Genomic DNA, 66,112 nt, shown 5'->3' on the forward strand with positions numbered 1-66,112 from the left:
AGAATGCGCTAGCCACTCAATGTGCACATGGTCTTAGATAACCGTAATTACGGGTTAAGGGAAGTAGATGGGCCGGCGTTAGCACAAAAACGTTTGACGTAGAGAGGGAGCCCGCCTTTCGAACACTGTGTTGGTTCCCTTTGGAGCGGATACTGGGAACAAAGTAGGGAGGAGCGTCACATTATACACTTTGTGTGTCGAGGATTGACGTTTCATCTTTTCTATTCATATCATGGAGATTTACTTTGGCCTTTTCATCGTCTATAGAAAGAGATATTTTCTTCGAAGACGAGATTGTCCAAAAACTGCGAGAAATTTACCAATATAATATACATATTATTAACCAAGCCCGAGGGCCGCACTGAAAGAATGTCGACCCGAGGTCTTGACAGTATGGGCCGGCGGCGAGCGTAGCGAAGTTCGTTCAAGAGAGATGGAAGAGTGATATTGTCACGGTCCCGAGCAAGCTTGGTTAATGAGAGATTTTATACCACTGAAAATGCTCAGAAAAAATGTTACAATAACGGACTGGAAAAAAATCGCAAACTTGAAGCGCGCAATTCTGATTAGAAGCCAAAGGCAAATACTCACGTCTGATGTTAACCAAAACAGAAGGAAAAAGTAATTTGACGAAAAAGAAAAGGATTCTTTTATATGAAAGCAAGTTTTTTCAGAAACGTAAGCCATAAAACTACCAGAAAATCTTCAAGAGTGATCGAGCGGGTTCATTTGCCTAATACTGAGAGAACACTGAGCCGGCAATGGAGCAGTCTGATTGGTTGATTTCAGTTATTGACCCTCTGAACTACTTAGTCGTATAATAAGGAGTTGATTTCTTATTACAATTATTACAAATTTTGATTAGCGGGATAAAACGTGGGGTTCACAGTTACCTTAAATTTTCGAAAATGTGGTAAAGCGCAATCGATTCCTATGACCAAGTCTCTTGGCACTCTCAAGAGAGGTACCTTGTGACGAACCGCGCCACGACAATGGTCATCTTTCACAAAACACGTGCATAAACTGCCCAAGAAAAACACGCAGCAGCCAAAATAATTCCATACTATCTATATAGCTTGAATGAGTTGAATCGTATTATCTGAGAACCAATACTTAGAATTATTTATAAGGTTCTAACCTACAATTTACAGTTCGTTTTCGGCTACCTTGCGCTCTTTGACGTCGTACGCGCACTTATAAAATCACCTTTTAGCGCATGCGACGTTTCAAAGTGATTTACAACGTAGTCCCATTTACCCTCGTCAGTTATCTGAGCCAAACTCCTACTGAACCCAACGCTTCTGTCAACCAACTCGAGACATTTTGCCCGCACAAGAAGAACGGTTTCTTGGACCCACTTACATGGAAAACGTCTGGGACCCGTTTGCACAACAACAGCATAACCCCCGAGAAATGATTCTGATGAATTCTCAGCAGTGACTTGTGCATTTTCCAATTACTTCCTCTGCTCGCCCTCCTAGCAATAGCGTTTTCTACACAACTATTTGTATCGAAAGCTCTGTTCCTTTACCCCTGCATTTTTTTGGTTTTCGTTTGATTGTAGTTTACATTTGCTTGACGGCGTCAGTCAAATAATTTTATTTTGACAGGACATTTTCTCAAGTCAGAAGGACAGTCACTCACGATCAGAAGTGGCGTTTCGTGAATTTGATGTGTCGACTTGAAAGGCGTAATAAACCTGTTATTTTTCAGCCCCATTCGAGTCCATGGGAATTGACTGACGAAATTCTGAATGTTAAACAATTGCTTCAGAGTTTCTAATGTGCACTCAGACTTACTTTCATTGGTGTTTTACCAGCCGTTTGTCATGTTAGAAAAATAATTAAAGCATTATTTTCCAAGATTTTTCGATCGATTCGTAAAAACATTGGCCCCCGGGTGTTAACCCTGGAAGTTTTTTTATTTGTTGAAAAAAAGGAAAGCAGAGTACAGTCAATATCTTACCTTACACTTGGTCAATAACAACAGAAGTCCATGAAGTGGAGTTCTTGTAACAACTGTTTAGTTTGGCTATGAACGATGTAAAGGTTGTAAATCCTTTAGATCATAAGTATTTTTCCGCTTTTGCTAATACTTAATTCTGTTTCTACTATGCCATAGATGCCATAGAAAGTACAGCCAATCAGAATGCAGGACAGCAAGACAGCTGTTGGCTGTTGTATACTCGACGGTATTCCACCCACCCGTGCGCTGCGCGAATGACGCATTTATGTGTTGGCCACTGTATTTTCTATGGCGTGATATAAAATAGTTATGCAACACTCTCTCGTGTTTTATCATGGAATATCCCACTTGTCACCCGTATTTTCTTGGTATACACACTCGCCTTATTAAGGCTCACGTGTGTACCGAGAAAACACAAAGGACCTGTGGGATAATCCATTGTATAGCACGAGAGAGCGTTGCATAAGTAATTTATCTTTTATTCTATTACCATTGATCTGATCTGATCTGAGCCTGCAGTCAGTTAGAAGCTGTTAAACAACATCACCTGTTTAGTATTCCCTTAAACATGTCACTTCAAAACAGATTGTTCCGGTAATGTTTTCGGCATAAGAATTGGCACCTCATCGAAGATTTCCCCAAAACGTCATTCGCACCACCGACTTGGAAACGGTAAGTTATAAAGTGTGAAACTGTTTGAGGCGCTGAAAAATATTAGAAAGCTAAGATGTGTACAGCCGGCCGTGAAATCCTAACGTTTTTGTTTTGGAGCCCGGAGCTTAAAGATAGATTTTATTTCACAGAACACTGAGAAACACTGTGATTCCGTATCGCTATAGGCAATGAAACGAGCCCTGAAGCGTGCCTTTGCTTTCTCTGTCTCGTGACTCTCTAGCCGTAAAACATTTTGCAGATACACTGCAAAACGTACACCAATTACATTTACCACAGAAGACACAGCATTTCCTGTTATGCACTGGACTACTGGTACAGCTTGCTTTTGCGCGCAGGAACCGGGTTGGATGTTTTTGGAAGGTTTTTACCCCTGTGGCCTTTTGTCTATTGTTTGTGCTAGAAAACTCGCAACAGAAATAGTGACTGAAAATATATTTTCATAAGGGTCCGTTTGCCCACTAAACCCTGTAGGCGAAGTGTGGAAAATATGTAAAATGGAAATCTGAGAAACCTCAGGAGGCACTCGGAATAATCAAAAATAGAAATCAAGTTGCAGCTGAACCGGAAAATGAAGCTCGTGCAACGAATATAAACAATCCCACAGCATTAACAATGAAAAGAAAGTGAAAGATAATGAAATAAATGACACAGTCCTCAGTTTTTTGTAGAAAAACCATTAGTAAGAATAAGTCTTATCAGACAACTGTTAACTGAAAGGTTGATAAAAAACATATCTGTTACATCCTCGAAATCGCACTTTTTAAATTTAATTAGTATTTCATTTCTTTTAAGCCCAAGAGCTTTAATTTTAAAAGACGACGATCCGGAAAATGTAGATAGTATTCTTTACAAGCTGATGAAGAGACAACAAAACACTTAAATAACTTTCTGGCCAAGAATAAAATATGCAACGCATTTAATTATCACGGTAGATTTCAATCAGTACTCATAAACTTAAAAATTGGATCTTGATTATCTTTAGCCCTAATTATTCTATAATCGGCAAAAAAAAGAAAATTGTGTATGGCTAAACTGAGTATATGGTAAACGATGAAGCTGTTCGAGTTATTTTCCTCTTAGGCTATAGGCAGAGACTGTTCAGCCTATATAATCGACAAAAAAGAAAATTGTGTTTAACATGTATAGCTAAACTGAGTAGATGGTACTGAATCTATGAAGCTGTTCGAGTTATTTCCATGTAGGCTGTAGGCAGAGCCCTTTGTATTAAGAAACTGGGTGGTTTCCTTAATTAGCACTCTTACTGACACACGTGCTCGGCATATTAAACACGCTGTCGGTTGTTAAACTCAACAGACTATTTCTTAGCGCCTTTAGAGTAAAATCATGTTTCGGGCGTGTACAACTGAAAGAATGTTTGTATTTTCATCATTTTGCTCTCTTGCAGCTTCAGGCACGTTGGTTTCACCAGGAGTTGGTTACAATGTTGAAATCTTGAACACCTGACATCGGTGAACAAAACACACTTTGTTCCTCGATCAGCTTTGTCTTAACAATGATTTGGCTGAAAACAAGCTAGTTTAGGCGAAATATTTTTCTGCCGCCATTTGTGACATACATTTCACAAGTAATTCCGTTGTAAAATCTTGGAAGATTGATACTTGGAAACTCTTGATCAAGTTTCAGGGGCAGCCTTTTTGACATGTAAACAACCTTCAATCTTACTGAGCTAAACGCTAAATTATTTACCCACTTTTATTCAAGAACAGCGGGGAGCGCTACCATTCAGTATGCTAGCGACACTGTTTTTACCTTGCAACAAAGCCCGTGCTGTTTGGCGGACATGGACTCCTTAAATGGAAGCGTTTGTATGAGGGCCTTGCATGCTTCACCCTTCTGAACCATAGGGGCATAGAGTACCCCAAAATCTTTTGAACGCTTGTTTTCACTTTAGGCACGGTAGGTAACCGTTCCACTTTTTTAGTCAGCCTCGTATCCGATTTTTCTGTAGTGGAAATAGAGCGTATTGAATAGCATTGAATAGCCGTATTGTAGTGTCGGCTCCTTAGCGACGAGAACTTGAGCAATAACTGAATATTTAAAATCTGTCTGCCATGACAAAGAAAATCCACGCTTGCAAGCAACTGACAATTTCAATGTCATGATGCAAGTCGACGGCTGACACAAATTAAGAAAAGAACAATGCTTGTCTGGGGACAATTTACTCTAAAAACAAGAAGAACCAGCTAGTTGGTGTGATGTGGTCTTAGGCGCGCCACAATACTGTCGCCTGATCATCAAGAAAGGTCTGAAATAAATATGCTTGAAATTAGTTCTCCGTAATAACTAAGGAGAACGTTTATTGGTCGCTTTTGATTTATCAGTTAAAGGTCACCCGCTTGCTAAGTTGAAAGCTACGTTGCCCTAAAACAAGTAATAAAACAAAGTCGATTTTTTTTTTTTAACATTGTTGTTCCAGACAAATTTAAAAGGAGTGGCGCTAGTTGTTCGGGCGGATGGGTCTGAGGGAGTGGAGACGTGACTTTCAAAACTGAGAGGGCGAAATATATTTATAGTTTTCTTGTGGTTTTATAGTCTGTGAGCGGGAATGCCACCAAAAGGGCGGATTTATCGATGAATTTGAACTGTGGTGCAAGGTTCAAAGCGTGCACACATTTTCTCGTGTGGCAGTAGAATCAGTTAAAATTCACTTCTTTTTACGCACGTAAAAGTTTCACGTCAGCGGAAGTGGAACACGCATCTGCAAAAAAATTAATGTTCAAAGCTACAATTGAAAAGGTGGATTACTATAGGCTGTTCCTGTCCTAGATTTTTCTTTGTCTTCATCACTTTTTGTACCGCAACAGCTAGATTAAGTTTACATCCGCCCTCAAACACAATGACGTAGTGCTTTTAAAGTAAAATTACCGAAAAGCAACAATGTAAAGCGTGAGCAGGAGATTTTATCAGCCCGAGGCTTCTCTGCATCTATTAAAGCAGCGTTGAGACGAAAATTGGCCCTATGTTGTGTATAATTATTTCGAAGACACGGAAGGATGAATTTTCGCTCACAATTACAAAGTCAAAGAAAACACGGCAAAATCGAGAGAGCAACACCAGGTAATGGTAATTTTGTTAATTGTGTTATTTCCCTTTATTTATTGCAAAAAGAATTCTTAGTCCGGATCTTATAATTTCTTTATGTTATGCAAAGTGGTCTCCCACCGTTGTATCGATATCATTGATTCAAAACAGACGGAGTCTCCTAATACAATCCTTTGTTACCTTTATTTTTCTCCGCTATTAATGCCAAGGTGATACAAGTGAAAACTCATTCGGAGGGGGGGAAATTGCCAAAACTTGTTATTTTGTTTACGGCGGCCGATCCCCCTTGCTCTCGCAGACGTGCAAAATCTATGCACTGCGCATAATATCTGTGCCTGGTGTTTGTAAAGGCTCGCCATTTGATTGGTCTATTCTTGGCAGCTGGAGATCACTTATTATCTGCCACTATTTGCATATTCGCAGGTTGGGAGGTTAGCTATAGATGCAGTAAAGCGCAGCGTAAACCAAAGCTTGTAGGTTTTCAAGCGGAAACGACTGCTTCAGTCAGAGATGTACGGCTACAAATCTCTGCCACTCGATTTATGAGTTTAACGATGCAAGTCGACGCGCACAGGTAAGAATCGAAGAAGGAATTTCAGCAGATACTCTGATCAAAACAATTACCACAGGGATTGTGTTGATTTTGCGACCGAACAGCAGTAAATTGTTTTTAGCAAAAAGTCCAATGAAAATGCGAACACGGAGACAAATTTTTGAGGGCTTTCCTTCCGTGGAATTGTCGCCTCAATTTTAATCAACAAAGTGCTTTTATCCTGAATCATGTTTTCCGTCGCGGACAGAAGTGCGAAAGTTTCATTAAAAGCGGTGGAAAGGTTCTCATTGTCGTGAACACAACGAGCACCTGCCCGGTGGTAGAAGTGAAATTCAATTTAGCGTCATCTTGCTCTCTTTTCTTCGTTCTCTATCTTGCAGTTTCTCGAGGACAATCCTCTGCCGAAGCCAATGTGACAATTGCAAAAAAGTGATACGTTTCCTCGGGGTGCGCTGCCAGGATTGCAGGTTTGTACAGTTGGCTTAAGGATTTAACCAACACTGGCGGCTTGTATCACCGAAAGTCTCCCTTTACATGAATAGTAATGTGTGTATACACAAGAGTTGAACTGACTGACAGTATGACTGTGCCGCCGTGGTTAAAAAAATCTTAGTGCTAACGAGAATTTTGAAATGTCTTTCAATTTGAAGGTTGAAATATCACAAAAAATGCTCAAGCCCAAGCAATCTATTGCAAGACTGCGATCTTCGATGCCACAAAGTTGGTGCCGGTAAGACAAAGACAAAATATAACTTTAAGGTGTAATTAATATTTATTTTACCAACAAATTCCTTTCCTTTCAGCTTATACTGAGAAATAACTAATTGCTGTACACTTTGTTTTTCGATGCTGAGATTATCTCCATTTTCCTCTTATTTTTTCCGTGATGACGATTGCAGGAAAATCAAGGACTAAACGATTCTGGCGGTCAGGGCATAATGCTTGTGGGAAGTGGTCATTGAATCACGAGAATTTGGAACATTTTGCAAGAAAAGGAGCTCCTCAATCACTCCTGCCCTTAAATGCTACGGGAAAATTCCGACAAAAGCTTATCAATGGTCTGTACGAGTCATTATGTTACAGTCCAAGGCACGCGCTCGATTTTCAACCGAACAACTCGGACGAGTTCCACGCAACATCTCCATTGACCATCACAGTTCAGAGACATACTTCACCAGAAAAGTGCTATCCAACTCGGGTGTGTGAAAATCTAACCACTATTGATCGAGACGAGACACTTCTATCAAGTTCGACTTGGCACAGGACAAACTCATGGTCGACATCCGCTAGCTGTACGTATTCTTCAGGATATTCCTCGGCGAATACCTCTTGCCCGTCTTCAGCTAATTCGCACCGCAGCACATCACCTACCCCGGACTTTTCTAACATAAAACTTTTAAGCGCCACTTTAGAACAGTACAGCGGCGAGGACAACAGTTATTCTGGAGACAGTGATTTGGAAATTCTTAATGAAGATGACGATTTAAGGGACGAGTTTTTGGTAGAGCCTTGCAATTTTTTCGCTACCTGGCCTCAAAAGAACAAAATACAAGAAAAAGACAAAGACAAACTCAACAAGAAAATATTTTCCGGTAAGTTGTTTCTTCCTATTTGTCGCAGCTTTGACATTTTGTAGTTTGCTCAGGGCGATTGAGCAAGAATGAGTCCCTTTAAGCGGAAATTAAAAATGGAAAAGCGCCGAAAAAAACCGGTATAAGTTTAAGGTCAAAGTGCCGGTAGAAATGCTTATTTCATACATGGTTTACTTCTTGTGAAAGTAAATGCGCACAGAATTGACATTTGCCGTTAAACGGCACTAGTAAGTTACACTGTTATGTAATAAGAAAAGAGCAAAGAGCACAAAATATCAATTTGCCTGAATCAAATTTTTTCAGTATGCATGAATATTTATGCAGACCTACGCTTGTATTTGTCAGTCAATTTTGTTGATGATTTTGTTCACGTTTTGACCGCACTCAGTCATTAATATGCACCTGGTCTGTCTTATGTTATCTATTCTTCGGGGGCGAGGAGCGAAAAGCTGACTCATTTACGAACTGACTAAAAGTAAAATCATGTGGCTTTTAGCAGGGGTGGTTGTACGGCCACAGCGAGATATCTGCATTGCTGTTTTAAAAAACCTTGGAACCCCTCATACCTCAGATTAAATTCCGCGCATAAATTTTCGAAATTGTTTGTTCAAGAATCGTGAAAATTAATGTCCAACCCCGCCTAAAATAAAAAAAACAAACGTTATTAGCTTACTGCCATAACACCCATAACACGGTAAATGCTCGTTTTGCGATTATAATTATATATACTTGCTTTGACAATGGAATTGAAAAGAAAAAAAAGATCATCTGTGAAGAGCTGTTTTTAAGTAAAGCTTCTTTAATGCCAGCTCCCCTACGGCTGAATTTTAATCACCGCATTTTGTAAAGCTTTGTGCGAATTTCAATGCTCATGAAAAAAACATGTGAAAGCATTAAGGTAATTTATACACATGACACTGCAGGTAGTAGACATTTAAAAGCAAAACTTATTGCTTTATATTATATTCACATCTGATTCTAAAAAGGCTCGTAATGTTAATAAGCTATACGGGGACCTAACTATAGCCTCATTAAATCTACTATGACTATGCTAAAAATCTACTCAGACAACACGAATGATTTATTTACCTTATTTATTGGGTTTTTCCGAGCAAAGATAAAACTGACAATGGTACCAATCTTATTGAAATACTGCCAAAAATCTAGCATAATTTAACTGAGACCTAACTAGGTACATTTGCTAGATGCTGATTATATATTTAATCCAAAAATAGTGCGTTTGGAAACGCTTGCACAATGCAAAACAACATTAGATCACGTTTGTTTTTGAATTCGTGACTATACTGTCAACAATTGCGTAGGAACAGGTTACCAAGGATTTGTTTTCTGGATATTTTTAGCTTTGTAAACGCAAATCATCTAGCGCTAATAGCTACTAATGTTATGCCTCTGAGTTGCAGTGTAGTGCGTTTACTCAGCTTGATGTGGAATCAATCTCCTCCCTAACTTAACATATGCGCCAAACTGACAGCAATTAACATGCATATCACACGCGATGACGTTAAGTGGGCAAATAATAAGACGATAACCGATGATATCTTTCCCCTTTTCAATATTTTGAACATTTAACGATGATTTATTAGAAAAATATCGTAGAAAAAAAAATAACGTGCGATTTGCTGCGCCTTGCGAAACCCATTTTCAGTAATGCACATGTGCCATCACTGTTGACCCTCTTTCACTCATTAATGCACAAGTCAATCTTTTTTCAGCTGATGACTTTCAGACTTCAAGATATCACGAGCCATTGCCTACAGTAAACAACAGGTGAGGACAGAGCACTTCAGCCGAGCACGTACAACTTTTCTACTATTGAAAAGACGTTACAAAGGGTTAGAAAAGTCTTCGGGTCACGTGGGTTCTGGTTTGAAAATCGGCACAAATTGAGCGACTTGTAATTGTTGCCAAGTCTGCAAAGAAAAACCCTTTTGACTGAAAAGATATGCTTACTCAATATTCGACTAAGAAACTCTTGCAAGACATGACATGACACATCCAGTGTTGCTTTGAATCAACTAGAGCCCACCTCTTACTTGGCTGTCGTTGCTATGTACAAACTAAATATTGGTCTCAATATAGTCGCCGGATTTGCTCGAAATCGACGTTTCGCCTCCGCTTCCAGCTATTTTTAGCCAGCATGAATTGAGTTTATTCTGAAATTTTACCGGATGGTCAATGAAAGTCCATCTTGAAAAGTAAACCGGAACTCCTTAGCCCGTTGCTCTTGCGAAATCGAAGATGGCGCCCTCAGGAGGAAGCTGCCATGTTTTACAAGAAAAGGTCAGACTTGGACCAAAGACTATCTCACGTGTGGGAGACATCATCATACAGCGACTATGTCGCTTTAGGGTCAAATCTGGATCGAATGCAAGACCTGCATCAAAAAGCCAGTTAGTTATGAAGAGGTATACGAACCTGATGCTGTTGTATTGCTATCTTTAGTAGCTGATGATGTTATTTTATATTACCAGTGTTTTTTAGACTAATTAGCTCCGCGGAAGCAAAAGATTATCTTTTTAAGTAACATATTCCGGAGTTACATTAAAGTGATAATGAACTACTACAGAATAAGCAGCGCATTTTTGTTGCTGCTTGAAATTTTACGAGAAGTTTGCTTTCTTCTTTCAAAAAAAAGTTCCACTTAATATTTTCATATTTGCCCCAAGTGATAACTGCAGTACATTACTAAATACTGTTCATCTTGCCTTTTAGCTTAAGGGGAGAAAAACAGGATGAAGACGATATAAAGGTAGGTTTATACCACATTCAGCTGTTTTACGCAACCTATCCTGATTTGAATCATCAAGTACTTTATCTTGCACACGATTGGCCAACTGAAAGGCTTCTTGTCACAAATATCACTCTTGGAAGATGGCGCAATTTTGTCTCCAAACCGCTGTTTTACTAATACTGAATGCAATCCAACAATTGACAGAAACAAGAAACAAGTTTTTGGGTTACTTCGTAAGATTTTGGAACACCGATTTTGGAAATTAAGAAGCCGTCTGCAATTTTCCTCAGCATAATTTACGAAAGCAATTTTTCACAATTCGTAAAACGTAAAAGTTTGATGTAATTTGCAGTCCAGCAAGCAGTCGACTAACAATCGAGTCTCGATCTCAAACTAAATTTACTGAGTGGAGAGAGTACTTCGAAATAGACCAGTACGAGGCTCCGGGAAATAACTGCAGAGTTTGTGGGGTTTATTCCCCGGAGCCTCGTACTGAGGTCTATTGTATTAGGCTGAATTTTAATATATCGACCGTGGTCTATTATAGGCGTCTGAAAAAAATTTCATGAGCACTGAAGTTCTTCGATAAAAATTAAAATGCTATAGAGCACCCTCAGTTAATCTTTAAACCCCAATTCCTGTTCTGTTGTTCTTATTGTAAAACATTCCTAATTCTTTTTAGAAATCTCTTCGGGAGTGGAGCATACCTTTCTCGGACTTGCAGTTTGGAGAAATCGTTGGCGCCAGCCCTAAGGAAAACGTTTACAAGTAAGTACGAGTCCTGTAGTGTTGTCCCTTTGGAACTACTGCAGTCAACACAATAATGGAGTTATAGAGACAAAATGGTTTTTGGCTCAACTTGAGATCCGACGAGCTTATGAGATCCTCGTGTTGTGTTCGCGGATGCCAAACTTTCCTATTGCACTGCCTCTCACCACCCTGACTGGTGTATAAATGGGTGCAAAGGAGGACGTTGCTCAACATGATTTTTATCAGGAAGAAATGATGGTCCATTTTAGACCTGGTAGAGATAAGAGAAAGAGATATTTGGCACTTTTGCTGGCTGAGATACGTAACGTTAATTGAAGAGAACTATAGAAAGAAGGTGTACACTGTCTGTCGCTTTGCTTTGGTTACGACCCGTGACTGAACTTGATCCAACCTCGTTCCCAGGTCCTCTCATCTTCCTGCGAAACACCCTGGGAACGAGGTTGAACAGGATCCAGAACACCGCTGTAATAAAAAAAAAATCTTAATGCTAAAGGTTTCGTGTCCCTTTTCGCAGTATAAAAATGCTATTGTAGGCTACAAACCTGTCAAATCTACCTGAAATAGTAATTTTCGACATGTCCAGCTATGTTAGACCACAACAACTGTTACTCAAATACGTTGTCTTCCTCCCAATTTGGAATATGGCAAAATTCAGTCATGTGGCATGAAAACTGAATCGAGGAGGGAGGGGACAAATGGTTTCTCTAAAATAACAGTTAATGACCGGACTGAATACCAAACTTGTTTTTTTTCAGGGGGAGGTGGCATGGGGATATCATGATTCACACTCGGCGGAGGTCAGCTGAACAAGACCTGGATGAGTTTCTGAAGGAAGTGTCGGTCCTGAGCATGATTCGACATGAAAACGTTGTGCTCTTCATGGGAGCGTGTCTTGAGCCACCTAACCTTGCTGTTATTACAAGGTAAATACCCTGTGTTTGCTAGTTTATCAATCGTGTTTCCGTTGAGTCATTTTATTAACCCGATCGTGTTCGGGTGAAATTGAGAAACCTCTGGAAGTGTTCAGAAATCGTCTAATCATCTTCGACTATCTTACAAAGACTTCAGGTAAGTGTCACCACCTTCGAAATTCTTCGGATGACCGTCGGCAGTCTTTAAGTTACTTCGCATAAACTTCGGAAAACATACAGGTCGTACTTAACACTCGGGTAACACTTTTCTGCACTATTTATAGGAAAACTGCGTCCCTTGTTAACCAATCAGAATTCAGTAATTTCTGCTTGTGTTATTAGTATCGACGTATTACTAATATTCCGATGAAATTGGCCATAAGTTATACTGTGGCTTCTTTCTACACTGATATAAACTAGACCGCCCGAAAATTTCGATAATCTATTTGTCATTGTAGCCAAGCTTAATTCACTCGTACATGATTTGGTCTGCTTGCTTCTTTTCAGCGTCAGAAGAGGTTTATCACTGTATAACCATCTCCATGTACGTCAGGACTTGTTTTCATTGCACTCAAAGATTTCCATTGCAAAGCAAATAGCACAGGTTTGTGTCTATCAACAAGTATTTTATATACTTTACAATGGCATGCAACATAACAAAATGCCAAAAAGAAAGGCGATGAAAATGTAACAAAATATTGTTCTGAAGTACCAACAAATTCTCAGAGGTAACATAAAATGAATGCATGGCCGAACCATAAGTTTAAGAGAATTGCTTTTTCGCAAGTTGGAAATTAAAATCTTCGGGTTCTTATGCAACTGGGTAAACGTTCACAGTTTTAAATAAAACACCCACTTCGCTTGATTTTCACATTCCTCATTAATATCTTTTCGTAAATTAGCAAGTCTGGTTTCTTCTGTCTTATCCCTCTGACCTTTATTTCTTAAAGGTATGAGCTACCTTCATGCCAAAAACACCTTGCTAGATTTGACCATTTTAATACCTTCTCATCAGTTAGCAGGTCTGATCTCTCTACGGCTTCGCTGTTTTCATTTCTTTAGGGTATGAGCTACCTTCATGCCAAAGGAATTGTCCTCCCTGCCTTGACTACCATGAACGTGTTCCTCGAGTCCAAGGTCAAGCTTTGCGTCTCAGGCTACTGCAATAGGACAAAACGAGTTGAAAGGTAAAGAAAATGTTTTACATAAATAGCCTGTTGATATTTTCGAGTTCAACTTCGACGCGAGACGACGTTTATTCCATATAGGGGATTCCGTTATAACAGGGTTAGTTTTATCGTTCCGTACAGTTTTTGTAACTTTTCCTGGAATATCGTTCGTTATACCAGGGGCTTCGTTTTATAAGGGCTTGATATAATGAGGTATCGATGTACCAGGACTACCAGGGGGTAACAATATGCGCCTGGTCACTTTTTTGTCACGTTGCTCACGCTTTTTGAAAACGTCTTAAACTTGTACATATTTCAACTAACGATGAGTTTTTGTTCCAGGGAGGGGTACGCCAGTATACCTCAGGGTCATCTGACCTATCTTGCTCCAGAGCTTATGCGCACGCTCACGAGAAAAGGCTGCGTTTTATCACCTGAAGAGAGGAACACTGAATTCTCAAACGTTTACGCTTATAGGTGAGTTTCTTTTCACAATGTAAAGGGGACTTCGAAAGAGTCACATGATCACTTGAAGTAATAAAGGACATAACGGTATCATGCAGTCACTATGGGAATTTCACTGACCGAGAACCGACACTGGGGGTCTTAAAAAAAAACTGAGGAAGACGGAACAATTTATCCATCCCACGACATGTGCACCTTCATCTCATAATCTATATAGCACTTACGGAGTTCCTATTGTAAGCAGACCCCTATGGTCAGTCGATGTAACAATATCAGCTACTGGTAATGTTTAACGATATGATGTACTTTTGCAGCACAATCCTGTACGAGATTTTCACTGGAAAGTGGCCATTAAACTTTCCCACGCATTCTGTGATATGGATGATTGGCAAAGGTCAACAAGAGTGTGTAACACATATCCAGTGTCCAGAATCATTCAAGGTACGTATATCGTATATCGTGGGGTGGCTCATTGTTAGTGCGCTCGTCTCCGGATCGAGTGGTCCGGGTTCGAGCCCTGGCCAGGGAGATTATATTGCCCTGTGTTCTTGGGCAGGACACTTTCATAGTGCATTTCTCCACCCAGGTGCATAAATGGGGTACAGCGGCGAACTTAATGCCGGGGGTAACCCTGCGATGGACTAGCATCCCATCCAGGGGGAGTAGAAATACTCCTAGTCACTTCATGCTACGGAAACCGGGATAAGCTCCGACCTGATGAGCCACTTGGCTCGTATACAGCCTTTACCTTTTTTATATCGGAATAGCAATGATTTCACAGCAACATCTAGGAATACGAGTAGGAACGTTGGTTTGTTTATGTGGAGTAAAGAGATAACTGTGTCATATACAATCTATGATGTTTATTACAGGAACTTATCAAAAACTGTTGGAGTGATGTGCCGCAAACCCGACCTGAATTCAGTCGGATCGCCGAGTTCCTTCAGCAACAAAATGTGAGTATGGCCTTAACAACTTCCTTGTCCCAGCTTGAGAAAACGAAAGAAAACCAAACGCAATCGTTACTACGTCTCCGCGTGATTTCCCGCGCTTGGCACCTGTTGCATGCCGGGATGCAGACTTGGCTAAAGTTAAATACAAAGATCACGCGAGAAAACGACATTGTTATCACTGAAAAATAAATTCTCCGCACAGATCGAGATGCCATTTGTTGAGCGTTCTGTTTATGTTTTGTTTTTCAGGTTCCTCCCGAAGTTGCTCGTAGAAGAATCAGTTTCTCAGAACCAGAAAAAATGAATTTTGTTGGCCGAAAGATGACTACATTGTCTATCAAGTAACAAATCTACTACCAGCGACCAAAAACGACAAAACCGCTATCCTGCCCGTCCAACTTGTACCGGCGAATAGCAGATTAGTCAAGGGCTTATGCGGGCGGTTTCCACCTACACTAAAAGTACTTTATTGGTATTAGATAGGATCCTACAGTTTCTGCTGGAGTCGTTTTCCTAGTAGGGTGGTAGCAGCAGTTATTTATAACGTGACCCCTCAAATTCCATTTATTGATTGGTCGAGTATAATTTTCAATGAATTTCATTGGTTCAAAGAACGTGGAAGGCAAGGCAAATTGATGACATGCACGTGTTTCTTTGCTGTTTCACGTGACCAATTTTGACCAGTAACCCACGAGAAAAAGTAACTTGTGGATTTCAATACATTTTATCCGGGTTGGCAATTTTTCAACCTCCTTTGACTTTTTTTAGGACTCCAGATAACTCTCCGATGTTGTTGGATTTAGAATAGCTGTATAGTCATAGCGAATTAGCTTGCTTGTAAAGGAAAGGTTTAACTAAGCTTTGCTGAATAGACGTTTCATAGTGCTAGCCTTGTTTACAGCGACCTATAGCAGTTTTACAGTTGATATAAATTAGCGCCATATCGTATGTTTTTATTCCAGGCATACGTACTACAGGGATACACTGATTTGTGATTTGTACGCAATATTTTTTTACTTGCATCGGGGTATTTTAGTAAAAAAATTCCAATGATTATAAATAGCCTATATAGGTGCATAAAACTTATCAAGTAGTCTCAGTTAGAAGATTTATTTCCCAGGGAAGTCACAGAGTTTATAGACTTCATTTCATATTTGCTTTATGAGAACCTTTCCTTAATTGCTACCGTTTTGTACATTTCTAAAAAATTCTACCCTAATTAGCTTTTCTGTCCGCGAGGCGAACTACATGCAAACTCATAGTGAAGTCGCACAATCGGATAAAACCTCGGAAAAGCAAACAAAAAACACATTAGCAACCCTCTCTTAGTCACAATCATTATGGGCTGGTTGGAGTAGCTAGAACGGCTTCGGTGCATGTCAACGACAAATGACTTACGAAGAGTTTTGCCATCTATAGATCATCTATACCGTGAATATTTTGGTGCAAACTGTATCAAGCACTTAAGCACTGAGGTGCACTTAAGAGTTATCAGTAAGTGGCAGCTCTTTGCTTAGTTGAATTTTAACTGTAGCGTTCATTACTTATCATGAAAGAAAGTCAGAAGGCGTTGTTACTTTAGTCAGTTGGCGATTCAGCTGGAAGAAGTGACGTTAGCTTCCATGAAATTCAGGTTTAAAAGTGACGGATCGTGCGAATCACTTTGGACTATGAATTTAACTAGTTCGCTATTTTTGGGACTATAAATTTTCACCGATACTTTGTATTGGCAAGGCATATTCAAAGGGAGATTTTTTGGGACTAAAGATGGCATATTGGATGTTTTGGGGGGATGGGGGTTGAAAATTTAACAAATTTTATTTTTTGGTCTATATTTATCATAGAAGTATATTTTTATTTTGGTCGGTTAGTTAATACATTTTTCGGCTGGTGTTTCCTCAGGGTGTCATTCGCACTCGTCCGTCACTTTTTTCCTCGGGTACTCTCCCAGGTGTAAGATCAAGTACGATTCATATTTAGGAGGAGAAGATCAAGATGCGATTGTCTGTTCTGTTGATCGAACGCGCCGGTTGCTTGTTTACGACTTCTCTGTCATGCAGGCCATGAAAGAGAAGTTGATCGACACAGAAACAGACAAACAACACCAAATTAAAATAACACCGAGTATTTATGTACTTGGAAAATATTTTTCTTTAGCTTAGATCTCTTAGGTCAATTCCCCCTTGTGTTCGAGTTTTCAGGAGTGAGACTCCACTGTTTCGAAAAGTGACGGCGATTCTTGATAGTGAGAGTTAACACATGATCGATGTTTCTGTGGCGCCTTTTAGTTAGATCCGGGTAAAGCAGTGAGAGTTTAGCTCTGATCAGTTTTTACCGGTATAACCCTTTCTAGCATCTCCGTCACTATAGGGTGCCAGGGATAACTGACATATTTCTTGACCTACTAGCTAGCTAAGAGACTAGGATGGAATCATTGATCTTTAAAAAGGGTGCTACTATGATGTTTACTATGTAAACTTTGACCTGTATTCAGAAAATTCCAAAGCAATGAAAAGAAAAAAAAAAACCTTTTTGTTATCGTTTGTTTTCAGATTTTAATCGATCACAGACATTTGTTACGTGTATGAAGAATCCGAATAGATCATTACGATGTGTAACTATTTCGTTAACAGACACTGGATTGTATAAAGTAAACATGCTGAATAAATAGCTTTGATGGACATCTTGTTTGCTCTTACTTCACTGACTAACATGCCCTATGTTCAGTTTAGAATGAAACCATTGCCAAAGGGCATCACTCCGGGAAAAGTTTCTTGTCGAAATTGAGGTCTCAATTTTTCTAATAAGAACATTTCCCCGGAGTTTTGGCATTCAGCAATGGTTCCTTGTTGTCTAATGAAAGGAAATCAGAAAAGGATCACTTTCCAATAACAAAATACGTATGACCCATAAGTGCGTTCTTCAATATGCCATGTAGCACATAATGATTTGATTTTCAGGTTTGGCGAAATTTTACATTTCCAGGAATATCGCTTTATTTGAATGAATATTTTTCTCACGTGCAACGTTTCAGCGTTTGCACACTCTTACATCGTTTCAATGTTTAAAAATGGGATCGAGTTTTGATATGTTTCTGACATCATGAAAAAATAGTGACATCCGAGATGGGGATTTTATTGCTGTTCGCATAACGTAATAATCACAGAGGATAATCCACTCTAGCAAACTAGCTCCTTCTAGCCTATCCAAGTAAGCAAAAATAAATTAAACACATGTCCAGGGCGGGGGGGGGGGGGAAGAAGAACTCCATCAACCCCTCCTCAAACGGTCTTGGAGTTATGACGTTAAATCCCAGAGTTAAATGAGCACGTGTCTTTCATTTTTGAATCGAACCAGAACTGACGCGCATTTAAGTTGTGCCGCACAAGCAATCCAAGGCTCTGAAATAAAATCTCTGTCTGTTGATGGTTGCTATCTTTGAGCAAGGAAATCTGAAGCCCGAAGTCTAAAGTCTGAAGTTTTAAGTCTGAAGTATGTCGTCTGCATTCTGAGGTTCCTCGGCGACTTGCTTAGTTCTTCAATAGAGTACTTGTTTCTTCTCAGCTCGCTTCCAAACAGTGTTCTTTCTCTATTGCCCAGCCCCCTCCCCGGGATATGAGCCCCATCCAAAGTTGTATAAGTCCAGGAGACCAGGACTTGTAACTGGTATTTTACGCTATTTGCAGGCTACAATGAAAGAAGGCGAAAAAAGTAACAATAATAATTGGAAGCAAAAAGCTTCTTCATCATGCTTCTCAGATAAAGCTACTTCTGGGTAATTCACTGCTTTTCAAAAGCCAATAAGAATCCACCGTAGGAAAAAAGATAGCGCCTGTACATTTTACCACAATGCCTTGCGAACCTAACACACCCTACAAGGCACAAAGAAAGCCAAATTTTTACAATGTTTGTCCCTGTACTAAGGACATTGAGTAGCCTGGGTTTGAGAATTTTACAACTTTTCTGTATGCTTTTATGAACGTTTTTAAGGTTGTCGTGCGCTAAGAACTATGGGTAAATGTACCAGTCGTCATCTTTTTTCCTACGGAGGATTGTTCTTCAAGGAATCAAAACTTACAGAATCTTTCTTAATCACGGGTGCTCTGAAGATTAGGTATGGGAATGAGGCGATCGCATTTACGCACAGTATTACCAAAATATTTTAGCTACCTTTCTGGAAGTTGCTTATGGCTGGTTTGCAGTGTCACGCCATCAAAAATAAAAATCGTAACCATTCAATAAATTAAGTCAAGAAGCTGAGATAGGAAAGATGATATATAAATAACCTCGCCAAGTTTTAAGTCTGTACGGTTTTCCATCCGCGCGTTATTTGGAAAAGTGTTTCACTCAAATTTATAGAGCTTTGTATGGTGTCGCCATGTTTGTGCCCCTCGGAGGGACACAAACATGGCGGCCGTAAAGTAACAGAAACATCTGTCGTTGAGTTTTGCCATTGAAACGAAACGTTATTACTCTAGAGCTCCGATACATTGAAATTAATACTTTGTCTAGAGCAAGAACTGTTTAGTTAGTAAAAACTTGAGCAATAACTCATCTTTTGACTTACTCGACAGCCTTATCGAGCCGCCATTTTAATGTTACGCAACGCATAAACTTGGAAATTCCGACGTGCTCCATTACAAAATGAGGAACCCTGTCGGGTTTAAACGTTGCAAAACGTCAAATTATTAGAGGGGCTTACATCTGATGAAACTAAAACTTCACAAGGATTGGTAATTTCTTATAATGGAAATTGATGACGTAACATGAAAACCGGCAATTCTGACTTGGAAAAGTCTGGATAAGTTTGTAAACCCACACACGTACGTAATTTGGACCTATTTTTTTCGCAAGGCGTAGAATGTTGACAAAGACTGGAGACAAGCATACATTTCATGTTGAAAATATGAAGTAGATGTTGTACTGAAAAGAGCAAGTCGCAGCCAAGTATATCAAGATGAGAAATGTGCCGTTTAGCTCCACAGATTTCGAGCTTTTTGATCCTGACTTAACACCCCAGGACTACGAATTCTTTCAGAAACATAAAGGAGCATTTAAGAGTTTACTGGAAGATCAGGTATTGACATAACTGTGTAAAAGTTAATGGTGACGTTATTGGTCTATGTATGTTATGTTCGATCGACCTACGGAAGTAAGTTACTATTCCATGCCAAGTTTCTTCAAAATAATATTTTTCTGTAAACGTTTTTACCATAAATTCAATAAGCTTTACTTTCTAGATTATTCAAGTCGCTTAGATCTAAGAGAACGTCTAACCTGATTGATGGTTGTATCGGACTTTACTTTGAACAAATTGAATCGCTAAACTGGCGAAACAAATTAAATTAACAGGCGCATTTTGTGACTTGCTACCTCCAGATTGTAAAATCAGTGGCAAAACAAATTCCTGAGGAAAATATGCTCGTACAGTTTTCCGCCAACACTTTTGTAACGTATTATTTGTGCGAATTATCTGAAGCTAGTGACGTAATATTGGTGCCTTGATTACGGAATACCCATTGCAGCATTCTCTATACCTTAGCTTGGTGTTGTGTATCATTCAAGCAAAGTAGAAGTTAACTTTTATAGAGTCATGGATAAAATACTGATCCTCAGGTCACAGATTACTCCAAATGCCCAAAGACTATCTTAAAATAGATTACACTTAACAAAAATTCATCTAAAATCTGGGATTTTGAAGTGGCCATTACCATCATTTGGAGCTATCCATAATTAGTAGGGACTCAGCTGTGTGAAAAGTAGTGGAAATCTGCAAATCTGATTGGTTCTCGTATTGTTTCTATTCCCTGATAGACAACAATTACATATGCACAGTTCATGAAACTGAAAATTATTCTTAATTTTAGGCTTGAAAAATACAAAACATTGTAGGTGATGTGTCTACTAAAACAATTAATAGACTACTCACCCTTGTTTTCTATGAGCGATCGTCAACTCGCCTAGTCGCCTCATTGACTATTTGTTCACAGAAAACTTGGGCCACCTTAGCCTAATTGTTAAACAGGTCTACTGGTGTTGTTGCTTCTGACATACTACAATATCGCTACAATATATAATGACCTACCTTGGCAGCATATGTTGAAGGCATGAGCCTCTTGCCTTAAAACCGATCACTCTTTGTTGTTTGTACTTAGTTCATTTGCCTATTTTAGCTTTATTTATCAAGGTACATGCCATTAAGTTTTTTGCTAGCTGGTGCTGGTGTTCTGGGGATTTTGTTTTTCAAATAATTTGCACCTAATCAGGCTTTGAAAAATGACTATTAATAATAATTTTTGTAGAGGTAGAAACATGCTAATTTTTCTCACCTTTCAATTTTAGACACAAGAACAAAAGCAGAAGTTTGTGTCTGCATTTAGAGAATTTTCAATAAATAATGGTTGCATCAAAGACTTCCCAATCAAGGTACAGTTACTATACGAGTTAAAAATAATAATTCTCAGATGTGCAGACGGATGAAAGTGTTTTGCTCTGAATCAAGTTTTACATGAGGGCTCTTTGTGAAAAAGTTAACCAGGAAGTGATATATAATTTGGGCTACACTGCTGCTCACAAATTATTGCGTTCGAAGAACGCAAGTCTAATTCTGACCTGTGGCTTTCCAGAGCTGGTTGTCCTGTGCACAGTTACATGCAGAAAAACTCCACATTCCTGTAAGGACACCAAAATGGCCACCCCGCTTGATTTTTGCAGGGGCATGTCACGGCCAGTAAACTGGTAACGTTTAATACTAAGACATGTGATTACATGTGATAAGACATGTGGCAAACATGTGAGCATGTGAGCAAGCCATGCATCTGAGTTGTGCTGGATCTTTCTTTGACATCTTTCCATTCAGTCGCCGTAGACTATGCTATTTTGTGCCCTCAGCGTTGGATTTAGGTGAATTTAAATGCCTCGACAGTGGCATTTATTGAAATCTGATGGAATTGTCCATGTTTACTTTATTTGTTTTAAAATGGACACGACTTTGAAGTGCCTTGGCTTTCCAGATGTTAACTGTGGGAAAAGCTATATTTTGATTGCAGTAGTTGATTATTTTCAGTCGCGACAGGCACGTAGATAGCTCACTCCTTATCCAGTTGATTATTGTTTGGAATCGGTGGAAAAGTACTCTGAAGGCAAGATCTATAAGAGTGAGCCTGAACCAAGGAATGGGAAATTATGTAAATACTGTCTACCTTATTCATCAGGGGAACATGATACGCGAATTAGTCGAACGGAGTTTGTTTACACTGACGATAAACGAGCACACGAATGTTTGCTTACATTTGTGCTTCCAGTTTAGAATAATGTATGTAAAATTTACTTTTACAAATTAATGTGAGAATATTAAGCACAAAATTTGAAGGCTATAAATGTAAATATTTTCGTTCTATTAACTTGTGTACGGAAACTTCCGCTGTCATGCAACGTGTCAACAAATAGTGGACTTTGACATTATGATAAATTTGTCTGTATAAAAACCTCAGTTGTCGATGAAAAACGTTGATTTTAGCAATAGACAGAGGTTAAAAGTCAGCTAGTGAATTCATTTATATATATTTAATTAAGTGACAGCGTCGAACGCACTCTCATAATCTTTGATTACTACTAGTAATACTTGTAATCTATTTACATGTAAGTTTTGTCTTTTCTTTACAGAGTGATCAGTTGCATGTGCTTGGGTTTGTAGATCACGTCATACAACATTTGAAGGAAAATTTTGTGAATGGTAAGATGAATTTAAAGCTGTGCTGTGTTTAACCATAATGAATAATATTAATTTTGTATATAATCTAACTCAAAATTTTGTTGTATTTAATATTTGTGTTCTGTGCTTGTTTGCCAGCCTTATCCTCTAATCTTTGTCGTCCTGTCACAATGGTAAATGTTGTGATGCACTGCTGATAGTTAATCACATATAATCCAAAGGGATTTTTTGGGTATTCTGTTGTTTCCAAAGTGTGAAAAAATCTTGAAAGGTCTAGGCAGACAATCTTATGTACCTTTGACATTATGTTTTGACATGTTTTTGCTCTGCTACAGGCAAGGTAAGCAAAGCTAAATGCTTAGTCCAAGATGCTGTTGTGTTAGCTCAGAACAGAAGTTTAATCCATCACGTGGGTTCTTCCTCCTATGGTAAGTGCATACATACACCTTATCTACTTACTATTTTGAAAGATAAATGCGTATATATGTCAGTGTTTTGCAAGTTGTCTTCAGGGGTTTTCTGATTCCGAAAAGGGGAGAGGAAAATACAAACCAAGCTTCTTTTCAAAAGTTCCAATGAGCACCCCCATCCTTTCTATATCGGAGTCCCCTTCCTGGGGGGGTGGGGGAAGGAGTATTTGTGCTGTTTTGAACTGGCACTGCCTGAATATTTCCCAAAATATTATAATTATGAAAGCCAGAATCAAAGATTACCCTAGGTGTTTACCACAAGCATGTCTGGAAAAGTGATCAATTTGAGAGTGACTGCCTGGGGGGTCCTATTGCATGGCCTTAAAGCATTATTGTATAATATTAGGTGGAGTTGTAGCAGTAACGTCACTGGCATATTCTGAAGGCACATTATAAGTGGGCTCGATGCAACATTGTGTGTTTGGATACCTGCAGTTTACTAATAATTTAGTATACAGCAGGAATTCAACATTATTAATAATTATATTAAAAATAATAATTATTATTTCTAATGTAAGTGACAATTATTTATTTCAGCTAAGGACCCATTCATTCACAAGGACACAAGGTAACCCTAATGCAAAACCTTCTGTGATAAATGCCAAGCAATTGTATCAAAAGTTTGCTGTTAGGGATTCAGATTTTTTCTTTGTCCCACGCCCATGTCATGTTGATCAATTTACCTTTCACATTTCATTACCGAGCTTAAAATTTACCATCTTTATTCAATTATCACTACTCACGATGACTTCAACTGTGCTGATCCTAGCAGTATGCAGGATGCCTGTCATATATGAACTCAGTTAAATGACCTTGCTCCCTATGAGTTCTCATAGCTAAGTGGATAGAGCACCTGCCTGGTGTGCGGGATGTCGTGGGTTCGATTCCTGTTGAGGACTGAGATTTTTTCTTTGTTCCCCACTCGTGTCACGTTGATCAATTCACCTTTCACATTCAGGTTATAATTTTTAAATTATTTTTATTAGAGATGTGTTTAGACGGCTCTTTGGAGAACCCTCAGAAAAGGATGCTGCACTAAAGGTAATGTTAGATTTTAAAAAGCAAAAAGCATGTTACATGTACAGTTCTGTTTCTGTCATGTGCAACAATTTTTAATTTTCTTCCAGTGTTCCAGTGAAACTTTCCATTTTTGTACTATCACTTCTCATCATGAAGATATTGGCTCTTTTGTAGTTCTTAATGGAGTTTGGGCAAACATTTTGGCATACACTTCCAACCAAAATTGGGATTTTCCATGATTGTATATGATATAACATTATAAATTATCTTAATTTTACATTTGTAGGCTATGTGTTTGTTTCCACTGTATGTGAAGTTTGGAGGTGCTGTTTGTCGCTATTTAAGGCGTTGGCTAGAAGCAGGAAAACTAGATGAACCTGGTGTTACTTCCTTAACACCTTTGCCAACTCTGCAGAAGGGTAGCTCAGTTTCTTCTAGTTCAGAATCAAAACAAACCACCAGTACAAAAGAGAACAATACTACAGCTGTCTCTCAATCTGTGACCAAAGCTTTGCCGTCCAGTGAGCCCAAACCAACCAAAGGCCCTTCGGTTACGTTGGCTACTATTAACAGAAATGGTGGGTTGGAAATCTTGGGTAGCTCAGACGATGATGACAACGACAATGATGACGATGAGGAGGAGGATAGCTGGGAAACAAAAGTCATCCGTGGAATACAATCTGTGCTCACTGACAGGGCGGGTCCATCTGCCATTGACTACATGGAAGTTTATAAACGGCATAAAGATGGCTCCTACAGGCGACTAAGGGATCAGCTTCATCTTGGCAAGCCACACCCTAATCAAGAATTTGAAGAGAGGTGCAGGAAAAAGGAAGAGGAAGTGATCGAGGGCAATCGGCTCCATGAAGTGATTCTAAAAGACTATGCTGAAAGTGGCAGGAAAAAGCATGCCTGTGCAAACTGTAGGCAGGTTGAGAGATATGCAGGAACGTTCAAGAAATGCCAGAGGTAAAAAACCATTTATAGTTTGTATTAACCCTTTGCCTTGAAATTCTTGAAAGTGAAACATTAATATGTGTAGATTGGGTTCAATCTTCAATCCAAGGTAAGGTTTGTCATGCAACAGTGCTAAATATTTCATAAATTTGGGTTTGTGTGTCCAACATTTAAAATAAAAATTATTTTTCTAATAACGTACAGAGCAAGGAAGCATAAAGCATATACTGCAGTACTAGGACTAGAACAAACCACACTTGCAGCCAGCATTAACTTTACCATTAACAGTCTCACTGCAACAAAAAGCAGTGGATACAGTTTACAAAATAATGTTCATGAGTATTTTTCAATGGCAGGCTCAATTCCTTTCGAGGTCTGTTTATGGGAGCTTAAAGTGCTACTATGATGAAAATCGCATCTTTCAAACCTGAGCCATTTTAAGACGTAAACAAGTAGTCTGTACAAGAGTAAAAATGTTGTTTACTGTTTTCAGATATCTCTTTTCGTTCCAGAGATATTCAAGTTTTTCAAATATGCAAATTAACCAAGTAATGACGTCGTACGCTCAACTGAATTTTGATCAAATACGATAAACGAGGATGACTCAGTCAATTTGTATCAGAAATGTTTGATTTTTTACGGTACGATTCTACTAGAGGTGCTCTGCAATATGAGCTTAACAATTATTTGTGTTAAAGGCTTTTCTGACCACTTTTAGCATTCTATATTGATATTTGCCAATGGTGCCTCATCTGCATGATCCAGCAAGCATATAAATATGTTGAGTTCATGGCCTTGTTTAATGTTTTCCAAGCTTAAAATCACTAAAATATTGAAATCAGGCTAGAGAGGACTGGAAAAGAGTGGGTTGTCATGGGAACAGAAATTGTTATAGCTGTAGGTGTGTTGCATTTAGAACTATTAGCCTACCAAGTTTCAACGATTTCTGCTGCAAATTGACCAAGAGAGCGCTATTTATATACTTGATGTAATATTTGGTTGAGTGAATGACGTCATCAGTCATCTCATTTGGATATTTTGATCATTTTTCAAACTTAAATATCTCCAGAACCAATGCAGATATTTGTAAATGGTAAACAGCATCTTTAATCTTTCGTAGAAATCTATGTGATTAACCTAAAAAATCAAGGGGTAAAAATTTGATCATAGTAGCGCTTTAAAAGCAAAGAAAAAGTCTAGATTATCATAGTAAGCCCTCAAAGAGTCTGTTTGCTTACAAGAATATTAGCTTACAGGAATGAGTAAATCGCACAAAGTTGCACAAGATCTTTACTTTCTATGGTACATTAAATTTATCATTGGTATTTAAAACCCAGACAGCTGTCTGGCTATAAAGAATTCTAGCTTGAACTTTAGCATCATCCCTTCTAGCTTTATTGCTATTGTACATGTCAGTATTATTTAGTCTTCTAAATTGTAACTCCACCCTCCCTCCGTTTGGAGGCTTGATTGTTGTTATTATTTGAATAAACTGGGGTTGACCTCTCGTTATACACCTTATTCCAAAATGGCTGCCATTTTATTGTTCTTTTGTTTGCTTGCAAATTAGCCGTTGTTGCCTCGTTCAAGGGAAAATATTGTTTTGAAGGCAACAAAGGGTAATTTGAAGGCAAACAAAAGAATACTAAAATGCTGGCCATTTTGGAATAAAGTGTATGACACTATCAGTTAATTCTCAAAGTGACCTCTCCAAGCTTTGTTTTTTCCTAATATTAGTGGCACTATTTTGCGCTTGTTTTGGCTGATTTCTGATTCAGCATGTGCTGGCAGTGTCGGCTTGTAGTGCTGGTGATATAGTAGGCTTGAGCAAGCCACAAATGTCTACACTCCACTCCAGTGCCATTTAGAGTTAGGCTTTGCCCTTTTGCTGACTTGTCTGATCCAGCACAGGTTTTACTCCTGAGGAGATAAGTCAGGCTTTGGTCATGCAATGTAAGTTCATCTGTCATGCCAATCGCAGAGTAGTGATCCTCCCTTTACCCCATTTATTATTGTTTTTTTGCACTTGTCTATTACCATTGTTTGATCATAACTCTCTGCGAACTGCAACATTAACCATGCTTTTATTGTTGCATGTTTCTAATAGGTGCAAAGGGAAAGGAACAAAATTTTACTGCAGTCGTAAATGTCAAAGTGAGTATCAAGTGCTGTTTTTGATAAACTCAATTCAGTTTCTGAAGAGTTTCCTATCATGTCTGATCACAAAACAGGATCATGTTTTGTCACATTCACCTCACAGTTACAATTCTTTTTCTATCATTAAGTCATGTGATAGATCTCTTTATGGGACATTATTGGGTGAATATCAACTTCAGTCTTTTCTGTATGGGCCTTATTGTGGTTGAGACCTAGGGCCGATATTCTTCTGGCACTTATGCCCCCTGGGCCTTGATTAATAATTATTTAAAGAAATATTCCCCTTTAGTATAAATCCACTAGCATTCTATCATGAATGCTGTTCTCTGATTGGCTACGCTACCCACTATCTATTCTGTGATAGATAGTAAGTAGCGTAGCAGTGTGCCCTTGCTAACAAAGTAATGGCCACTTAATGGCATTTTCTAAGTGTCTGTGAAGAGGATGTCGATAAAGTTTTGAATGACTAGTAGATTTATAGTAAAACAATTAGATTATTCGCTCTCGATTTCTGTGCGTGATAGAAATCTCGAGCTCATAATCTAATTGTTTAACAGAGTGGGGTTCTTTAAGAATACATGTAAGCCCAGTCAGTCTTTGACAGGTAGAAATTTTATGCTGTCCAAAAAAACTGTCTTATTAAGCTGATTTTTTGTGTTCTTGGTGTTCTAATTGCTTAGCTGTGCAATAATTAGCAAAGTTGTTTGTCTGTCCTAGAAGGTGTAGAATTGTACATGATCGCTACAATATGAGCAAGCAAACTGCAATGTTATATATACAATATGAGCAGCCGATTTTTACAGGGCATCTGACAGAATGTGGTGGTGTGGATCTGCATAATTCACTAACATCCACACCCTCCACATAACCAGAGCTTTTCTTCACATGAAACAGAAAGTGTTTCATATTAGCAATAACGCAGATGCTTAACATACCCACAAGTAAAAATTGCGAAGAGATTGAATGATTATTTTGAAGTAGTTTTTCTCCTAAAACAGCGACGAAAACATGCCATTTCGTTCGTGATGTGTTTTTCTGCAGGTGTTCCAACTGACTTTGGGTGAAGAGCCTGGAAACTATTTTTCATTGTCCAATGTAATGCCTGGTTACTAAGTTACAGATGTTCCAAGATTGCAACAACAAATTCTTCACATACATACATACAAGTTCATTCATATTCATAATTACAAAAAAAAATGTAAATATATAAATTCGAAAAGGGGAGTTTGGAGGTCAACCCTATCAATAAAACTCCCCTAAAAAAAATTAAAATTAAAATTATGTTAAAAATTATTGAAAAAAAAAAAAAATTGGTTGGTAAAAACTCTGTAGAAAAGCTGTGTCAAATGAATAAATACCTGTCAACAAATACTAGAAACAGATCAAGCATTATGTCAAAATTGGCAGGTATGATGTTTAATAAGTTTATTCTATTAAAGAGCTTAAATTGTTGGCAAGACTTTGAAGTGCTTTTTGTTTCACTGTTGTCCGGTACATTGGAAAGGCTTTATTATCAATTTTGTTAACTGTTAAAATTTCCACATAATCCAGTGTGTTTTCCGCATAATTGATACCTTTTTTCTCCCGAAAATTTTGTGCATAATTTGTTATTTTTTTCCACACCCTCTCAGATGGCATAGATTTACATATTATCATATTATACATATCATATTATCTTTTCAGATGTATACATTGTTTCAGTGTGTAATTTTCAGTGCATTCCTTAGCCTTTCAGAACTTGCATTAGTTGAAAAATTTACAAAGATACTTAATATTGATCACTACAGGTGAAGACTGGGTTTGCAGGCATAGAATGCAGCATTCTACTGTGGAGTTACCATCATAGGAGAAGCTACTGAATTGCTGATGATTCCAGTCTATGTTACACACATGTGGAATCTGACCGATTGTCTGCTCTTACAGAGAGAAAAAAATAACCAAATAATTTGCAATGTTGTGGCTAAAGTAGGTACATAGGCAAGTTTGTAAATCTCAGAAAGTTGTCATCATTAACTGAGTTTTGTGAATGTTTAGTGTCAAAGTCTGAAGTAAAACTTCCGCAAGACAATGCATGTCAGAATTGAGATGCACAATTTGATGAGGTGTTCGAAAATCTGTTCTGGTAAAATTAGTCAGGACAGCAGATACCTAAATAGTTTTAAGTTGTTATTTAGGCTGTACATGTATATATAGGCTCCATTTGGCCATTTGTTATTCTACTGTGCCTAGGCCACCTACCACAAGCAAGTGCACTTAAAATAAACTTTTTTGTCTTGTTCTCCAACGACTTTCATAGTACTTTGCATGTCTTATTCCACTGTCAGCTGCAGTCTTAAACTGCACATACAAGAGTTACATAATAAAATACTAGTAAACTACAAGTGAGTTTTACAACATTTGTTGTGGGTTTTGTATTTTTTTTTCCAGCCAAAATGGCTAGTCCATGGCCAGTTGGGATGCAAGTTGGTAGACTTTCTAAATGTCATTTCTAATAATATTCCCAGTCTCAGTTTCACTGTTGGAAAGGTTGACCTCTTGCAACCTTGTCGCTCAAAGATTTGCCTCATTTTGCTTTAGGGTGATGGTTATGCGAAGGTGGACTTGTGGCAAGTCTAGTTACATGTAGTTGACTGCTATCAATGTTATTATAACAAGGGACGAGGGTTTGCCATCTTTCGACTCCAAGATCACTGTAGTTTGAACTTTTGCTAGATGCATGTGCACTGTAGTATGCCTGTGGAAGTCACATGGATAATGAGATGCGAGGGGCTAATGGTCTATACCTAGTGAAAACAGCAGTCACTGGAGACTTTGTGAAAGTAAAGAATTGAAAAACTCAAAATGTTTTGTGTTTAGGGTTATAGATTTTGTTGGTCACTCTGTCTCTTACAGAGTTGTTTGAGGGACATTTTGGGAATGGTTCTGCAAGTCTGGATTAAAGTAAAACCCTCTTACCCTATGGCTCTAATCTTCAACAAAAGAGTACACAATCAAATTTAGGGTACTTTACTTTATTTACAACTAATATAACTGGTGAGCAAACTCCTTTTGTACAATGCCTGCAAACAAGCCTTTCCTATTTACAACATGGCGTGATGCTCATTACACTAAGTGACAATTTGTTTGTGTGTTGCATGACACCCCTATACTTTCCAAGGGGTTTGTTCTTGATGAGCCATTTGTAACTTGCGCCAAGTCTTGCGATTTGTTTTCAAAGCCATCTACATGAAGAAAAGGACAAAAGAAACATAAGACAATGAAGAAGTCTAAAGTGGCTAAAGCAAGTTACAGTATTTTTGTGACAAGTTTGTGCACAACACTCGACTAGTATTGTTCACAGCTGTAATACATGCATTTCTCTTTTTCCCACTAGAAGCATATTGTTGTGACAAAGGACTAATAAAACCCATCAAATGCTGGGTTTGAAACTGCAGAGAAGCAATAGAAATAGTAAGAACTTAGCATTTTATGTGATAGTGATATAGATTTATACTCACATGTGCTATTTCAACTTTCCTCTCCCACATGCGAACCTACCAAATCAGACAAAAAATATGATTCAGTAAGTATGAAAAGACTTGCTTATACTAACATTTCTGAAAATAGAATGGAAAAGTCAAACTTTGCCTGACTTCTAAAACATACATACAACTTCACAAATTACTTAAGAGAAAAATACTGACTTACACTACCATCTAACTGTACAATGTTAAAATAGTGAACTTACTGTTTTGTTGAGTTCATATAGGTCTGCTCGTTCAGTGACATAATCTAAAACCTAAATAAAGCAAACTTAATGTTAATCATATTTGTCAATTAAATGAATCATCTTAGTTTAAGAACAACTTTAGTCATACCTAGGCAAGTTTATTAGTAAAAGAAAACACTACTCACATCTGGTACTTTGTAGTCTGTTAGTTGTTGCTTCAATCTTGAATTCAATGTTTCTGCTTTTGTCCGTTCCTATAACATAAAACATTCATAATTATAAATAATTATTACCTTAAAGGGAGGGAGGGGATAGTGAAGAGATGTTTTATATAAAGTTTGATTCTTGTGAGTGATCAATGGGGTACTGCTGCCATTTCTTTTCACTTGGAAGGTTGAGCCCACTTGTTATGTAGAAACAGTGTGTACATGAACTCTGCAGAAAAATTGTCTTTACATGTGGCAAAACAATGCGACTTACTTGAATTGGTTCCTTTTTCCATGGTGGGAAGTACAGAGGGCAAGGGCCAAGCTACAGACCACAGAAAACCCCTTCAAAATTTCAAAAGCTGCTATGACATAATTTGGTGGTCAGATGTACATTGTCATATCTGGTAACCCATAGCAATCAAGAAATTATGAAGTAAACACAACTTGTCCATGATTCAAACCCAGCAACATTATTTTTGATCTTACTCAAGGGTGGCCATCCATAGTAAACACTGTTTGTGTTCCCTCTTTATTTAGATTGTATACAAAAAAACTTCATTATCACAGATGGTGCATCTTCCACCTTTGTGGTTTCTTCAGATCTCTGGGTACAAAATTTCAGGTTCAATTCTTAAATTTGTCTACATATTTTAATTAATTCTGTGCATGTGTATGATGCATTAAAACAAGGTTTAATAATAATTATTATTTTCCAAATAAGTTAATAACCTTTTCAACCATCTGTGTTTCAGCATCGATCTTGTAAAGCAGCTCGTTTCTCTGTGCAATCTCCATTTTCAATCTTGACGACTCCATTGTCAGTGTGTGTAATTTTTTCTGTCAAAAAAATGTGCATCAGAAAATATGTCACATTGTCATTATGTCAGCTCTTACAAACTGTTTTATCCCTTCCCTGTATCTCTACTGACCTTGTAGGTGTTAAGAATCTGTTGCACATTTCCATCCATGAGTTTAAGTCTCAGAAGATCTTGATTTTTTTCATCAATCTTTTCAAGATATTGTTGGTTTTCAATTTTGAGCTGATTGAAATCAACTTCATGAAGAACTTCTCCCATTTCTTCTTTCTAAAAAAGAGTAAAAAAAATTAGTTATTCCATTTCAAGAGCTAAATGTCTTTAGTGATCAAATGGGTCACAATATTTACATGTACAAATGTAGTTTTAACTATTTCTCAAACCTGTTTAAGTTGCATGTGCAGCTTTCTCTTTTGAACTTTCAGTGTAGAGTTCTTGAGTCTTAGCTTCTCAATTGTGGTGTCCTAAATCAATAAAGAAAGAAAATTAGTAATTATCTAAAATTATAGAATAATGAGATACAAAAAAAAAAAAAACAGGAGACAATTAAAGTTAAAAAAAAATTACCTGGGTAAAATTTTTTTTCAAACAACAACACTCATTAACCACAAATATTACGGAGTTTCAGCAAACACTGAAATGGTTTCATCATCAGTGCAATGACTCTGCACATGTTTTATAAATCATGATGGTACATTTCTTTTCAAATGATTGCAAAAGACAACACCATGACAGAATTCTGTGCATGGTAAGTGAATTTTGCCATGTGCAGTCTTCTATACCATGCCATAGAAAAGACAACAAATCAGTATGCAGGAAAGCCATTGTAACCTTGCTGGTATTACAACCAACCTTCCCTTGCTTTTCATTGATTGTGTCCGCCACTGTGTTTTCTTGACATGGTATAAAATAGTTCTACAACACTTTCTTGTGGTAAACCATGGGATATTTCACTTGTCACTAAGTATTTTCTTGGTACACACGTTTGCCTGGAGGCTAGAGTGTACACTGAGAAAGTACATTTAAAGTGAGTTGTATGATATTCCATGGAATACAACTTGAAAGTGTTGCGTATCTAATATTTATCTGAGCCATGAACAATACTTACCCTTGCTCTAATTTTGTCTTCAATATATCTTGTAACTCTCTCAGCAATAACTTTGTTGGTTCTCTGCAATATCAACATAAAGTTATGTAATAATTTATTAACAAACTAACATAATTTACTTGGTCACCCTGGAAATAACCTCAACTCTGATGTTTCATTAGTGAGATATAGAATTTAACTTTACCTGGTTGACTGCTCCTTTGACAATATCTCTCTCAAATTCATAGGAAGCCTTCTTAACTTCAGCACTTCTGATGTCTGCTTCTTCCATGACAGCCTTGGAATGACAAAAACATAGCAACATTAAGTCTCACTTTATAATAAGTATAATTAAGAGTGCTTGTATATTTATTAATGTTCTTTTAACTTAATTGTATTTTTATTGTTTATCAATACTATTTGTTGACCTACCCGGAAGTTATCAAGGATCTTTTCTGATTCGTCTTTGAGTTTCTCAATTTCATCTCTCAACTCTTCCAGCTCCCGCTGGGCAATGTCACACTTCTGCTCTGCTGTTAATTTCAAATGCCTAAATATATGAAAATTCAACACATACATTATAAATAGGTAATTGAAACCAAATTTTCCCCAAATTTGGAGTTCACACCAAAAAAACCACCTGTGGGGCGGCAGTTTGTCATATTTTTGAAGACAACAAAATATCTTGAGTCAGGCCCTAAAAAGAAAATTGGTGGAAGTCACCTCCCCTAATCTACACTGATTAGCAAATATGTAATAATAAATAGGTGCCTAATAACTGACTCAGTACTGTACCTATCTAATGATGGTCCCCTTGATCTTGACCTCTTTCTCAGTCCTCTGTGACCTGGCTCAATAGTAGGCTGGGTTGGACCTTGGGTAGCTTACATGAAACACAACAACAAGTTACAGTTACAGAAAATTATGGCATTGTTTTCAAAATGGGTTGGGAAACTTTTACATGATACTGTACATGCACAGTGTACTTAATGACTGGATGCAGATTAGGAAAGAATACTCAGAAAGGGTTTAGGTTGGTATGTGATGCCCACATTTATTTAAAGTGATGCTCTGTAATTGTCCAGATAAGGTTGATAAAATGTAACAGCTTTCCGTTGTATTTAACTAAACTTACATACAAATAAATTAATGTTGACAAGTTTGCAGATACACGAACCTTTAATTTTGGAGAACTTCTAAAAAAAATACTCACTAGCTTGCTGTAAACCTATGTCCTTTGGATCAACCCTTTTAAGGTATTTCTCAAACATTGTGGTCTCGTTTTTAAGTACATCGTTGGCATGTCTAAGAAATGCAGAAAAACAGAAGCACACGTCACACATCACAGTAAACAAGTAGATCAAGTACAAGTACAGTCATAAACACTGGTCATATCAAGGGAAACTAAACTTTACACGGCAAGATTTCATTGTACATTCAAGAAAAATGACTGTAGCGTTTAAAAGTGACAAACGGAGACGGAGCATATTAATTTAAAGTAAACATTGAGGCCACATAAGCCAAACAGTATAACTGCGTTCATGAAAACTGTTTAATTTTGGTCCTAAATCGACCTGGAAGTAGATTTTCCCGCCAGATTGTGCTACTATTAACCTGCAAATATCACTATCGTGCTTAACGCAAACTTACAACGTCTCCTGAACAAGGTTGTAGAGTTCCTCGTCCGTAAGTTCAGCCAGAGGCTCCTCATCGTGGTCTAAAGAGCTACTCACATCCACATCGGACATCGCCATCTTGATTTTTCTTTCGCTGTGAACATCGAAGGTTTCCATGGCAAACATACAGAACACGCAAACGAGGCTCGAGTTGCACGTGTTCATGGGATCGAGGCAGAACGTTTCGAAACGTTTGGCGGCCATCTTTGAGTTTCTCAAAGTTTTGGTAATTTTTATAATCCGGTTGCATCTGACATCTTCAGCTTGCAACCATGAAACTTGTTAGGTAAGAGAATTGGAGATTCAATGTTGGATCTTTGTCAGGTTGTATGATATCGATGACTATGTCGCTATATTGTTTATTTCCATTTGTTGTGTTGCCCTTGTTGACAGGTTTTTGATGAAGTTGAGCCATGAAACAGTGACAATCGAGCTGAAAAATGGGACAGTTGTTCATGGAACTATTACGGGTAAGCTTAACCAGAGCTAGAAACGTTATTGGTCTCTTCTATGTCATGGTTAATTTACTAAAGTAATTCATTCAGCTACGTTTCTGAGGGTGTATGTTTTGGTTTGTTAGCTTTCAGCTGCTTTCCGTTTAGGGACACCCTTTTTTTTCTTTTAACTTAAGCTGGCCAAAGAAAGCAACATCCACACTTGAAATGTAAACGGGCCCGGGAAGCGGGATAGTGTTAAATTATCTACCATGATTCCTGTCGGGTTTACCATGTCCACAAGCATAAAGATATATGTTGCATGGAAATTCCCTAACCTTCCAAACCATACTGTCATGATATCTTAGATCACTAGTATGTTGCAGTTGATATCTCTCCTTCCATTGTTCGTGATTCCTCAAGACCTCTACAGTTTCCTGGATAATTTCTTAACAAAGATGACAACTTACAGTCAAACCAGATGTTCTTTTGATGGGAACTCTGCAGTGCAGTGTTCCAATAATGGTTTCCTTCAAGCAACTTGCAACTTTCTTTTCAAGGTTCAGGGAAGTTGCTACGTTGTGGTTGAGTTTTGATGAGTATGGATTTTCGTTAAACTGAAATTATAAACTGAAATTAAAACTTATAAACTGAAGTTATACTACCTCTCAGTCAAACAGGGAGAAAATAATTTCCCTTTACTGACGATTTATCAACAGAATTAATTTGGGAAAGTTGAGTTGCAATTGCTGACCTGGTAATTGAACAGAAAAATTCAAATTTGCCCTTGAAGTCGTAGCGTACATTTTCAGTTTTGATGTGTGACTGAAACAATGGTTTGACTATGAACAGGTTTCACTTGCACCTTGGAATAATTTCCTTGAGTCCTTAAAGTTGAAAATCAAAATTTAAGGCCAGTGAAAGTCAGTGATAAGTAAATTTGGGTCCTTGAAACACCTTAATATTTGTTTACTGTTTGGTTAACAAGGCAAAAATGCAGTTTTTTGCAAAAAAAGAAATGATCTTAGCTCTTCACGTATGTCTATAGTAGAAGAACTAAAGAACAGTTAGACTTGCTGGTGTCCGTTAAACCTGAGTATGTAGTGTTGCATTCTAATTGTACTTATTTTTAGCCGATGGAATCCTTGAAAAGTTCTTGATTTCTTAGTCCAAAAAGGAGTACAAGCCCTGGCATTATACCTAGTCACTTTGTTTTAGTTCACTAAATAAAGATCATCCTACAGAGTAATCAAGTGCAAGCAAATGAAATGGTTGTGAGCTGCCCTGGTATTCTGCAGGATGTCTAAATGCTTGATTATTTGGAATCCTTTTACAGTGTAGAATGCATCCGGTCAAATTTTTAGATGAAGTCTATAGTGTTTATAGACTGTCATACAATAGAGGATTCTGGGTTGAGGTCACAACATGTAAAAATGTTCCAGAAACATACATGTAAATACTTCGCTGAGTTTCCAATGCCTGGCAAGGTTTAGATCTTTGTTTGGGTCATGACCTCAGCAATATAAAACGCTTCCTTCGTACAAGCTTCAGAAATATTCTCATTTTCTCTGAAGTCCCCGTGTAAGGAAACATATTTCTTCTTTTGTAATAATTGCATGTAAAAGACTTTATGTAACTTACAGTACATGTAAATATTAACTTTAATATTTTGCTTCAATTTGGACTGTAGGTGTTGACATGAGTATGAACACACACTTGAAAGCTGTAAAAATGACCATCAAGAATAAGGAACCAGTTCAGTTAGAGTCACTGAGCATCAGGGGTAATAACATCCGCTACTTCATACTTCCTGAAAGTTTACCTCTAGACACTCTTCTAGTTGATGATGCTCCCAAAGCAAAGGCTAAAAAGAAGGAAGCAGGTATGTTATTGATTGTCATAATTTATGGTATTGTGGCTGTGTCACCATTAGATTGGACTTGAAATCTGCTTAACCTACGAAAAAAGTCATATAAATGCAAGTTCAAAGTCTCGACGTACCCTCTAGGTAGAATCAAAACCTTGATGTTTAAGATCATCTCTTATGCCACAGTACAGCTTGGGCTCTTAACAAGGTTACAGTGTTACTGATAAGCAACATAGTGCTTGTGGCTCTTACAATTCAATAGCTACAGTTTTGTGTTGTTTCCAAACCATGCTTTACAAGCTCATTCAAAATAGAAGTGGTTTCCCTTGTGATACCAATAGTTTGGTTGTGAAAAGTTATTTTAAATGACTTGAATAAAGTAAGATGAACATTATCCATGATGTGAATGATACAAACAAAATGATGGAATAGCACCTTGTACAGCTTTGTTTTTTACGAACTGTGCATGTTTCTGAACAACAATTTTCAAGAAACCAGAAACATCTGGTTACAAATTTACAAAACAATCTATATCCTGGAAAGGTTCAAAACAGATTTCAATGTAATATGTATCAATTCGAAGATTTCTGTCATTGTTTTTATTTTGTTTTGAAAAAAGAGAAAGGTAGTTGACACTTGCTAAAGGTAAGCCTTAATTATTTTTACAGAAAATTAGATTTCTCCCATTTGCAGAAGATCTTTTTTCTTTTAAGTGTGAGTTGTTTAGTTTTTTCCCCATGATTACAAGGGTTAATACATTATGTGAATGCTGTACTCTTTTTCAAACAGCTGCTAGGGGAAGAGGCCGTCCTGCTGGTGGAAGAGGAAGAGGGCGTGGCAGAGGTGGAAGAGGAAGAGGAAGAAGATGATCTCACATCTGGATCACAAAGCATCTAATGTCGATTTTCCAAATGGAAGGATCCTTGTATTATAGTGGCTTTCAAAATCATGTGAACTAAGGACACCTTTACTAGTCACCTTGAATCCTAGCGATGACTGCATGATCCAGTAAATGGTGATACTGAGTTATAAAATAACAATGACAATTTAGACAAGTCAGCTGTTTGTAAAAGTTTCTCATTAAACATTGTTTTGAAAGTCACTGTAATGAAGGTAGCAGTGTGCAAAGGACAGAACAAAGGAACCACATAGCTTCAGCTTGGAGGATAATGATAAGATGGTTGTGAAGATTTTACCTGAAAACAGGTCACAGTCTTGACACAGTTGAGGAGAAAGAACAGTCTCCTACATTCCAAGTGTGCCTTCTTTTATGTGGAAGTTGTTGGAAAATGTAAATATAACTTTTGTACTGACTATAAGAAATAAAACTGTAGTATATCAGTGTACATGTATTGTCAAGTTTCTTGAGGAGTAAAGAGAACCGACTTTATCTCAAGATGAAGCATCTCGAGGTTATCAAAAGCATCCAAACCCTTACAAGGGAATTTAACAGTACTGTCATTTCCCCAAAGGAATGCATGTTATTGTAGCGTCCTTTACCTCAAAATGGCACACTGTTCAAGAGCTCTCCTAGCTCTGTTAGAACTTATCAGTCGCCTTTTCTAGTCTGATCACAGAATATGCACTATTTGTAGCTTAATCTCAAGTAAAATGAACGCAAATATTTGAATTGTTAAATGCACTTTTAAGTTTACAATGGTATGGTTAAAATCTTACACTGTGCCTCGAGAGTAATGAGAGGGAAAAAGTGCTACCAGCGAAGGCATTTTAATGCCCTGGACGCAGCTATTAACCCTCTCGCGCCCCCAGGGGTAGAGAACGGTGGGCATGAAGTTATTTGAAGTACAGTGGAATTGAATCCCGAGTGTAACGCGCAACGGCACCTCAGTAGTGGAAGGAAAATCTCAGCGAAGAGAGGGGGGAGCAACTGTGTCACATGCAGATTTTTGGCCGACATAGAACGCGAAGTCAAAATGTTCGCCGCGGTATTAAGCACCCTTATTGACTTCAAAAAGAGCCCGAGTGAAGAATTCCTTGTCCGTATGTTTTAAAACTATTGGGGGTTTGATAAGTATACATTAACTCAAGGGAATTCTACTGGTATACCAATGCAAATGCTGCAAACTGAGTGGCTGAGCTACTCGTACACTATCAGCCATTCACTACGGACTTACAGATACGCTACGGCGAGGTACTACTACGGCTACTTTGGCCGTGAGGGACTAGGCTGACAACGGTGTTTTACCCGCCGAATTCAGATGATTAAGATTTTGCTGTACGGGAACGGTATGTGCAGTCTCTACGTGTCTTTGCAAAAATGATGACTTTCAAGAAAACCAGAGATCATTCTACTTTCATACGAAATAGGCTTGATTAATGACAACGATTTCCTTCTCTTGTATCCGTCTTACATCTCCCAGAACTCAGATTTGCCTTTTAGAACTTGATAGAACCGCCTGTAATTCCAACCACAAAACAAAATACAAACTCTGATATAAAAAAGCTCGATTTCAACACGGACAGGTTGTTCGTACAACGATTACGAGATAAGTCCGAAAATACAAAACTTTCGATTATAGTAAAATAAATTTTGAACAGTAGTAAACAATTATAGCTCAGATTAGAACATACGAAGCTTTCTTATAAACGGCTGTTCGGCCCGTTACTAATATGACTGAATTGATCCTCTCGCGGCAGGTGTTAAAATCGTTCAGATTTTCTGTACAAATGACAAAGAAACAATGATCTTAGAACCGATTTTTATGATTGAGAACTTTATCTTCAAACTAGGCTGTTCAAACAGTGCAAAAAGCGTTAAAATGAGAAGTAAACAGCAGGCTTAACTTACACTCACGTAGTGAAGAGTACGTGAAACCAGGCACTTTCCCGTAGTAGAAAGCAAGGCTACGGCGGGAAAGCCGTACCGGTTCGCGCGTCATGACGTCACCGGTAGTGATCTTCACTACCTGCCGCCGTACTACAGCCTAGCCGTACCATATCGTAAAGTCCCTATTCACTGAGTGCAGTGGCTGTCGCTCGTCTACGAAATGGCGACGTTTTTCGTTTTCCAGACGTTTTGGAGGAAAGTTAAGATGCAAATGGATAATTAAATCCCTGAGAAGACTGAAAGAAGGCCATTAAAGGTGCTTTGACTTGGGGAACTTGAAATTATTGAAGAAACGAGTGCGTGCGCGTACACAATTGCAAATTTTCTAACGACAGTAGACCAATTCAGCCTAAAACAAGAGACCTCAGTGCGAGGCTCTGGGGAATAACTACAGAGTATTCCCCAGAGCCTTGTGTTGTGGTGTATTGTTTTAGGGTGAATTTTAATTGGTCTATGCAGTCCGTGCGATTTTGTTAAAGCATGAATTTCAATAAGTATACGTAGAAAAATAATTGGGAACCGTAATTTACGTTTATTTCAGTTAGAATTCTACTAAAACAATGAGATTATTCGCTCTCGATTTCTTTGAGGTGATAGTTGATTCGGCCTTGCCTTCGGCCTCATCACCTACCACGTCATAGAATTCTCGAGCTCATAACTTAATTGTTAAGTAGGAAAAAAATAAAGTAATTTCAACAAAGATTTTGCAATACTTGTTTATATAGACAGGATGTAAACGAAATAGGCAAGCAAAGTCGGTAATTTTTCCCTATGTATTACTCCCCGAATTCACTATTTTAAAATTTCTCGTTACTTCCAGAACCTTTACGGGCTATTGAATTCGTGATGAAAAACGCTAATTACGCAAGGTTTCGAAACAACCCCATCCTCTCCGAAACTGGCGGTTTTTCATTGCTTATATGGTTCACTGTTGTTTCATCTGACAGCGAAAATATTACTAACCATACTTGGTATTCAAAGGCGGGGGTTAGATGCTTGTCGTCTCTTTTTTTGCGAAGCACCCGCAGAGCTTTCAAAACACTGTCATACTGCAATAACAGTTTGAATCGATCTGTCATGAAATCTGTAAATGTATGACAGTATTTGATAACAGTCTTTGACGCACACACTACAGGTCTTATTTTTTTCTCTGTTTTCGAATGGAGTCTTTAGGTGTCAAATAAAGCTTTAGCCACGCCTAGATTGAGGAGGGAGGGGAAGGTGGTTTATTAAAATTTTCCAACCACCAACCCAACCCCTTTAAATATGGGAACTTCCTTTCCTTTCCACACCCCCCTCGAGCGCACGATTGATGCGTCAGTGATGGTGTGAATAGACCCTTAATTCTCTATTTTCCAATTGCCCATAATTCACCCTGTTTGCCCCCCAAATTTTACATAAACTATTGTTATGAAATGCTCTTGGGAGGTCTGCATATTTCCAAGAGCATTTCACAACAATAGTTTATGCAAAATTTGGGGGGCAAACAGAGTGGATTATGGGCAATTGGAAAACAGAGAATGGCATGTTTGGTCTGCCAAAATAAAGCCCCAAAAAATAATAATCAAACTAATTACTAGAAAACTCCCCTTTAAATTTATTTTCAAATCTTCAACACTACAGTTATTCTACCAAAGGAATACCATCCTTTGGTTTAATACCATCCATTAAAGTGACCCTGATTCGTATTGATTTCCGACACTGTTAATTGATGTCTTGGTTGTGCCACTGTTGACTTTTTTTATAATCAATGAATATGCACCTACTGATATGCCATATTTAAAAAAAACTATACTATGACGTATTTACACGAAGTGACCCTTTTAAGCTTGCCCACATAGGAGAGCTCAAAGAATTATTAACTGTTAACCGCATTGAAAGGGAAAAAGGCCTAGTGCTAAGAAAGAAATTGAATGTGTTCACAATGTAATTCGTTACAATCGTTCCAAATCGAACTGTCTGTTGTCCTTTATGGTTTTACCATCGGGTCTCGTGTTTTCTAGCTTCAAAAAAAGATCTTCAAGGTTTGAATTTTCCTGCATTGCTAAAACGTTTGGAAGATTTCGTGTGACGTGGTCAGTCAAAAGTTTCTAAGGAGTTGGGCTTTTTTATTGTAGGGATTAGGAGAACGCGCAAATAGTTCTAGGTCTGCTTCTTATTGTTCAAAGAGAAAACACCACGATTTCGATAACTGACTACAGCTGGTCGTACGAAATATTTTGAAACAATCGTGGAGCTCAAGTAACGTAAACCAAATAACATGTAACTACCATACTTTCTACTCGGGGAGCTGGGGGAGGGGGGGATAAAGCTCGAGCGACGCCCCAGTTTTGACTCTTTTAGGGGTTTAATTCCAATTTTCCGACGAATATCCTCGACCTTTTCATCATGGAAGTCATCCTGGGACTTTCCACCGTCAATTGTCAACATTCAGCTCAGCTCAGGGATGGACCATGAAGGCGAGTAGGAACGGTTAAGTAATTCTTCAGGCCGATTATTTTAAGGGGACCAAATTCTTTGCAAGATTCTGTTTTGCCTCGTTTCGCTTTGCACAAGTTTATTGATGTGCCAGAGTTTTGCAGCTCATTTCATTTTCCTTTAGTTTCCACTGGTACTCAGTTCCCCGTCCAGCCAGCTGAACTTAGGAGACTGGATTTATCTTGTACACCAGTGGGATTTCGTCACACAACGCTTCCGTGACAGAAAGAAATGTTCCGGGACGACTCTAGCTACCATTCTAGTTGTGTTTCATCTGTTTTAGAGTCATTGGTAACGTTACAGAATCTTTGTATTTCCCTCTTAACCTCGCCGAAGTTACTGACCGAGTAACACATTTATAGAAAAAAAAACCAAGTTATTTAATTAATTGAGCCTTTACCAAATATTTTACACGCGCTATTGAGATGCATAAAAAAATTCCAACTCGTTAACTACCCGTTTTTAACTTGTTCTTCTTGGTTTTAAGGTATTCTATATAAGACCTTCCCGCACCCCTTCTTCCTAAAGTTCGCAGGTAATTATTGTAACTATTGTATTGTAACGGATTACGATATGCACTGGCTTGTCTCCAACCAGCTATTTGTTGATATCCCAGCTGGTCGTTAGCTTGTGGTACTGCAGGGTTCACTTGAGCAATATAACCTCGAGGATTTCCAGGCGCCACATAGTGATAATAATTGGCTATTTGATTCTGGTGGTATTCCGCAGGTACAAAGTTACTGTGCAGGGATTGTAAAGGGGAGTACATAGCTTCTTGAGCACTAAGCTGTGCTAGATTAGGTTGCTGTCCATTTATTGTGTTCTGTGTTTGACCAGTCTGTTTATTGTTCGCTATAAATGAGTTGCTTGGTTGTTTGGGGGCTTCATGTAATGGTACTACTGATTGGGCAGCAATTGTCAAGACGGCCGAGTTTGAAGCTGGAGAGGTTGTGGACATGTAGGTTACCACTTGAGGTGATATGTATTTAACGGGTGCTGTAGATGGAGCTGGAGGCGGAGGCGGAGGCGGAGGCGAAGGAGGAGAAGCAAATGTGTAAGTCGGTCCACTGGGCACTTGATGAAACTGAGGAGGAGGCGCCGAGGAAACGGGCACTGGAACCGAGTCGCGTGGTTTGTCTGGGTGTTCAATAGGTTGATGGTTGGGTTTTTCTTTGGTTCCGTGTAAAATGAGCTGCCATTCGGTTAGCGTGCCGTGATTGGGTCTATTATCACCGAGGTCCTTTATCTCTATAGTCCAGGTCCCTCTAGGATCCTCGCCCCATGAATGCGTTGTCATGAAGGGCCACTTTGTGAAGCCCTCGTCTGAGAGATCCTCTTTTCTAGGGGACAGTAAGCAGGATTTGGTTCCCATTGGGGATGTCAGGTACACGACAAGGTCCCCGCGCCTTGTGTAATCCAAACTTAGCAGGATCTGTACGTGTTCTAGGTAACGAATCTCGGCTCCAGTTCCTGTGCAGCCATTAGAATGCATTGTTATCTTTAAAGGCTCGTTAAATTTGATGGGCCTGTCGAGAGAAGTCAGTTTTTGAATGTAAATCAGTGGTTTTCTGGTAACACCTGTTTTTAAATTTACTGCTCTTTTCACACTGACTACCGTTATGAAAATAAAATGGTGCTTTTTGGTGTCAGTTGTCTGATAGTTCTCGCTGGTTCGTTCGTTAGCGTTCGTTCGTTTGTTCGGGGTTTGTTCGTTACCGTACTGTCGATTGTTCGTTCGTCCGGCGCCTGTTTGGTTCATATGCTCGTTCAGTCATCAATCAATCCTTATGTCTTTCATCAAGTGCGTTAGTGAAGAGATTAATTATTTATGTATTTAATTGTCATTCCCTAACTTACTTGCGATCCTGGTTTATTTGTCCTCGGCAAATGGTCTTTTCAGGGACAGTTTTAAACGTAGTAGGTTTGGCTAGTTCAACTATCTTTTCCGCAACTAACAGACCGAACCCGAACTTTCTATTGACATGCAGTCCGACTCCATTTGGACTCCAATCCTGATCGTTTTTAAGAGGTTCCCAGTTTGATGTCCACACAACAATATGCTGGATGTCACGCCATGTAAGACGAGGGCTGTACAAAACATAAATCAAAGGAAAGGATTGCTAGTTGTAAGAAACTTAAGCATGTTAGAGTCGAGAGTGATTTTGTGTTAGCCCTAGTTTTACGCGTATGTCATGTGTGTAACGTTGTGTGATTGGTTGTTTTCTCAATCAATCAGAGGCGCATAAAAACCAGTCCTAGTAAATCTTATGCGCGTTTTATCGGTTGTATATTTTTGTTTAGAGTTCTCGGATTGTCCATCACCTGATCACGTGTCTTGCGTTTGTGCAAGGCATCTCAGACATTTTATTAGTTATCCTTACTTGACCTCCAGTGCAAGAGCTATAATCCCAGCAGCCAATGGGGCAGAAGCAGAAGTTCCCGTATGTCTTTCAGTGCATTCGTTATGTAAGTCGGTTGTGACCTGAGAAAGCAAATCAAGGTAATTAAGTGCAGTTTTGGGTAGGATATAGTGTTGGGTTTTTAAAAAGGCAAAAAATGTGGGTTTAATTTTACCATTTACGTTGATTTTATAGCTGTGTATTCCTATATCCTTTTTGTCATTCTCGGAAATACACACAGAATCATGCTCCTAGCCAACCTAGGTGTGGGGGGACGCCTCCCATTAGGGATAACACACACGTAGTTTCTAAACAGTGCAGTTGTGAGAAGTCTAACTGAATTAGCTGAAAAAAGGTGGACACTGAGTAGAAACATTTTTCCTACTTACAATTCTTTTCTCTCCGTGTGCTCCGCTACTGAATGTAGTGGCCAGAGTAGAGGAACAGCTCTCTGAGTACCAAGGTGACTCGCCATGATCGGAGGCTGAACTGATTGATAGAGTGTAGATACTGTCTGTGTATCCATCACAGTTACAACTGTCCTCATGCCTCCCGCCATTTCCTGACGCCCAGACGAAGATCGAACCCAGTCCACCGCGACCCTATGTAACGAAACAACCGAAAAGTGTTTACGTCTTTGTTTTTTCTGCTACTCCTGAAATAGCGTTCTCTCTCGACAAGCTCCGAACGTCTCTCTTCGTGCGTAATTTGCGGTCACTTTGAGTTGTTTTTCACAATTTCAAGGTTTTTTCACATTAACAAAAACGAGCTTATTTTACTCGTTAGCTGAGTTTTCAATAACCCTAAGTGTGTGTTGCCTGACTACGTGCAATATGAGCTAATATGGCACATTACGTCTTTTCTAAATACCTTTGTGATTCCATTTTCAAACGCAGCAGCTGCCAGAGTCCCAGGTCCCTCCACAGTCGCGCCGTCGTCACTAGGCCCCCAGCTTGCGGAGTAGATGTCAATAAACTGGGGATTAAGACTAAGCGAGGCAGCTTCCACTTTGTCAGTCACTCGGCCGTCAAGCATGCGCACACCTATACAAATACATTTAAATTATTAGAAACTACGTCTCGAAAACACCCAATCTTAGACTATCATCTCGATGAGCGTCGTCACATGTAGCCATTGGTGATTGCTTAGGTAATGGGAGTTCACAGCATCGTCATTCTGCCGGTGTAAACCAGATGATAATTTTACTGTCAATCAAGGGTAGTACTAATGGTTCGATAAATGATAGATTTTCACAAAGCCTTACACGTTTGGAGTATTCGGGTTTGGAGCTTCGCAGACATGTTTGTCAATCCGGGATAAGCCTTGTGGGTAAGTCTAGGTACTAGATCAGTCAACGATTTTCTGAAGACACTCTTTGATGCACAGCAGTTTCTTTGGTATGCCACAAGGGAGAGCCAAAGACTATCAAGAGTATCACGAACTGTTAAACCTCGATAAACCGGTGACTATAGAATTTGACGTAGACCAAAATTTCACGCGTCGCTCTTGCTGGTCACGTGGGCACTGTGTAACCAACCGAGAGCCGCCTAATGATAGAATGTGTTACCTCCTATCTTAGCATTGTATGCCACACCCACTCCACATATGGTATTGTTTGCTTGAGCCGCAACCTCTCCTGCACAGCGGGTACCGTGTCTACAACAGAACAAGGACAACAGTCACGGTACGAAACCGCCCGTAATTGCTGTCTGGGAATTATGACAGCAAATTAATGAGATTATGACAAATCTTATGCAACTGTTCCTTCGTTCCTTCAGTTGTCGAAGAAAGAGCTTTTAGAAAAAGTTTTCGGTGTAACTTTCGAGAACATTAGTTTACCCTGATGCATTCATCTACTTTTCTTTATTTGTCAGTTTTAATGGTTTTCAAGCCCTCGTTTACACAAAAGATTGGCACTATATGAGGCGGTGTTTTACAGGTCAGAGAAGTCATGATAGAGGGATATTTCTTCGGAGTTCTTAACCGCTCCATAAACTGAAGTTCTAACTATTTGATCACTTCAAGTCTACCTATCAGAATGCATGTTCAGTATGCCATGGTATTAATAGATCGTGCAGACTGTCTAAACTGACATACTTGTTTTCATTTGTGGGATCATAACGTGGAAACGGATCACCGTCTTCACCATTAACATCCCAGCTAGCTTGAGGATCCTGTCAAAATCAAATCCACAATTATTACACACTAATGCAAGTGAATATAAGAAAGATCATTAATTTGAACTGCCGAGAGCGTTATCAAGACAGCAATGATCATCGCCGTTATATACAGAACTTAGCAGTTGTGAAATTAAAGCCTGAAAAAAATTCAGGATATTGAACGAGATTCGAGCCCATCACCTGTGCGATACCGGTGCAGTGCTCTACCAACTGAGAGCTGCTCTCAGTTGGCTTGATAGCTCAGTCCTACTTACGTAGTTTCTGATGAGATCCGTGTGGTTATGTTCAATACCTGTAACAAGACAAACAAAAACGAAATCAGTAACGGTCAGAATACTATTCGAAAGATTTGTCAATTCACTTTGATTGCGGACTTTTAATGGCTTAAGAGTCAGAGAACATAACTAGGCTACTCTGAATCATTTCGTACCTTCAAGGTTCAGTTGGACAGACTGAATGTGAACTTACCATCGTCAAGAATTGTAACAACAACACCCTTTCCAGTAATGCCTTGATTCCAAACAGGAAGAACGTGTACATCCAAGTCTTGATCCGCTCGCTTATCGTCCTGTTAAGTGAAAAACGAAAAGACATCCAGGATAATCAGATAACGCTGGGCAAGGTTTTCAAGGATGTAATTTTATCGCAGTAGTTACGATGATAACCTTATCTTCAAGGATTCTATCATTATTCTGTTCGGGAATGAAACTTTGGTCTCCAGGAACTAGCTGTATCCTTGAAAAGTTTCCTTTTACGAGATCCTAAGTAACATTAGAGAGCTTAAACAAACCACGACGGCAACGGCAACGAGAATACCACCAAAGAAAAGGTTTAATGAGCAGAACAATAGCTGAGCACGTGCGTTATAAATCTTTGTACATTTCTCTGTCGTCCTCTGCACAACAACAACGTGAAATGATTATAACAAGTTCTGCGTTTTTTGGAGAACGCGTATTTTTATTTGGAATTGAAGGTAACGCTGGCGCTGCATATTTGGCTTGAGCAAGTTCTGAGACCATTACTGACACACTGAACGGATCTAGACAACTGCAAAATTCGAAGGTAAAACACAAATTCATTTTTTTCAGGCTTTGTCCTCAGATTCGCCATCGTTATTAAGAGTCCCTGTCCATAAAAATGAAAAATAACTCGGCAAGGATCGAAAATTCGATTTCGCTCATATTTTTATGGTAGATAGGCTAGGGCATGACAAAAACTACTGGATAGTTTTTTTGGCAAAATATCCTTTTATTTCAAAGAAATATGCAAATTACCAAATTCCGTTAAAATCGTCATTTGACGTACCATTGTATTAAACAAGTTTGAGAGCCTCGCATGCAAAACCACATCATTCTTCCGTCTTTAAAACACTCAAATATTTTTGTGCAATGTTTAAATGTGTACTGGGTTGATTTTAGGGAATGTTGCGTTGTCTTTTTGGGTGCACAATAATTAAATTTCGAAGACATGTATTTCATTCACTTAAAAGTACTTCGTGAATATAATTAATTTTCACCATGTGCGAAACCTTCAAATGGACCAAGCTTCTGGTGGTTGAATTGCAGAAGGATGGTCTACAGATTCCTGTAAAAATTTCTTTGGGCAAATGATTGTGAGCGACGCGAGAGCTTTTCAAAGTACGTGAAAAATGCAAATATTTGACCATCCGTCGTCAAATTTCAATTTACGGGTTAGGCCCAGTTCAGACGCCGAACTTTTCATGAGCCGAACCAAATACATTGAATTAAGTACATGAAAAGTTCGGCGTCTGAATCACTTAAGAACGGCTATTTGAATTTGGAACGGCCCAGCCGTTCTTCCCACCTAGCTCAGCCGGGAATTTCGGCTTTGGAACGGCTTTGATTCAGACGTCGAACTTTTCATGAGCCGAACCTAATCTATAGATTATTATAACGTATTTTACAAGCAGTTTTTACTTTTCCTGAAAATCGCTGACATTTCGATGTGTTTTGGTTTAAACTAAATAAAGTTCGGCGAATTAAGTTCGACGTCTGAATCAACAGGTGTACTTTTGATAATTTGGGTCGGTCCAAATTCGAATTAAGTTCGGCTCATGAAAAGTTCGGCGTCTGAACTGGGTCTTAGACGTATATTTTAGCATGCGCCACATGACTTGACCTATGTTAAGCTGAAATAGACACAGAACTGATAATTTCGAAATGTTCTAACCTTATTTGCTGTAAAAGGCAGGTCCAAAGCCGATTTGACGTGTTTCTAGTCCATCTCTCACCATTCGTCGCACATAAAGCATATGTTCGCTTTTGTTTACACAAGGTTAACGTCCGATGTACATCGCCTACTGTCAACCTAATATTGGTCGAATACTATGAATCCGTGACCATCTTTCTGCGCATATGAACATCACTGCATCAAAGTCTAAAACGGCTGAGACATTTGTAGATAGTTGCTCGCTTTGCGCTGCGCCAAAATATTGCGTTTGATCGATTGCTGACCATTGCTGATAAGCGTGTCGGCGCAGCACGATCTTATAGCCGTTATTGTTCGTCACGCAGTGCTGTCACGGCATATGCTGCACATTTTGATCTATTTTGTATAGAGTACTCTCAGCATAAGTGAAACAATTTAATCATTGTTCTTCTGTTTTTTCATATATATAATAATATATGTGTATATTTATAAATCATATTCTATAGTGTACGTGGCCTCGGTCCATATCACGTTTGTTGTACGTTCTGATGTTTCAGACAACAGCTGATAAAGCTAGTACCTGTACTCACTAGAATTTTAAGAAAATCGCCATAAAAAAGTTATAGATTAATGAAGCAAGAACTAGCTGAAATAAAAATAGGAAATCACAACGAGTCTAATTCGTGAGAAAAACAGACTAAATTTAATTAGTAATTACGTGAGTAAATAGCCCTGGCCATGCCATTTTGTTTGGCGTATCAGTTGTTTGCTTAGTGGCGAGGCATTGGTATGTAACAGAAAATAGAGGACTGTTGTCAATACAGTCCAAAATTATCGTCAGTAAAATATTGTAAATAAAACACCTATTGACCGGTTACCTCCGCGGCCATCATTTGGTCATTCCGATAAGGGTTTCATTATTGTCTTTACCCCTATTAAGCGGCCACCCAAAATTTAAGAACTTTGTTTTGGAAAGGGCGATGGCAGATAAGAGTCTGAAATTGAAGGTGCATGAGGAGTGATAATTCAAACACACGTCTATCATGATTGTATTGAATTGACTCCATGTTCAACAAGAAATTTATAGCCCGATAGTGAAAAATTAAATATTCAAGGTACACCAACCTCTATTTAAGCGGCTAGCCCCATTAAGCGGTCGCCACCCATTTCCTCGGGGGTAGCCCACTGTATTACATGTAAACCAAAAATAATTGCATAGCGCGAAAAGACCTAGGTATGAGTTGAGCGTTACAGTATTACGCAGGGGCATGTAGGTAGCGGTGGTCGAGTAAAAGATAACAACAGGGGCAATGGTAAATTATTCATTCTTTTCATTTCTTAATTTAATCTCTTCCTACTCAACACGATTGCGTGCTCCCAGTGATTCCAAGCCTTACGGAGCCTTACGTATCAGGATAGAAATTGTCCCACCCCGACCCCCTAAAATGGGATGACAGAATTGCGTGACGAACAAGGAACCGCTGCAAGCAAGGATTCAAGCCATCAAACCATGATGATCAAACGTAATATTTTGGTGTAGTGCAAAGCAAGCAACTATCTACAAATGACTTAGCCGTTTTTGACTTAGATGCAGTGGTGATCATATGTGTCGAACGAGGGTCACAGATTCATGGTATTCGACCGTTAAATAAGTTGACAGTTGGCGATGTACATCGGACGTTATGTAAACAAAAGCAAACTTCTGCTTTATGTGCGACGAATGGTGATAGAAACACGTCAAATCGGCTTTGGACTTGCCTTTTACAGCAGATGAGGTTAGAACATTTCGAAATTATCAGCTCTGTGTCTATTTCAACTTAACATAGGTCAAGTCATGTGGCGCATGCTAAAATATACGTCTAACCCGTAAATTGAAATTTGACGACGGATGGTCAAATATTTGCATTTTTGACGTACTTTGAAAAGCTCTCGCGTCGCTCACAATCATTTGCCCAACGAAATTTTTACAGGAATCTGAAGACCATCCTTCTGCAATTCAACCACCAGAAGCTTGGTCCATTTGAAGGTTTCGCACATGGTGAAAATTAATTATATTCACGAAGTACTTTTAAGTGAATGAAATACATGTCTTCGAAATTTAATTATTGTGCACCCAAAAAGACAACGCAACATTCCCTAAAATCACCCCAGTACACATTTAAACATTGCACAAAAATATTTGAGTGTTTTGAAGACGGAAGAAAGATGTGGTTTTGCATGCGAGGCTCTCAAACTTGTTTAATACAATGGTGCGTCAAATGACGATTTTAACGGAATTTGGTAACTTGCATATTTCTTTGAAATAAAAGGATATTTTGCCAAAAAAACTATCCAGTAGTTTTTCTCATGCCCTAGCCTATCTGCCATAAGAATATGAGCGAAATCGAATTTTCGACCCTTGCCGCGAAATTAAGAATTTGTCTGATTTTTACGGGCAGGCACTCTTAAGTTCTCTTAAGCTCAAAACCTGTATGTTCAACCAAGGATTTGTTTCTGAGGCAATAGTGCTACCTTGTCAAGTCACGAGAAAGTGGTGGAAGCTATTCAAAATCGAATTTTGTCGAGGAAAAATGTCTAGACTAGTAAACGTATCTGTACTTTTTTTAGCTGTTATTATAAAAATTCCGCATTCCACGTTAAATAAAGTATCGTATCGTATCGTAAATATAATGTAGTAGATTCTTTTCTCCCTTGACCCTGTGAATTGCTCGTCAAGTCACACAATTTTGTTCAGTATAGCCATTCTTCACGGCTTATATGTTCATCGATATACGGAAAAAATGGGTGAAATAATTTTGCCACACAAGGTTGCATTTTTTTTGTTTGCAATTTCAGCTTCTCGCTGGCCATCCTAAAAGCATTGCTCTGCACTGCAGTGTGTTAGAAAAGTGGCATTTACCTCCAAGATATTTATTATACTCGGCTTTCGTTCAGCTGTGAGTAAGATCAGCTTTATTTTTAATTTTATCACGAGTGAAATAATCGACATTTTAACGTCATAGTAACTGACCAGATACCACTGAGCATCCCACAGTGGGTCCGTGAAGCGAGGCACGATGCCTCTCGCTATCATGCGGTCGTGAAAGTGGCCCCTTTTGACGCGGATTTTCTCGTGTTGTTGTTCCGCCCATATCACCTGCAAAGTCGATAATATTGTTTTATAAACCTGCACTGAGTCATGATATCACATTGGTCATGATAAAAGCTCCGCTTGAAAAACAATTTTAGACTGCAAATAACTCAGTCTCTCTTTTGTCCATTAAGCTAATTATTAACACTTATGATACTTGCCGTTTTCCCTTTGCATATGATGATTTACCAAAGGACAATAAAAACCCCTTTTTTGCAAAAACCTGCATATAACCTTGCTGTATTTTTCTAACGTAGATTTGAATAACATCGCCTCAAACAGAACGATCGATAACATTGTAAAGTTATCTAGAATTCACTTGGGAGTCGATTTCGCAAAAATCATTGTATGTACTTATTTTTGAATATTTTACATTAAGATATTTCGTAGAGACAATGATTGTTTTTTTCTTACTTTAGGGTCTTGCATGAGTCTTTCTGTTCGCCCTTCTGCGCTTCGTCTCGAGCGATGTGGTTCTTCTGCATGTTCTAAATGATAAAAGCCCTCCAAGGTACCGATCTAAAAGAGATAAAGTATACATTAGCCGGCTAACTACCTGTACGGACTTTGTTGGTAATTAAATGAATCGTTTTACTAGATATGGACGTTTTTTGATCAGTGTCACAGTGAAACCCTTTTGAAAACAAGCAAGATTTGCTGATTTCTTGTGAAATTAAATACTGATGTTAGGCCTGGAAATTTTTACTTTGCAGTTAAATATTTTTGACGTTCATGGATCTCCAGAACAACCGAAATTGCTTGTTTTTCATTACCACCTTTAAAAAGTAATTTTATGACAAACCTTAACATGACAGACAGCTTTTTACGGCGGTTGCCTTTGAGAGCCCCCTAATGATGCCTGTTCTTATCTTTAAATGGAACTCATAAAAAAAAAATTAAATAAAAAATATATAGACTATCGATTCACTCACTTAAAATTGCAGATTTGAAGTTGAATTTCATTATAATTATTTGCAGCTGACCAAGTTGAGGTTTTAGTCAGTATAACAAAACTGCGAAATCGTCGCACCAAACAATGCTGTTTTATTTTTAAACAAACAATCTGAATTCAGGGAACAATTGTTGGTATGAAAAGAAGCAAATATCTACTGAAAAAAAATCTTATTTGATCTTTTGACACTCAGAAAACATGTAATCAAGGGTTTGAGTTTAAAATGGTGTCAAGATTTTAGGTCGAAATTCGGTAATGAAGTCACCGGCTGTATTCAGACTCAGTAAAATGCCGCGGCAGAAAAAAACGCCGTCTTATATCAAACTTCATTTTACAGTGACGGTGGGTGGTTGAATTATTTCTAGTTTGAAAGATAAAGAGTTGAATTAGCTGTTAATATGGAGGTGCAACTAAGTTTAGGTCGAAACATGTGGTTCTATTCGCTGCTAAAGTGGAAAACATCATTCCCTCAGCTCATAATATTTAATACCAGTTACTTGTGGGGAGAGGGAATCTTTGATGATTTCTTCAGGTTGAGAGTGTAATTTTCTCGGATTAAAATTAAAGTAGAGTGAGCGAGGCGGCTAATGTCGTAGAAAAGAAATTTTATGAACAACCTCTTACGATAATTGGGAAAATATTGAGATTTGTTGACCGAGTTGGTTGTCTGACCTGCCGGGTGGCCAGTGTTTAAGCGCTAGGCAGGCCAAAAAAAACATTATACTAGAAATTTATATTAAAAAAAGACCGGCAAGTACTTGTAAAGTCCCCAGAACATGCCCGCAAAAACCCCATGCGATCCATTCTTTACTCAAGACTTACCGGTTCAACTTTGTCAAATCCATGAGATCTGGCTATTCGTTTGGCGGTCTCGATGCCTCCCTCCACCCGTATCGCCCATTCGTTGGTGAAGACTTTTTCTCCTTTGCTATCGAGCCGTTGGGCAAAGACCACTGATGTCTGTTTGGGCCACGCTGTGATGAAAACACATATTACTATCTTGGCGAGGCCCAAAGCCCGTACAACTCGAAACATCGCATCGCTCCGAACTTTTTCGTGGAGAAACTCTGACCGAGAGTCGATGGAAAACTCTGCCTATTTATTATTAACGTCAACGGATGTTTGGTTAGTTGCAGAGGTCATCTGTCGTGCGACTGGCACCTGTCATTTACTGTTATAATCAATTGATCTTTATCACCGATTAACCAATCACAGCTTCTGACGTAAGAACGAGAAAAAGCCAAACGCGAGCGAGTAAGAGTGCCTGAAACAGTCAAATACTTCTTGTTCTTTTGGAGAGCGAGTAACTGTTTTCAAAAATCTAGACAAATCATTATGTCTTAAAGTTAATTCAGTTATATTTTCTCTCAGTTTGGAAAACCCAATGGAAAGATTTTGTTTTCGCAAATTCTTTGTAGCGCGAGACTGGTCGAGATTGTGGTTTTTACCTCGAATAAGATCGGCCAAACAGCTGCAGGAGTTTCCTCAATTCTGACCGAATCATTTTTATTGACGCAGAAGAAGTGGTCAATTTCTACGCTGTTTTCCAGCTTATCACATAAGTGGGTTTTTCTGTAGATCAGAGCAAGGATAGGCAGCTTGCGTGCGTATGGAATAATGTCCTGAAATATGCAATAGTAAACAATACATGCTAGAATTACTCAGGAACACTGTCCAGTAAAAATGTCGATATAGGGTAGAAACGCACTGAAACACAAAGAGAATGATCTCCCTTTTGATCGAAATAACACCCCGATATAGTGCTTTTGATCTTTTCATCATCACTGGGAGAGTATTTATATAAATAACTTTGTTCGTTTTAACTGTGTGAGTTTCAGTGGTTGATGTGGTACAAATGCGTGACAGGAAAATTTCTATGACGTTGTCAGTATATCATCAGTATCAATTCTAGCCATGTGCGCTTGACGCATGAACATACTCCTGGTTGGTAAAGCTAGCTATAAAAAAACTGCGGTAAACCAAGGTGGAGGCTGATGCTGAAAATAACAAATGCATTCAACATGGCACGCAAAGAATGCGTACATAAGAACAGCTTAATTAATGGAAGGTAAACCACCATCAGACAATCAATGGCTCAGAGCTTTCATTCGTATTATTATTACCCTCATAAATGCTTCTTCACCGGTCTGTGACCCTATTTACAACCATCTAAAATAATGGAAATTCTCCATCTAGCACTTTGTGTTGTCGGTTTAACTAGCAAGATGGAAGACACACCACCATCAATTTTCCACAGACAACCAATTCGAACCAATGACTGAATTTCGTGCGTAATTGAACCAGGGGCACCCAACGACCGTTTACTCTCAAACGCTTTTGAACGCTGTATTACGGCTATCTGGAGTACTTTTAAAGCTCTGTAGGTTAATTTTAGGTTGCGCTAAAAAAAAAATTATCTATTCGGTTTTTCTAGGGGAACTTGAGTATTCTAGAATTTATTAGGGCTTTTTTGTCCATTTCCCGAAAACCTTAGGTCTTATCGCCTTTCCGAAAATAATAGCTGACGTTTTTTCGGTACCCAAAACGACATTTTTAACAATCCGAAAACAACAGACATTAATTTCTCATATCACGAAAGTTCGAGGTGACAATTCTCTTAAGAAAATCAGAGGGGATTAAAGGCCTTCCGAACAGATAATTTACCGAAACGATCCATTGGGTGCCCCTGATTGATCCTCACAAATGCTATACCCAGTTACCATACAAATGCTTCTATTCCGGTCGGTAATTTATATAAAACCATCTTATGTAAAGTTTTCTTTAGTACAATGCTTTTTTGTTTTAACGTCTAAGGTCAAGGTGGAAAAGAAACGAATGTTTAGTGACAGCAGAATTGGAGAGTGACAACATGAGCTTTATATCCACCGCGGCATTCTTTCGTCTTACTAAAAGTATTGCTATTTGGAAAGGTGTGTAAAGATAAGGCAACTAAAAACGTCGGCTGTCACAATTTCTATGTTGCCGTTTACTTAGGGCTACCTTTTGTGAAACCTTTTTCCGCTTATTTATTTTTTGAGTGAATAGTGTGAAATAAAAGTTGACTTAATTGGATTGTTCAGCCGTTGGCTAGTTTAATTACCTTTTTCACTTCTTACCAGCTTTTCGACTTCACAATCTTGAGTGATAACAACTTGCCAAAATTAATAGACCGGCAGTCGAAACCTTTTACGGCATTTCTTCCCGCTTTTCTCAGAAGCATCCAATCACTGCCGGGACTCAGTGTAAGGTTCGAGACTTTTTTGACCTTGCCTCTTGCCCTCGTTTCATTAAGGTTACCGTATACCTTCAGGGGTGTCTCACGTCCAAGCGATGTAGCGCGTCCGGTTTAAGCTGTAGATACCTAAACCCCTATATCAAATTAAAGCTTATAGAGCTGGCTATCAAACCATACCAAAAATTTTGAAATAAAATGAACTGCCGAGTTTTTCACGGCCACTAAATGCGAGTGTCCTCATCACCTTTTGGAAGCTACAAGTCAAAGCGAATTTTGTTTTTCGCCAATTTATTTTTTTCCTCGGTTTCAGGACAAAAAGCGCTAAAAAAGCGTGTCTGCGTTTTGCCACATTCAATTGCAGTAAAAAGTTACAGAACATTTTCGAAATAGGATTTAAAAAATGTGAAGTGATCGTACAAAAATTGCTCTCGGAGAAAAAGTATTTCGAAATAAACAATTCGCAGACACGTTTTTGTTTTTTATATGTTAATCTAGCTACTGTCCAAATTTGAGGGCAATCAAACAAATCCCCTTTGAGTTGTAACTCTTTAAAGTGTCTGCTTCAAGCGAAAAAATTTATGCGAGAAAACAGCGCTAAGAAAAATCTCTTGCTTCGCAAACAGACTCCGCCCACAAACGCCTTTAGCTGGGTTCTCAGATCACTGAGCCAATTAGCGCTTGGAAAATTTACTACCATTAACTCGCGGTGAAATTTACGCGTGAATCTCGAAAAAACCCTTGTGTTTCGCAATGCGCTCAAGGCTGAGAGATGATTTTTCTGTAGCTCGGTTTTTCTTGAAGCTGGTCTGGCAAAAATCGGGAAGACGAAAAAGGATACGAACGCTAGAGTGACTGGGAGACGAGAACAAACTGAACAAAAGAAAGCGCGGCGGAGCAAACTTGTGCATGGATTATATTCCAATGGATCTCAATGAGTTGGACGATTCATCGGTATCGGACTCAACAAAAGAGTCAATGTAAACGTCGCTGTTATAGCTGTCGAGTTCCCAAATTTTTACAGAACCTTTCTCTTCTCTTGACTCGATCTTTTTGCCCGCTTGATACGATAGCTATAGCTTCATCCGCGAGGCCAACTTTCGCTTCTTCACTCATTGACGAGTTTTCATTCGTTCTTCACTTTTTTGAACTGGTAAACAGAGTTTTCCGTGGTCCATGTTTACTTATAACTTAATAGAATTACATCTAATACGAAAAATGCTTGGATCTGAGTAGCCAGCCAATTCGTGGTATCCACATATTCCCGCGAAAGTAGTCTCGGTTGATTGCGTACACGTTATAGGGCTGTCAATCAAGAGGGAACTTTTACTTCCGGCCGTAACGTAAAACCTCCATTTCTCCGCCAATATTAAGTTTTTTCAATTTTGTTTTCAGAAATTAGAGATTAATCTTAGACCATTACTTTGAACCAAAAATCCAAATTTGAAGAAAATTGCCGATCTGAAGGTATACTGTAACCTTAAACAGCATTTCTAAAAAAGAGAAGTAAAAAAAAAACCTTTCCGCTCACGACCGTTCAATCGATCAGTAAGTATTTGATCTGTGAGTCTAACGAGACAAAACAAAAAACAAAAAAAAACAAAAAAACAGTCAAAGTGACAAAGAAAAAAGTGACGGAGTGTATATTTACTCAATTACTTCCCAGTCTTGCTCTTTAGCGGAAACATTGGTCATTTTTGCTTTTAGAAAAGTTTGGCTGTTGTACGGTGTACCGGTTATCATTTCTGTAACGATTCAATCCTTAATCGCACAAAGCGAAACGCGCCCATTGAAGTCTAGTGCTAAGTATTGAATTTTCCAGGGTAACGGACGTCTGACGAAGCGGCTTCTAGCCCAGTGGATCATATATGTCATGTATGAAAGGTTTGGAAGGGTCAGGAAAAGGAACAGACGAGGCTGTGTGTATTCGCGCCCGAAGACCACCTGGCCAGCGGTTGCTACCATTTGTGTTGCCAGCTCATGCTTCCGTTCAAAGATGGAGGATCTTGAGATGTATTCAGACAATTTGCTTTTTAACAAACGTCAGCTGGGACCAATCGGCCAATACACAGTGTAAGATTCCTAGCCTTATTTTTAGTTTATTACAAGATCTCCTTAAGAACACATCAAATGTGTTTATGCAGAACATTCCACACCATGAATCGAAGAACCGAATGTGATAGCAAGCTTACATGTACAGAGGCCATCGGCAATATTGATGATTGCGTTTCACCAAATGTACATGCATAGTGATACTAAGCGATCTTGCTTTTTTTTTCTTAACGAGATCGCTGTTAAAGGATATTCAAGAAGCCTCTCTGCACAAACACACCGTACAGTGCACGTCATGTGGACTGTGGTATAGCTACACTATTGAATTGACCTGAATTGATGAATTAGGTTTATGCCTACATACGAACAGGTGTTTAAGTCGGAATTAAAAAGAGTTTTCTTTTGTAAACATCAATGAGGAGCGGCACCACATTCAGTTTAAAAGGAATGAATGAGACATGTAAGTTTTGGATCAATGTATTTGGTTGTCCAGTTGCCTCGTTTGGCCTGCTATGGACCAAATGAACAAAACAAGCCAACCCTTCTGGTAGTAGATGTAAGCTTAGTTTTAAAACGGCTCTGCTTAAAATTATCAATACAAGTCAGTCATGCAGGCTGCAAGAAACACATCAAAAATTCTAGAAACATGGCATGTTGTTATACCTACCAACTCAAATATGCTTTCTGATTGGAGGAGAACATGTCCTGTCATGGGTCATAACTCACTAACTCCCTATGGGAAGCAAAACTCACTAACTCCCTAGGGAAACAACAACTGAAAATTTTAACGTGCTTGTGATCAGATCAAACCTTGGCAAATTTGTGTGTCAGATGGCGTCAAGGAGATTTTTTTTTGCAGTTAGTTTCATTTTTGAGTTGGAAGGTATAACAAAACACTTAATGACTGGCCTCAAGGGAAACTGTGAGGTTTGTTTCCCCTTGACCCTCAATGTTTTCCCGTAGCTTCTCTCTGGGAACATTGAGGGTCTCAAGGAAACAAATCTTACTGTTTCCCTTGGGTCTTGGCAGTATGAAAAGATTCAAGTATTACAGTAGCATTCTTCAACATTTGTTAACTTATTTGGTAGTGTTTTGGAATTATTGTTCTATTGTTATGGCTTAACTCTGTGTCTGTTAGGATGGGACTTTTAGTTCAATTGTTTGTTAGTTGTAAAAAAAAGTTTATTCTGTATCAGGCAAAGTGGTTCATATTTCCAGAGCTTTTCCTGTGACTATGAATATTTCTACCCTCCTGGATGGAGGCTGGTCCATCACAGACTTTCTCCCAGCACTAAATTCACAAGTATCCATTTACTGGTATACACCTGGGTAGAGAGAGGCACTTTGATAGTTAATTGTCTTGCCCAATAACACAATTCACTGACTGTGACCAGGGTGCAAACCTAGAACACTTGATCCCAGGTTCAATGCACTAATCATTATGCCACTGTCCCTCCCAATATTGTGAAGATGGTTTATTTTTGCCCTTTGTGTTTTACAGGACCACACCATATGTGATTGCACTGGTGATTGCCAAATTTCTACATACCTTTGGTTTATTTGTGACTTATGAGCAGCTTAAAATCTTCCATGTTGTCCAGTTCCTATTTATTGTCAAGCTTTGGTATGTTAAGTCCAGATTGTGTTTATTTTAAAACTTTAACCATTAAGCTACATATTTTTCTAAACTGATTAATATGGTATTGTCCCATCAGTAAGTAACCACAGTTTTTGACCTACATAAATACTCCATTTTTAACTTACCTTTTTGTGATCATTGACCACTGGCCTGCACCCTTATAATTTGGAGTCTCTAGACTATATTTTCTTTATAATGGTACCCTTTTCTTAGGACCTTCCAAAGTGCAGGTGACAACTTAAAAATTGTAGAAATGTTTTGTTCAGTCATAAAATTTCAATACATTGCTTCAGGTATATTGATAGAGAATTGATAGATCATCAATCCCAGTCCCTCAGCCCAATGAGTAGAATGAAACAACTTATCATTCCTGTAGGTACTCTTTCAATCTGGACATGCACTGTCTTAATCTAGAACCCCATCTCTTATCCAAGTTTGGATCTGCCACTAACAACTACTGATTTATTTGACATAATAAAATACCAAGAATGCAATATTTTTAAAGTTACATGTCAGCTTAGTATTGGAATTTGTTTCAGCGAGTTGAATGTTGTTTCAAATGCCTTTTTTTGCAGCACAACTATCGTCCTTGTAATATTACAAAGGCCTGTATCATCAGGAAAGAAAATTACTCCAAATCAGGTACGCTTTTGATACTTGCATTATTGTCAGTGGTAGTCTTTGTATGATTAAGTATAGTAATTCCTTTTTATTTCCATTTTTTTCCAGTGGTACAAAATTGGCAAGCATGCTTTAGTGTCAACAGTAATAGGCCTGGTATGGCTTGAAGGTCTAACACTCTGTGGTGCTTTGAGGTAAGAAGTAAATTTATAATCTAGTCTTGCATGGGTAGCATAAAGCTTCAAACTGCCACTAAAATTATAATACAGACTGTAGTTTTGACTGCCCCCCTCATTTTTTCAGTTTATCCCTTTAACTTCCAAAGTGATGAAAATGCAATTACTTTTTACATCACCAATAGGAAACCAAGCGGCAGGTAACATAAATTAAGAAAATCGTCAACTAACTGATGTTGTCTTGATGTACCACAAATTTTTAGAACTGATATAAAAAGAAATCTATGGAACTCACTGACTAAAGGAGAATTGATATTTTGAAAGGGTTCAAAAGATATTATCAGCATGTAAGTGACTGTCACCTTCAACTGCAGATTATTGCATGACAGTTGCACTGTAAGACGTATACATAACCTGTTTCGGCAAGTGACATGCCTGAAAAACTGTGTGGCAGACTTGCATATATCTTCATTAAGAGTAGTTTTTTCTTGTGACATTCTGTAATTTGTTTGAAAGTTTGATGACCTGTCAGTTGAATATCTTTGTTACTTTTTTTACAGAACTGTTTTGTTATTTGAGCACAGTGATGTGGTGGTGTTGGCAGCATTAGGAGTACTTTTTCATTCTGGTGGCACTGGCCCATCAAAGGTAATTTCAGTGAATTATGCTCTCTTACTCAGCTCTGTTAACTCTATCTTATATATTATACAGTCTTGTACTTCATAGATAGAAAGTGCCTGTGCAACCCATCAAATTGTTAAGTTTGCCAACAATGAGTCAAATTGTTATTCAGTTTTTTATTACCCTCTTCTGTATTTGTTTGGTAGATTCTGTTCTAACTTACTATGTGTATTTGTGTTATAAATCTTTTAGGTCCGAGGATCTGTGTTATTTCTCTTAGGAATTTTGTGCCTTCTGTTGTTTGATAATGATTCTCCAAGTTTGAGTCACCGTATCCTTACATGTGAAAAGTAAAATAATTCTACAATTTAGATAAAACTGTTACAGTATTAATTTTGTAGATACTGTCAGGCGAGTTTTGAAGTTTTCTTTGTTTTAGTATGGACAGCTGCTTCATAGACTGCCAAAATTTCTTCCTCTGTTATGGTTGAAAACCAAGAAACCATTTATGCTTTGAAAGCGAACAGGACGTAATATATATGATGCTTGGTTATGGTGATTTGCATATTGTGTTTACAAAGTATGGAGATTTCCTTGTTTTGTTTGTTCAATTTTTTGGGTGAATTTCTTTTAAGGCCTGGTAAGGCTACGACTGATGAAATGATTGCAGAGCTGCTGACAAAAATAATATTCAAATTATGCTTTAGTGCAAATAATTATTATACTTGATTTTTTGTTAATTTCATTTGGTTTGACGAATTTCTTTAAAGGTTATTGTGTTGCGTGGATGATTATAATATTTTATGGGAGCTCTGCTTTTAGGCTTGGCCAAATCTATATATTTGACTTGATTTTACTTAACATCCTGTCAGCGGAGGGTCATCATAAAAGCCAGTGGATTCACTGGTATTACTTGGGATTATCTTGGCTTGGGTTGCCTGACCACAAGGTAATGTTGTTAAATAAGTCTTGTATTAATAGCCTACCAGAACAAACATCCCTCATTTACATTCCATCCCACATGATAGAGACATCATTGAAAAAGTCTTTATGAGTGAAAAGTCTTTATTAAAAGATCAGGCACAGCACACGCATCACTTTACAATCAATAATAAACTAAGCTTAAAACCAGTCATATGTACTACAAAATTATATTAAGAGAAAAAGTTAAGTTAAGTTTTGCCCATCATAAATTTACACAAGTTTTAAAGTGCCTATGAAGTAAAAAATAATTGCTGCTTATTTGAAAGGCTTTTCAAGGTAAAGAAGAATGGCGTTTTCCTTTTTGGAATATCTTTTTTCGTTTGAGAGATATTTACGTTTTTGTAAGGAAAGTGTTGGCGTTGTAGGTGGTTCCACTAAAACAGCACAACACTCAATCAAGAATAACTCTAGAAATATTAAAGCAGTGTTCTTTAAACTTGACACCAGAAATGTACATCACAAAAGAAACATAATGACACCCGTCATGCCATTGCCATGTCAACAGTTATGCCGCTGGTTCTGTTTTAATTAAGACTAAAATTCCCAGATTTTATCTTAAACAAGGATAATCCACTCCCACCAATCTAATGGGGAGAGTTAAGACAATATGGGAACCATGTGTGTTCTGTGCAAGACCCTCTGTCCCACTTAAAAAGGTTGCAAATGGGGATATTTGGTTTTTCACAGAAAGAGACTGGGGCCAAGAGTGTTGCCATGGCAACAGCATAGTAGATGTCATTCTGTTTCTTTTGTGATGTACATTTCTGGTGCCAAGTTTGATGAACATCGCTTTAATATTTCTAGAGTTATTCTCGATTGAGTGTTGTGCTGTTTCAGAGGAACCACCTATGACGTCATCACTTTCCTCATTTGCACAATACAAAAATGTGAATATCTCTAAAATGAAAAAAGATATTCCAAAAAGGAAAATGCCGTTCTTCTTTACTTTGAAAAGCCTTTCATATAAGCAGCAATTATTTTTTTACTTCATGGGCACTTTAAGTACCACTTCTATCAATTGCTACTCTCAACATTTTATTACACTACAGAAGATAAAATCTCCCACCGTTTTTGTGATCTTAGTTTGTATTTCCATACCAATAGTTAATGTTAATTTATTTGCCGTTTTCAGGGTGGACTTATTCTGCTAGTTCTTGTTCTTTTATTTAAAATTGCTCACAAGAATGTTTCAAGAACCCTAGCAGTTGAAGTTGGAGGTGAGACAATTATTCAGGTGGTACTTCCAGCAAGGCTTTTAACTATAATTGCAAAGCTGAATCCCGAAGCCATACTCCAAAGAGATGTTGTGTGTAGTTCCTCTTGGACTCCCTTCATCTGAACACTGTTTAGACCCCATGTGGATCCGTGTAGGGTCAGGAGTAGTTTTCAGGGATAGACATAAGGTTAAGTCCCAGATGGCAGTCCATATGGGGTACAGATTTGGGGGGAGGGGGTTATACCTGTGCATTTTCTATCATTTATCATTGGTATATCTCATCTCACATTTTGACTTAAATAATTTGATTTATTAATAACACTAAATTGATTTTGATGCAAGAGTGCACAGTTCCTAACCATTTACCAGGTAGTTTATCAAGTCAGTTTTTGTTTTGGGTCACTAGGTGGAAAGAGACTTGCTGCACTTTCCAGTTGTATATCTACCGTGTTCCTGCTTCCACTTGCTTTGTTATCATATTTTACTCAGGTATGTTAATACAGTCTGAAACTACCTTGAAACTCTTCACATTATCAGAGATGCATTATGTACAGCTAAACAACATGGGAAATGTTAATGGTGATGGTGATATTAAGCCTAATACTGTCAAATCACCTACTTCCTCTTTGGTTTTGGTTCAGGTAGACGCACTTGCCATCCATTCATCTATTCAAAGTACTTTCTATGTATTAGAAGTTATGAACCTAATGTGAATCTACCTTTGTCAACCTACCTACCTAGGGTGAACCTACATACCAGTATTGTTGGGGTTATTAGGTGCTCCCTTTTAGCTGAGTGTACCATTCTCTCCAAAAGCACTTTGTTAAAGAATTGAAGACCAGACACAAAGTTTACCATGAACACCATGAAATTAATTGTATTAGTTTTTTCTCATTTGTACATACACAGACAACGGACATTGACTTGCTTGAAGCATTGATCCCTTTGGCTGTAGTTATTTTCCTTGTGTTTATCTTTGACTTTTACATTGAGTCCTTCTGTTTGGCAAAACTTGAGTCACCGAGGACAGGCAAGATAGGCTCCATAGCCTCATTTTTATCTGCCATGGTTATTGCATTGTTGTGGGATAAACCCTGGGCATGGAGCATGCATGAATGGCATCATGGCAAACCATCAGACCCACATCTGGTATCTGCAGGAACATTTTTCAGTGCTTTCTTCTTTGTGCTGGGTAGGTATTGTTGTTCTTTTTTTTATTTCTCCTGCTTACAAGGAAACATTGTGTAATAAAGTCCTAAAGTAATGACCACTTGGTAGAACATGGTTAGCAAGGTTAAGGTTAGGAAAACCTGAAGGGAGTGAGCCTCACAAAAGAACAGCAATCCAAAAGTACTGACCTAAGAAAAGAAAAAGAAACAATAGAAACATGTATGGAAATTACAGATGTGACAATCTGTGCCAGCTGTACCAAATGACTGTTATTCTAAAGGCAATATATTATTCACATTTTCAACAAGCTTTGTGATTTTTATGTCTATATTAAATTTGTATGAAATGACCACTGATTTCTTCCTCAAATTCGTACTAGAGTTTTTTCCTTTTTTCTAATTGATAAGTCCATCAATGATACACATTTTAGTTACCAGAAAGTAGCAACCCCCTGACAGTAGCAATAGAGAAGAGTGCTTATTGTGAAAGTTATTCTTGTTTCTTTTGGATGTTTGTCGTGGTAATGAACTGGTTTGAGAGTTTGTGCCCAATATTCAAGGCTTTCATCTGCTTGCATCTTGCTTTGAGGATCCTGACTGTCTCTTACTGGCCTTACAGAAAGTTTGGACCGTCATGTGACTTTTATAATTTTTAGAAAACTGATCTCACAAGATTGTTGGTGTTGATTGTTGTGTTTTACCAGCCACAAGGTTGTTGTCAAGACCATCACCTCGTATGACTAAAGGAAATCTGATTGGCTACACTACTGGTGGCCTGCCAATCTATAACTTCCAGACTCCACAGTCCGTGTTAACAACGGTACAAAGTCTTTTGAGGCAGATTGTGGAGCAGTCAGAATCCAGGCAGATTTTCTATTTCTTGTGCCTCAATCTGGTAGGTAGTAAATTCTGCAAGTTACTTTGTATTGCTGGACTTCGTGTGTTAGCTTAAAATGTCTCAGAAAATTTTCCTTTGATTTCATTTGCTTTTTGGATTACCTTACAAACCTCAACTTCTTTTTTTTTTTTTTTCAATGCCAGATTTTTATTGTTAATTAAGTGCAGTGACTCTTTAACATGGTTTTCTTACACAAACATTTTTACTGAGCTAAAGCAAGAAACTACAAAGCATCATGCATACTAGTCACCTTCGCAGCCGTTATTAGGGTCGTCATGCAATGCTTCTCCCTTAGTGGGGTAAGCATTGCGTGACAACCCTTTAACAGCCGCAAAGGATACTACATGCATACATACCATCTTAT

The 66,112-nt window shown here is 38.4% G+C and overlaps 6 protein-coding genes across 10 annotated transcripts in view; 4 read left to right on the forward strand and 2 right to left on the reverse strand.

Moving 5' to 3' along the window:
* Nucleotides 1-5,093: 5,093 nt before the first annotated feature.
* On the forward strand, nt 5,094-17,550 carry LOC110063303 (uncharacterized). The gene is made up of 15 exons (XM_020770272.2): nt 5,094-5,718; nt 6,127-6,277; nt 6,637-6,723; nt 6,907-6,986; nt 7,156-7,848; nt 9,582-9,636; nt 10,582-10,618; nt 11,283-11,368; nt 12,127-12,294; nt 12,790-12,886; nt 13,345-13,469; nt 13,794-13,928; nt 14,231-14,357; nt 14,789-14,872; nt 15,119-17,550. Exons 1-15 carry the CDS (start codon nt 5,655-5,657, stop codon nt 15,212-15,214), a joined length of 2,085 nt encoding a protein of 694 aa, XP_020625931.1. The 5' UTR covers nt 5,094-5,654; the 3' UTR covers nt 15,215-17,550.
* Nucleotides 17,551-19,783: 2,233 nt separating this feature from the next.
* On the forward strand, nt 19,784-29,568 carry LOC110063307 (uncharacterized). Of its 4 annotated transcripts, none has more exons than XM_089295454.1 (9): nt 19,784-19,946; nt 21,212-21,295; nt 22,535-22,604; nt 22,919-23,011; nt 23,591-23,621; nt 24,040-24,094; nt 24,360-25,042; nt 27,138-27,184; nt 28,975-29,568. In XM_089295454.1, the coding sequence occupies exons 1-9, from the start codon at nt 19,827-19,829 to the stop codon at nt 29,031-29,033; spliced, it is 1,242 nt and encodes a 413-aa protein (XP_089151580.1). In that variant the 5' UTR covers nt 19,784-19,826; the 3' UTR covers nt 29,034-29,568. The 4 variants fall into 4 exon arrangements, with proteins under 4 accessions (XP_089151580.1, XP_089151581.1, XP_089151582.1 ...); XM_089295455.1 differs by lacking the exon at nt 28,975-29,568 and adding an exon at nt 28,229-28,962; XM_089295456.1 differs by lacking the exons at nt 19,784-19,946; nt 21,212-21,295 and adding an exon at nt 21,797-21,944.
* Nucleotides 29,569-30,182: 614 nt separating this feature from the next.
* LOC110063308 (cilia- and flagella-associated protein 263-like) lies at nt 30,183-34,887 on the reverse strand. Its single transcript, XM_089295453.1, has 13 exons — nt 34,658-34,887; nt 34,221-34,312; nt 33,803-33,890; nt 33,440-33,557; nt 33,213-33,305; nt 33,029-33,091; nt 32,304-32,384; nt 32,035-32,190; nt 31,835-31,942; nt 31,082-31,150; nt 30,915-30,965; nt 30,685-30,720; nt 30,183-30,408 (listed from the first exon to the last, which is right to left on the reverse strand). Exons 1-13 carry the CDS (start codon nt 34,885-34,887, stop codon nt 30,331-30,333), a joined length of 1,263 nt encoding a protein of 420 aa, XP_089151579.1. The 3' UTR covers nt 30,183-30,330.
* LOC110063309 (small nuclear ribonucleoprotein Sm D1-like) lies at nt 34,849-38,330 on the forward strand. The gene is made up of 4 exons (XM_020770280.2): nt 34,849-34,969; nt 35,077-35,153; nt 36,808-36,999; nt 37,774-38,330. The coding sequence occupies exons 1-4, from the start codon at nt 34,956-34,958 to the stop codon at nt 37,851-37,853; spliced, it is 363 nt and encodes a 120-aa protein (XP_020625939.1). The 5' UTR covers nt 34,849-34,955; the 3' UTR covers nt 37,854-38,330.
* Nucleotides 38,331-41,405: 3,075 nt separating this feature from the next.
* On the reverse strand, nt 41,406-54,260 carry LOC110063314 (neuroendocrine convertase 1-like). Its single transcript, XM_020770285.2, has 12 exons — nt 53,963-54,260; nt 52,603-52,707; nt 52,069-52,194; nt 47,358-47,457; nt 47,144-47,181; nt 46,807-46,883; nt 46,277-46,365; nt 45,580-45,752; nt 45,099-45,311; nt 44,692-44,792; nt 44,168-44,398; nt 41,406-43,836 (listed from the first exon to the last, which is right to left on the reverse strand). The coding sequence occupies exons 1-12, from the start codon at nt 54,173-54,175 to the stop codon at nt 42,759-42,761; spliced, it is 2,544 nt and encodes an 847-aa protein (XP_020625944.2). The 5' UTR covers nt 54,176-54,260; the 3' UTR covers nt 41,406-42,758.
* A 3,970-nt stretch (nt 54,261-58,230) lies between these two features.
* Nucleotides 58,231-66,112, forward strand: part of LOC110063310 (proton-coupled zinc antiporter SLC30A5-like) — a 14,011-nt gene continuing 6,129 nt past the window's right edge. The window contains exons 1-11 of one of the 2 annotated variants that reach the window (XM_020770281.2): nt 58,231-58,445; nt 59,926-60,048; nt 60,639-60,705; nt 60,793-60,878; nt 61,421-61,508; nt 61,734-61,812; nt 62,354-62,430; nt 63,598-63,682; nt 64,088-64,170; nt 64,591-64,873; nt 65,555-65,745. In XM_020770281.2, the coding sequence (XP_020625940.2) occupies nt 58,246-58,445; nt 59,926-60,048; nt 60,639-60,705; nt 60,793-60,878; nt 61,421-61,508; nt 61,734-61,812; nt 62,354-62,430; nt 63,598-63,682; nt 64,088-64,170; nt 64,591-64,873; nt 65,555-65,745 (1,362 nt within the window). In that variant the 5' untranslated portion in view covers nt 58,231-58,245. Of the gene's footprint in view, nt 58,446-58,484; nt 58,885-59,925; nt 60,049-60,638; nt 60,706-60,792; nt 60,879-61,420; nt 61,509-61,733; nt 61,813-62,353; nt 62,431-63,597; nt 63,683-64,087; nt 64,171-64,590; nt 64,874-65,554; nt 65,746-66,112 lie in introns of those variants that run through there. The other variant, XM_089295510.1, reaches the window with a different exon arrangement.

Source organism: Orbicella faveolata, unplaced genomic scaffold, assembly GCF_042242905.1.
Source record: "Orbicella faveolata isolate gen_17 unplaced genomic scaffold, um_ofav_v1 contig_26, whole genome shotgun sequence".
In the NCBI taxonomy this organism is placed as follows: domain Eukaryota; kingdom Metazoa; phylum Cnidaria; class Anthozoa; order Scleractinia; family Merulinidae; genus Orbicella; species Orbicella faveolata.

Excerpts from the sequence above, each read along its gene's own strand:
- LOC110063303 (XM_020770272.2), top strand. The coding sequence starts at position 5,655 with ATGAATTTTCGCTCACAATTACAAAGTCAAAGAAAACACGGCAAAATC. Across the intron at positions 6,278-6,636 it reads ATGCAAGTCGACGCGCACAG|TTTCTCGAGGACAATCCTCT; the intron begins GTAAGAATCGAA and ends TCTATCTTGCAG. Across the intron at positions 6,987-7,155 it reads ATGCCACAAAGTTGGTGCCG|GAAAATCAAGGACTAAACGA; the intron begins GTAAGACAAAGA and ends TGACGATTGCAG.
- LOC110063307 (XM_089295454.1), top strand. The coding sequence starts at position 19,827 with ATGAGAAATGTGCCGTTTAGCTCCACAGATTTCGAGCTTTTTGATCCT. Across the intron at positions 19,947-21,211 it reads AGAGTTTACTGGAAGATCAG|ACACAAGAACAAAAGCAGAA; the intron begins GTATTGACATAA and ends TTTCAATTTTAG. Across the intron at positions 23,622-24,039 it reads TTCATTCACAAGGACACAAG|AGATGTGTTTAGACGGCTCT; the intron begins GTAACCCTAATG and ends TATTTTTATTAG.
- LOC110063308 (XM_089295453.1), bottom strand. The coding sequence starts at position 34,887 with ATGGCCGCCAAACGTTTCGAAACGTTCTGCCTCGATCCCATGAACACG. Across the intron at positions 34,313-34,657 it reads AACCTTGTTCAGGAGACGTT|ACATGCCAACGATGTACTTA; the intron begins GTAAGTTTGCGT and ends TGCATTTCTTAG. Across the intron at positions 32,191-32,303 it reads TGCACATGCAACTTAAACAG|AAAGAAGAAATGGGAGAAGT; the intron begins GTTTGAGAAATA and ends ACTCTTTTTTAG.
- LOC110063309 (XM_020770280.2), top strand. Across the intron at positions 35,154-36,807 it reads TGTTCATGGAACTATTACGG|GTGTTGACATGAGTATGAAC; the intron begins GTAAGCTTAACC and ends TTTGGACTGTAG. Across the intron at positions 37,000-37,773 it reads GGCTAAAAAGAAGGAAGCAG|CTGCTAGGGGAAGAGGCCGT; the intron begins GTATGTTATTGA and ends TTTTTCAAACAG.
- LOC110063314 (XM_020770285.2), bottom strand. The coding sequence starts at position 54,175 with ATGTTTCGAGTTGTACGGGCTTTGGGCCTCGCCAAGATAGTAATATGT. Across the intron at positions 45,753-46,276 it reads ATACAATGCTAAGATAGGAG|GTGTGCGCATGCTTGACGGC; the intron begins GTAACACATTCT and ends GTATTTGTATAG. Across the intron at positions 43,837-44,167 it reads CAAATAAACCAGGATCGCAA|GCCCATCAAATTTAACGAGC; the intron begins GTAAGTTAGGGA and ends TTCTCTCGACAG.